The sequence below is a fragment of the Hippoglossus hippoglossus genome, chromosome 16 (genome assembly GCF_009819705.1).
Source record: "Hippoglossus hippoglossus isolate fHipHip1 chromosome 16, fHipHip1.pri, whole genome shotgun sequence".
NCBI classification, from domain to species: domain Eukaryota; kingdom Metazoa; phylum Chordata; class Actinopteri; order Pleuronectiformes; family Pleuronectidae; genus Hippoglossus; species Hippoglossus hippoglossus.
This window is the reverse complement of record NC_047166.1, coordinates 19116797-19188885: the sequence shown is the minus strand read 5'-3', so window position 1 is coordinate 19188885 and position 72089 is coordinate 19116797. Positions and strand designations below refer to the sequence as shown.

Here is a 72089-nt window from a genome sequence, read left to right as displayed (position 1 = left end):
TCATCGGTCTTGTGCTTCCCTCCCATGAGGACTCAGTGTCCGGGGACTCCAAGCAGCAGAGGTGAAGGGCCAAACCTCTAAAAGCAAAGCTGAGCCATGACATCTGACGTCTGAGGTACACCACATATCACAAATTCACTCAGCCTGCAGCCGGGGGAGGAGGAGGAGATAACAGGGAGTCAGACGGCACACAGCTGTCAAACTGAAGCAGGGAGTCCTGGAGGAGTCCAGGCTCACAGTTAGGATGAGTGTTGCACAAGCACAAACTTGCACAAGCATTACTGTAATCTTACTGTACTCGCACAATACAGCAGTGTCAGTATTCATCAATACTGTATTGATTATATCCCATAAATCAAACTCACATCTGGTCAGAGACACATTCTATCAAGCTGAATAATCCTGGATTTACACAATGAAAGCAACAGTAATAACCGCAATCATAGAGAAACTGTGGTCATCATACGATTTTCACACGTGGAGTCATCAGCGTCTTCAAGCCTGAAACACCACCTGTTTGCTTTAGTAACATTTAACCAAAGTCTTAATCTTTCCCTCACCTATCACTGAAATGATATACTAAACATGTCAAATGGATCCCAGTGTTGTAATACATGAATTTGTACAGACAATAAGTACTGTGTTATAACTCTCCCCTTATTTTAGTGAGTTTACTGCTATTGTCACAGTTGTTATTGTCGCAGTAATTGCCTCTCTCTCACACTCATGTCTAGTTATGCCTTCTTCAGTGAATGTGGTGCATGTAGTGTAGTTCATTTGTTGTGACGGCTCAGTGACATCAGAAAGGCATCTCCACACCATGAAGACCCAAACTGCTGTATATTATGATATCAATGTGGACAACTACAGCCTCAGCACTGTGTTTATCTCATAGTTATTCTCAACTGTTCAACCTTGATCTAGTTAAGAGCATAGAAATTGAGACTAACACAGAACTCTCTTTTTTTCGGAAAGAAATACTGCACTAGATATCTGTCCTATAGTAATGTAGATACATTAAGGTAATTTATCACCCTACATCAGTATTTAATTCAGCCTCATATCTCAATATTTTTGACATTTACATTTCATTTTGCTGACGCTTTTATCCAAATAAGTGCATTCAACCATGAGGGTACAAACCCAGAACAACAAGAATCGAGAAAGTACAATTTCTTCAAAAAAAAAAGCAAAACTACAAAGTGCTATAGGTAAGTGCCATTTAAGTGCTACTAAATTGTTAGTTTAAAATTTTTTTTTTTGGACTCCTATGCTGACTTTAGTGCTTCCAAAATTCATCTTGATAATGCTGCAGGCTCCTATGGGAAGCCTCTCTACAGGCCAAACATGTGAGATCTGATCCCACAGACCCCATTCAGAGCTGGGACTCTTTAGGCTGTGTGACTGTAAATGTGTGCTGGGACACATTGAAGGATCAAGTTCTCAGCTGATGACAAAATTATTTTGTATTTTTATTATTTATAAACTTAGTGAACCTGGGAGCAGAAAACAGAAATTGGAGGAAAAAATCTATCAGGTAAATTGTATGGTTGGTTATATTATAGTTTTATTAAAATGGCAGTGAGGCAGGTTGAGAGGCTGTTGACACTGAGCCAAATCACAGGGCTTACCTAAAACCAAAATTCCCTGGAGGCCGGAGAAGTGCCCTCCAGGGAATAGGGTTCCAGAACAGTGATGACAGAAGGAGTGTGGCTGTGACTGTGGAGGCATGACAATGGCCAACAAATGTGTTTCAAAAAAGTTACCAGGTATTTGAAGCAGAACAGGATGATAAAGATGGTAGCTGGCAGCTGGTGGTCTCCTGCACCTGACTTCTCTCCTAAAGATAGAGGCTACCAGTGAGGCAGAGGTGAAGGGCCTCACAGGACCCCCCCCCCCCCTCTGACAGACAGCTCCTGGTGCATATCTGAGCTGAGTCCGGATGCTGCCAATTGAAGTCCCAGATAAGGGACGGGTCCAAAATCTCACAATGAAGAACCCAACAGTTCTCCTCAGGACAATAACACTCCCAGTCCTCAAGGTCCTTCAGACTTCACCTCAACTGACAATGACTGTGTTTACATGTGTTACAAGTGTCCTGGTTCTTATCAGGTTTTAGAAATATTCCACTTGTAAAGTCATATCCCGATTTCAGTGTCCTCTATCAGCCCCGTTTTGAGAAGCCTGTTTTTGATAACTGGATACTGGTGCATGTGTACATCTCATCCAGGTTGACTGACTACTGCTGACGAGCTGAGCAAGTGTAGTCTTCCTCTTCCACCTCTTTCTTGCAATGAGGGGAAACTGTTTTGACAATTGTGCAGCTGCTCTGTTTAGCAATTCTAATCCAGTAAACTAATATATAGTTAACACATTTATAATTTAATAGCCCTTTACTTTGCATCCAAACTCTAGCACCTCTCACCGCCTAGTTTTTATGAGTGATGTCGTGTTTGGCGCTAAATCCTCTAATCTGTCTCTATCCAAAAGGCCCTGCCCCCCCAGCAGTCTGCTCTTTCCTGTGTTCGTGCCAGGAAAACACAGATAAGTGATGAAGTAGAAAAGGAAATACAGGAAAAGCTAAAAAGAGATTATGTTGAGATGCTGTTCTCATCACTTTTTACTTCAGATGTTTCTTTCTTACTGTCAAACATGATTCACTTGTTTTATCATTTCCTTTGTCCAGTTCCTCTGTTGAGTATGTGACAGACACAATGCAAAGTGTATGTTATTGCTTGTTTCTTGTTATTGTTTTTCATTGATGACACCACTTGTAACCTTTGTATTGACATGTTGACAGTTTTTAATGCATTTTATAGCAAGGCGTGTGTGTGTGTGTGCTTATGTAGTGCAGTACATTGAAGAACATTCCATTCTTGTAGAGGCCATGTGACTCCTGCAAGAAAAAATTTCCCCCTTCTACAGTGATATACACACACACACAAATACATGTATAACACCACACACACACACACAAACACACACACACATACACATGGTCCACATGGTTCTCTGCCCACTCTTATCAGCTGTTTGTTCCCATACTCAGATACATCCTGGCCTCCCAACTTTGTTAGACAGATAAACACTGCCTGATCCAAGCTGTTGTTAATCATTATCTTATGTTATTGTGTTAATAATTTTTAAGTTTTGTTGAAAATAATCCTGATCTCTCAGCGTCCCAGGATTAAATCTAGAGTCCACTGCTGCATATATCATTTCATTCTCTTCCCTGTCCTATGAGTCCTGGAAATTGTTCATGACGCACTTAGAGTTACTCTGTTACAGGAATAGGGAGGTTGGTAGTAATGGGAGAGACACAGGATTTGAAGTATAGTATTTCAGGAATCTGGATCACGGAGGTCAGAGGACGGGTCTGATGACATTAGATCTGTGCTAAACACTGTTAAATAAAACTTGGGCATCAGTTTTTCTGTTGATTATAAACTGTGCTCGCCACACAACATACTGAGAACTTGGAATGTGGTGACAGGCAAAAAATGGGAGGTGGTGGTTCAGATATTTAAATCTTTACTACTGCAACAGTAGCTGTGAAGAAAATCTATCATCTCTCTTCATATCCCTGCTACAGAGTGGTTCTTGCATCAGGCCGTAGGTTCATGACATGAGCAGTAGACAGAGTAAACAAGCCTATCGTTAGCCTGATTATCTGAACCCCTTGATTCTGAAGTTCAACTGAATGTGAACACACCAAAAATACTGCTAAACGCTGCGTGCATAGCGACAGCAAATACAGGAGATCAAATTGGAATCAGGAAGTTAATCTGCTCAGATGAAATTAGTCTTCTGCTTGTCAAGCATTTCATTTTCCAAATAAGGTTGTTCAAGTCCCATTTGAATTATTTTACTCTGTGTTTCTACATCGTAACTTATGAGTAGTTTTGCTCCATTGCTGCATGATATAGCTATTTGCAGCACGCTCACTTGCAAGCTCATGCGAGTGACGTTTGTGCATGTGCATCGCCACTAACACCATAGATTGAATTGAGAAAGTGAAACTATGATTCCTGGATCGGTCCATTTATTTGGATCAGCACCTAAATGTTCTTAACTGTGCCGCATCCTACCACCAAGTTTTGTGGTAACCCGTCCCCTAGTTTTTGTGAAATCCTGTTAACTAACAAACAGACGACAGAGAAAATGAAAATATAACCTCCTTGGTGGAGGTAATTAACCACAGTTATCTTTTAAGAGCAGGATTTCTACTGAGGAGGACTTTGGTTTACTCTCAAAACCCCCCAAAGATCCCATTAAAAACTCCAAAGGATGACACTATGATCCCTGGATTACTTTTTAGGGTTTCTATTCAGAAAGCAGCTGTGTTCCAGTAAGCAGACTGTTGGCACAGTAGAAGGTCTTTCAAACGGAATATCACTTAGCATGTACAAAGTCTGCAGGTTCCACATTTTACTCCTTCAGTAAATATCAACAAATTTCACCAAAAGCGTTTCTCAATCACTGCTTTTTTTGATAAAACTGTCCATGTCGTTAATTTCTTATTCACCTTTCTTCTTCAGAGTTCCTCATGTTTCTTGATTCTAGGGCTTGCCCTTCTTTTCTGTAACATTCCACAAGCTCTACGCATCCTATCCTCCTGTATATGATGGTCAGTGTTAAGAAAAACACCCTCTTCCCTAGACAAACACGGCCAGCATGCAGGGTCAGAGTATAAAGTGGAATCAAACATTGTTTGTCTCTTGGTGAAAAGAAAATGTGAAAGTCAGGGACTGTGTGAATCTGGAATTGTACCAGCCACTGATTTTCATGTGGTAGAATTTGCATAGGTTACTTCGTGGCTAAGACGCTGTGAGAAAGAGTGATATCCTTTGATCTGTGCAGTGTTTCTCATGGTAAAACGGCTACAATCTGTGTTTGTTTGCCCTCCTGGCCTTCAACCACCACTATCTACAAGCAGGACAATGTAGCAGAGACAGTTTGGTCTCTGTGATAGAACTTACCCTGATACATGCCACATTTCCACTTCCTGCTTCCAGACGATGCATCAGTTTTACCGTGTGACAGTAACACTGTATGCTCCAGTAGGCTAGAGTTTTCTGATAGGAGCTCCTTTTTGATTTTTCCTGCCTACATTTGGATGTTTGACTGACTGACCCTCTGTCAGAAGGTTTAACTATACAAATACAGCCACTGCAGCACGAGAACTCATGTGTGTCTGAGATCATTCTAACTTTGTCTCTCTGTCAGATTAATATTATGGTGGAACTTGCCCAAGATTTTATTTCTATAGCTCATATTCACAAATGGAGAAATGACAGTTTCTAACATAGATGGAGAGGTGTATCAATGTTTAAAGTATTTATACAAAAGAACAGAGATGATGGAAGCAGCAATGACAATTGTAGCAGTATTGCCAATAATATCAAACGCACCTTCATATCAGCCAAACACACACACATGCACAGCTTTCCACTGTTGGAGCACCCAGCTAGAAAACGGGCACAACCAGATGTTTATCTCCAGTAACCAACTCCTAATATCTGCAAAGTGGTTGTTGATAAAAAAACACATTATTTAGTTCCGTCTTTTTGCCAATTTCCTAAATATATATTGGATGGAAGGCCAGTTTTGTGAGCATGATAACATGCTGACTTTAGCATTAAGCTTAAGGTAACACTATGCATATGTTCGGATTCTTTTCTGACTGATCGGTCCCCATCTCACACTCAAAGCAAAGTCTTTGCTCGAATCACACTTTGCTCGAGTTTTTTTTCTTGTCCAACACTATGTTGTTTAAAAGTTCAGTGTGTAAGATTTAGGTGAAAGCATAAATTGAATATAAAATAAACCTAGTGAAGTGTGTTTTATCTAAATTGTACGAATTGTTGTTTTCTTAACCTAGAATGGGCCCTTTATATTTAAATACTTTATATTTACATCAGCAGCGGGTGCTATCTACGGAGGCCGCCATGTTTTTTACAGTAGCTCAGACTGGACAAACTAAACACCTTTTGAGTTTTTATGACAACTGGAGGCAACTGAAGGTTCTCTTTCATGGAAGGGGAGGGTGAGGTGAGGGGGATTTAGCAACTTTTCCATTAGATGTCACTAAATTCTACACTGTGAACCTTAAAATACCAAATGCACTTATGCCCATCTGAGTGCCTGTGTGTGTGTGTTGGTCTTAAACTGGGGTGTGGTCCAATGCATTACTGTGAATTGCTATCGTAAGGCACTGCATGTGAACCATGTGGTAAATAGTGAATATGGCCAAAACAGCACGAAGCAGATTTTAGCCACTTTTCACACCTTTGGCCAACATGTATTACTATGGCTAACTTGTGGCCCACATCTAGCAAACAGGAGTTTCATCAGCTCCATTATTCCACACAGTATGTGGGCGGGATCTGGGCCAAAACAATTTTTTTTTATGTGGAGTTGAAAGTAATTGTGTTTTTGACCAATGAAAACCTGAGACCTACTTGCCAAATCCTCCCATAGTAGACATTAAATATATTTCTCTAAGCTGTGCTACAAAGCATATATTCATTCATACATTCATGCTCCCTGAAGAATGAACCGTTCTCATTTTGGACTTTCCTCTAGCACCATGGTGGCGAGAAAATGGCAACCATGCACACAAGGTATTTGATTATTTAACAGGCATACGCACATGAACTTTGCTGAGCACAGTAATGCTGCCAAGAGCATAAACCCTTTACCATTTGGTTTAATTAGAAATGGAATTTAGCAGAATATAGTATTTCACTGTCGACAACAGATAAGAGTGAAATGAGAAGAGGCATTTGAGTGAACAATGCTGCTTCCTCAGCACTGCTGGGTGGAGGATGTCACTGGGTGGGAGAGAAGGGTACTTCCCGAAGCATTTAGGAACTGCTGTGTGGGGATATAATGAAAAGGTCTTAGGTTTCCACTGGGCCAGTGTGGAATGAATGACCTCAATATTTTTATGGAGACTCAAAACATCAGTGTGAACAATGGACAGAGAAGAAAAGCATTGGAAGAAAAGACAGAAAACAGACCAGCACCATCAAATGTCATCTAAAAGTATGAAGTGTCCATAGTGAAATGGTTCCATACGTGCTTCCATACCACTGATGCTTTTATGTAGATGAGCTGCTGTCAACAACATATTGTCCATTCACGTCTCCCTCTCTGCCATGTATTCTGATTATTCAATAAACATTTCCGCCCAAATAATGTACGCTGCAACATTAGCTGACCCTCAATCCACAAGACAACAGGTGGGCAGGCTCTCACCGGAGGCTTTTCAACACTCTGCAAACTGCTGCTTTCAATTAGCGGTGTGAATGTGTATGTGTGCAAGTGTGAGAGGCTCGGGTTAATGTTTACGCCCTTTTCTGAAATCCCATGTGTCGTACTAATCACCTCAGGATGTGTAAATTAAAGAGTGACACAACTGTGTGTGCGTGTGTGTGTGTGTGTGTGTATGTGTGTTTGTGTGTGTTAGAGACCTGTGAGGATAAATGGGAGCAGCTGTAGGAAATACTGCTGAAGCTGTAGACCAGACCCAAACTAAGGGAAACCCAAAGTGGGCCTCATTTTGTGTTACATAGTAAATAAAAAACAATGCAATGATATAGGGATTTCCTTTTTGCTTTGGCTGGTCTGCTCAGCTCAGACGCTTCACCTGAAAACCTGTTCTCGATCTCTGACGTAACGCTGAGTGTGATTACTCTTGATCGCGTCCTTGATGTCAGAATATAAATACAGTTTATTCTTATTGGAGGAACAAAGTATCTCAAAACAGAGCACTCTCTGCTTCCGGGCAAGTATAAAAATTCCTGCATAAAGTAGAGACATTAAATAGAAAATATTTGACGAGAAAAAGTTAGTCAAATGTTTGTTCGTGCAGCATTTAGATTTTTTTTGCTTTTATTGTTTGTTGCGTGTGAGTCCTGGGAGACACTGGAGATCTGTTTTGGGTCACAAGCTGAAAAAGTATTGTTACACAATCCCCTCTTTGAGTTGAAATAACAACATAATGCATCAACGTATCTATGAACATAGTAAATAACTTAAAATAACCATTAGTCACAAGGATTTGTTTACTCACACATTATTATGTAGTATTACAGCATAATGGGGGGAAGGAGGTCATGGCCTCTTGTCAAATGCCTTCAAAATGTCCAAAAGTTAATTTTCTCACCTCAAAGTCCATTTACTGCGACTCAGATGAAGGAAAGTGACGTGAAAATAGATGAATCAATGAATATGTTTGCTCAAGCTCAAGCCTTCAGTCTGTGTGTGTGTGTGTGTGTGACCGTCATGAGGTTAAGTTTCTGTTTAAATTCTTTCAGTAATGTCCACAGCTGTTGTCAACATTCCATACTGGAGTCTGCTGGACTTCCAGGAGCTAGCGCACACACACACACACACAGAAAAAGAGAGAGAGAGAGAGAGAGAGAGAGAGAGAGAGAGAGAGAGAGAGAGAGAGAGAGGACATGATGACTTAGCAACACAAAATGTTAACTACTCGCCTGAGAATATTTCACAGCTGTTCATACAATACAACATACTATTAATATAATAGATTTGCAGCAGTCATTCATCATGATGATCATATTATTCTCAACCTCTCTTTTTTCTGGGGCTGTCCCATGAAAGTCGAAGTGTTGAATCACCAGTTGGACCAAAGTAAGTACAGCCTACTCTTTGGTCCTTCTTAGGACTTTTGCTCTAAAGTGAACGTTCCTCACTTCACGCTACTTTGGGGGGTAAAAATCGTTCCACTGCGTTGTTCCGCTTGTCTTGCTCAATTAGTGCAGATGCCTGTGATGGGTACAGGCAGCTGTGGACCTGGAACCAGGGTGAATCTGAGGCAGAAGCAGCCACCCAGTCATGCTCAGGATAACGTCATCTTCTTCCTCCTGCTTGGTGGTGAAGTGATGAAGTTAAAGCTCACAGCTACTTTATACAGTACAGCCCCCGGCTTTTGTTTGATATTTAGTTTTGAAAAAAGATTTTGTTAAATATATCTGATCTGTTATTAGCATGACCAGCACACATGAGCCTGGAGAGATAACTTGGCTTGTTTGCCATGTACAGTGAATGTCATTGTCACAACGAAACACCACTGAAACCTGTTCAAAAGTCTGGCAATTCAATAGCGTCTTGCTTATTGATATTTTGTATGAAAAAAGGAATGAATCATGGATTATTTATAAATAACAGCCAAATATGGTAAAAAACCTTTGGTCAGTAACTCTTAACATTTCCTAAGGGCTGATGCACACTAGAGGATTTCAAACTCTTGACCGATTTAAAAACTGTGGGAGACCACAGACAATGATTTAATCAGTTTTCAATCTTATAATCGTCAGAACACACACTTGCCGTTTGTAGGAAACAATTTCACAGTGGCGAGTCCAGAGACTTCAAATATTCAGAAGTGTCAAAATTGAGTCTAAAATCTGACAGATTGTCCTCAAGTGTTCAGCGACCTTAATGTACCGAGTAGAGAAAGAGATGAAGAGTTCCACCGCTTCATACAGGAGCCTACGCTCTGCCACAGCCCTGGTTCTGGACATACTTGAGTTTGTAATCCTGCTGAATGGGGACGCTGGTCATGTCACTTTTTTGCTGCGTAATAATTGTCATGACACAAACATACATAGGTATATATATATGTATACATACATGTATATACACTGTATATATATACATATATAATGAAGGTGTGTTACCTTGTCAGTCGTCAGTAAGCACACACTGTCCATCAACATTAAGGGACTACTACTGCTTCAACAGTGTCTCTGCTGCATACATATGTGGTTTTAAAACAAGGGGCAGAAAGCCACAAACTGTTGAGCATGTTGTCATGGTGACAAGTGATTACAACCCATAGGAATGCAAGTGTGATGATAATGAGAAAGAGACGGAAAGTGGGCAGATCTGACTCACTTGTTTCAATAAGGCGTGACAAGCGTGTGTGTGTGCGTGTGTGTGTGTGTGTGTTTTCTGCTGGCAGTTGATGTCATTAGATTTTTTCCAGTTTAAAATAATCTGGACATACAGGATGACAGTTTGTAATCCTGCTGTAATGTTGTGTTATTACTGTTATTCCTCTCAGTTGGCTAGAGGGGCGTAGCGGGCTCTGTGTTTGATTGACAGCAGCTGGAGGGGCGGGTGTTGTTGGTGGTGTGGAAGAATAAAAACCACACCGACCCTCGAGATAAGCTGCAGATGAGACGTATACTTTTCCCCAGGGAATGTTTGTTCAGTCGCTTGTTCAACAAGTTAAGGTGCAGGACATGCGTTAATGTTTGTACAGTATATGTAGAAGGACACTTGAGTAAGCATGATCATGTTCCTCACAGTCTGTGGCGCTTGTCTTGTGTAGCTGCTGCCGTCTGGCTCAGTGTGACAGTCTGCTCTGCCTATGATGCAATGCTGACCTTGCTGCTCTGTCAAAGTCAGTTCTCCATGTGCATAAATGGCCACAAGAAGAGTATTAGGTCGAATGATTTCAAAACCAGCGGGTGCCATCATGGACCCAAATAATATTGAGTATAGAAACAAAAGCCACATTCTCACAAAGCACCATCATCATATGTGGTGAGATGTAATATGTATCCGCTGGGGTGTACGACTGCATATGGCCTGACAACAAAGAACATGAAAGAACCAGATACTGATGATAAAATGTGCTTTAAATTTAGTCTTTAATGTGTTAACAGTAGTCCAGGTTTACACTGCTCTGATCTGCCTCTGGTGGGAAATCCTTCGACCATCAACTTCACCTCAGCCTGCGGTTAAATAAACAGCATCCTTACATGATGTCACCCTCAACCCCGAACACATGAACATGAGAGCAGGCAACAGCTGGAGTGAGGTACTGTACAAGGATTCAAAATCTGACCGGCAGGGTTTCAGTCCAGACAAGTGTTGACATTTGGTGTAAATGTAGAAGTTTCCTGATAACTGTTCTTAAAGCTCTTCCTGCGACCTCGTCCAGAGCTTGAATAATAACATGAAGAGGAGAGTTCTTGATTTGGCAGTTGAATAAAATCACCAAACATCTGCACACAGATAATAGTGTTAATAAGCTCACGTCGAGGAATAATATATAATATGTAACGATTGATATACATCATATACAGATAATGTGTAAGAAGACACTAATGTGTAAAATGACATTTCATTGAAAACAGTGCAAGTAATGGAAAACATTTATTTTACATTTGAAAATGTGTGTCCTTCAATTTCTGAACAACAAAGGATCTAATGGATGGATTTTTATTTTACGTTGTTCTTTAAAATGTTAAGAAAAAACACCTATGTTGTTGTGACTTAAAGGTTGGTCCTCATCCTGACTTATCTTGATTAAAAAATAACCAGCTTGTGGCAGTTGAGCTATTGAACAACAGCGGACAACATGAATGATTTTTGATTGCAGAGGTCCCAAAACATGGCGTTCATGTTTATACATCTCTTTGATCCAAAGAAGAAAAACATGTACTATATGAAACAAAACGTTTTTTATAATATTCTTTCAATAGCGCGCTGAATCAAAATGACAGTTAAATGACTTAACTGGTTCCAAGTTTCCATTATTGCAAAACTCTCCTGGCACAGTCAGCGTCACACGATGCTCCAGAGAACTTGACACATGCTAAACATCAATAGCTTGTTATGACGAAGAATACTGTTGAGATTTGATGAGGCCGCTTTGCAGGTGTTAACCAACATGCTAACTTTGTAACTCACACAGCCTGTTAAATGTACAACTGCTAGTGTTATAGCTGGAGTTAATAGTGAACACACAAACACACACACACACACACACACACACACACACACACGCACGCACGCACGCTGGGCATCAATTAAATACTAACAACCACTTAATCTGGATCGTGAATGCAACACATGTGCACTCAGTGAGAAATGTATTATTATTATTATTATTATGGTTTAGAGGCCATGTATCTACATGTATAAGATATTTAGTGGCTTTTGTATGCAGCAAATGGAATAAAGGCTGGTCCAAACACAAACAGAAGGTTTGAGGGTCACATGGAGACTGCCTGTTATAAAAAGAACTATGTGTAAAGTGCTATTTTTATTTAGGAGAGCAGGGAGTATTTTAATACGACTTGGATGCAATAATGAGGAAGTAAACAACCCTGGATTTTGTTGTGTGTATCCACAGCTTTTTCCTCTTCCTCTCAGCCATAGAGCTCAACTGTTACGCTAAACCCACCTGTGAACCACACTGTTGCACTGGGTGACATGTTTTTTTTGACTCACATACACTGTCCTGCAGCCACAAATTCCCAGAGCCAAATGTGGTTTCAGCTGCAACTCAAAATACTCCACCCAAACTTTCCTCCTTTTTCTGATTTCCTGATCGAGGAACATGTTCTAACTAAAACTGTAAACATCCGTGGAATTTCTTAGGTGCTTTTATTTGAGTAAATGTAGGTACATACAGTGTTTGTGAGCAGATTTAAAATATAAAAAATATTCAATAGGATCAAAAACATAGTCAAAGCTCTATTGTCTTGTGCTGTATAAGTTAGTTTGTGTCGGCTACAGGCTTTATTAACAACAAGAAAAAACTCACATGTTAAAATGAGAAACTATTATGAAAACGGTCCATTGTAAATGTCCATTAGGATTTTGAGCAGCACTCAATGGATTTGATTTTAATGTGCCACACATGTGGTTCAGTCACACAACTCACGCTTGAGATGTTTATTGCAGGAACAGAACTTAGAGTTTGTAATCCAGGCTGCGACTTCATCACTTACCCAGATGAGACATTAATATAATGCGAAGTCATGAGCAAATATCTTTAACCCCCCGTCTCAGCCTGCAGGTGGATGCTGTGGTGGATGGGCTCAATCGACTGGGAGCTATACTGACGAGGGCAGCAGAGGCATTGACAAGCAAAGGGAGAGATGGGAAATCTTTGCAGTTTAAAGGTTCAGTGTGTAGAATTTAGTGACATCTACTGGTGAAGTTGCATGTTGCAGCTGAATAACCCTCACCTCACCCTCCCCTTCCAAAACATGACAGAGAACCTGTGGTAACCTTCAGTTGTCATAAAACCTCAAAAAGGTTTTTAGCTCGACTAGTTTGAACGACTGGAAAAAAAACATTGCGGATTCCGTGGAGAGGACCAGCTACCGATTTAAATATAAAGTATTTAAATATAAAGGCCAAATTGTAGGGTAAAGAAAACAACATTTCGTACAATTTAGATGAAACACTTAATTTTGTATTCAATTTCAATCTTACACATTGGACCTTTAAATATACCACATAATTGGAAGGGTGTGTATTATAGAGGATTGTGGAGAGTGAGGCAAGGCACATGCAGCGGCGCAGCTTGAGTTGGCTCGCGTCGCTCCATCTATCCACACTCATAGGACTAAAATGATGGACGTTACAGCTGTGTTTTACTTCCAATTTGACTTTATTCATTTCTTTGGAAAACTCCAAAATGTGCTGAAGGGTCAGTAATTAAACTATTCACTCATTCTGTGGAGAAAATAATGTTCAAACCTACGAAACCTTATTTAAAATTTTTCATCATAGAGACATCAAACACAAGCGACTACATTTCAGGTGCATATGTATGAAAGGATGCACAAGTCATCCAACAGCGCAGTGATCTAGCTTCAGTGAGGAGATTAGTAAATTAGCTGCTGCTGCCAGTGTCTGATTATTGAAGCTAATTCAGGTTAAATAAAAGGGGATAACTGAATGTTAAGGGTTAAATCTGTTGATGTATGGGTTCTGTTGTAAACTTGAAATTCCTGAAAGATCAGATCTTGGCAAGTGTTTTGAGTATTAATGATGCCGTGTAACAAAGCAGTGAAAACTATTTCGTCATGAAAGAATGACGACAGAAAATGAATGAATGATTAATACTAATCAGTAACTGATTATTCTGTAGTTGATAACAGTAGTTAGTGATAAGGTCACAGAAGCACTTCAAGTCCCTACTTGTAAACAAATCATTACTATTTACGACATGAAGCCAAAAATTGTTCATACTCAGATCCAAAATAAAACACTAGATCTGCCAGGTGGAACCCAAATCAAACTTTGACCCTCCGGGCCCCGAGCTGAAGGAGCTGGACTGCTGTTGAGGGGAGGGCTTGACGGGGGCTGTAAGACTCCAGAGAGTCTGAGTTTGTGGCTCAGTTCCAGTGTCAGTAGAGAGCAGCAAGTCCAGACACGCTGCGTCATATGACCAGACAGACAGGCTCAGTTTTATCATCCCTCTGTCACTGGACTCCGTTTCTGTGCTGCCATTGAAAAACAAGAACACTGCCAGCGATGCCACTCAGCAGTCTCAGAGCTCATCAGTCACACACATGTAATTGGAGATAAATAAAATAAAATGATCTGTGCCTCATTTCAAAGCTTCCATAATGTGATACATATTTAATGAGAATATAACAATGGAACAGCCACATGGTGAATGTTACTTTTATCAACCATAAATCAAATGGCTGCTTGGGCTGTGGATAGCTGTAACAGTTAATTATAAATGTTGGGGTTCACGTTTCAGTGTGTATGTTGTCAGCTCCTGGCCCACACAGGCTGCACTCTGGGTCTATATGGTGGTGTGAGTTGTAACAACAGAACTCTCTGTATTTGATGTTAACTCACACAATCTGTGAATGTGCATTAGACGTCCAAGTGAGTTTTATTTGTTGTAAACAAGTATTGGTAACGTGTATCAGAGTTACTGATGCACCCATCCCTGGTCTCCCTGCAGTCTGGAACTCTTAGGTATAAGCCTTCACTTCAGTGGAGCTGCTGGCAACATTTTGCAGCCCTGAGTTTATGTAAATGTATACAGAGGTGTTTACTGTTCGGATTTCCACTATTTGGAAAGGTAACACACACACACACACACACACACACACACACACACACACACACACACACACACACACACACACACACACACACACACACACACACACACACACACACACACACACACAGGGAGAGAGAGGGCGCGAGAGAGGGAGAGAGAGAGACCTCCCTCCCCCGGTTTCCTGACATAGCAGAGCGTGTGTGCGTAAAGTATGTGTATGTGTGGGTTCAGCAGTGAGCCTCCAGCTGCTGAGCGGAGTGGAGCGCACGGCGCAGCGCACACACCACACCCGTTCCTCCCCCGGGCTCTCAGAACCGTTACATTGAATCTGAATGACAGTGTCTGGACGCAGGACGCAGGAAGATGGAGGGACAGCGCAGTTTTCTATCTTTACGCGGAGCTTTATCTGTCTTCTTCCTTGCTGCGCTGCTGGAGACCGGGGCTGCTGGTGAGTTACGCATATCCTGAACTCTAACAACACTCCGCCGTGACCTCACCACGGCTAATGTCAGCCTAAGTGTATTTAACAACAAACCCAGTCTCTGTAGTTTTACGCAGCACGTGAAACATTCCTTCTGGCGCGTTACGCATGGATCTCCTGAGAACCGAGGCGCAACAGGTGACTCAGAGCAGACTGACACATGCTCTGTTATGCTCACTCCTGGCCGCTCCTATACAGCAAAGTATGGAGCCTTGTTTCAAACAGCACATGTGTGGTTTAAACATTACATGACTTACATGATAAATAATTTGTTCGTAACAGAAAGACCTGTCAGTGTTCCCTGGAATCTGATCATGGTTTATAGAAGTTTTTTAACAGTGAGGCTGAATAACATTTCTGGTGTTTATCTCAAAGCGGACATCCGATTTTGGTATTCAGTGCAAGATAAATGCCTTGTGACATATTGTTGTATGAGCCTTACACTTCAGTCAGTCAATCAATCAATCAATTTTTATATAGCCCATATTCACAAATCACAATTTGTCTCATCGATCCTAACAAGGTGCAACATCCTCTGCCCTTAACCCTCAACAGGGGTGAGGAGAAACTACCAAAATCTCTTTAAACAGGTTATTAAACTGAACCTCAGAGAGAGCCACATGTGAGGGATCCCTGCTGAATGGACAGAAGTGTAAAAGATGCTGCTGGAGCAGAGCTCTTCAATAAAACAACAGTATCTACAGCATTCATAAGAAAAGACAGTGTCTAACATAAATGGAGAGGTGTATCAATGTTTAAAGTCTTTATACAAAAGAAAAAGTCTGACAGAGATGAAGGGAGCAGTAATGACAACTGTAATGATAGAGGTATAGTGAGTAGGCGCATTATGGTCAACATTATCAAACATTATCCAATTGGAATATTAAACTGTGGGAATACCCCTTTAATGCCTGAAAAAAATATTAAAAATAAAATTCTAAAATATATAAATTTATTTGACACTATCTTTCTGTATTCTTCAGCAGATTTGTGGTCCTGGCTTTTTTTTCAAGTTAATTTACTAAAGCTACATGATGTTTCATGTTCATGTTTTATGAAATATTCAAACCCAGTCATGAATCGTTCAATCTAAAGGAGACATTCTACATCTACTGTGCATCATTTTATACACATTTTCCAGACATTTAGACAAACACATTTGTTATCTTTGATTGAATTGATCACCACTTCGGTTTAGAGTTAAACTCTGGGGTTTTAAACAATGCACTGCTGCGCAGCACGAGTTGTTACTGAATTATTTATTCCTCAGTTCCTGTATGATGCTACTGTTGGGGATAACGCTTTTAAGCTTTATCATAAGTTATTTGCATGGTTGTAGTTCTACATTGAACCCTGCTGTAACCTAAACCGTGGGTTAAAGGGGACATTGTATGCCCATTTTACCACAAGTTGATATGGTTCCTTGGGGTCTTAATGAAATGTCTGTAACATACTTTGGTCAAAATACCACAAGGATCATTTAAAACAGCACCCTTTTTACCCTGTATAAAACAGCCCTCCACAGAGTGACCTGTTTTGAGTGCCTGTTCCTTTAAATGCTAATGAGCCAGCTCCCCCCTCCCCCCTCTCCCCCCATGATTTTAAACAATATAAATTACATATTTTATATGATATAAATTATCAAATATGTATTCCCCTTCTGTTGTCCTGGAGTTTTAATTTTCCCAATCACATAATTAAATGTCCCCCTCTGCCCATCCACTACAAGCACACAAGCAGACAGACAGAGAGAGAAAGAGAGGGGTGTGGGGGGGGGGGGCTATGAAGACCATCATTTACCCCCGAACCCCGACATTCAACGGGTACAACAACAAGCGGAGAAAGCAGAATCGCGGGCTGACCTTATATATACAGTCTATGGGGCTGACCAGCGCGGAGAAATGCACGTCCCGTGTGAACAGCCAGGCGGCTGCGCGCTTGAGAACGGCGCTGCGCTTCCTCGCAGCGGCGCTTCCGCGTCCGGTGTACCCCGGCGTAACGAGTGGGGGGGCTCTGTGTGTTTGTGCCAGTGTTACAGTAGCGCTGAACACTGCAGAAGTCTTCCACACTGCTGGCTGTGTGGCGTTGACTCAAATTCCAGCTCACGCATGGGAGAGCGAGCGGTCGCGCCGAGCAACTGCTGCAGCCTCCCAGTCCCAACGATCCAGACAAATGCCACATGTGAGTGAATTGCGGGCTGACCAGCGCGGAGAATGCAGAGTGCCTTGTTACGACACAAAACCCAGGAAGCTCAATCGAGTCACTCAAGCATGACGTTTCTGACTTAGAGGAACTATAACAAAACGCGCGAGTGTTTTTTTCCCAGAGTTTTTGGGTTGGTAGACATGCCAGATACCCACATTAACCTGTAGAAGCACTAACAAAGTGGAATTTGCATGCTATGTCCCCTTTAAGACTTGACTCCATCTGTCATACTGTTACACCTCCCATTTGACAGGTGGGTAGATCGGATACCACCTTCAGATTCAAACTTGCTTTAGATGTGGAAACTCATGTTGTGTGTTGGCACTCGTCTCCTTCCCTTCTCCCTCCTCCTTCCTCTTCTTATTCTACCCTTCTCTCCGCTGTTTGTTCCTGCCCCCCCCCCCCCCCCCCCCCCCACAGAGGGGCCTATTTTGAACCTGGAAATCCCACATACCAGAAGGACTGTGTGGTCATGCTGCATTGTATGTGTCACAAATAGACACACATGCAACACACAGACACACCACACACACACTTAAAGACATAGAGACTTTCACCCACATGCCCCATTCTCCTCCATCAATACACATTGTAGAGAGCACCTCAGGCTGGAGGAGGCTGCTCACTCTACCAGGACCAGAGCAGCTTGACGTTTTGGACAGCAGGGCCTGAATTTGTTGTTTCTATCTTTTCTTTCTTTTTTTACTTTCCTCATGTTTCCTTTCCAGGGAATCTTCATCTTGTCAGGGCAGAGGCCACCGTGTGCTTGTGCAGGTCCTAATCCTTGTGCTTAGCCAAGACGGTGCCAGGACAAAAGTTGTTCTGAGGATGAAAACTTTAAATGATGGCTGAAAGGGAAAAAACAGTGAGAGGACTTTGACTTTGAATAGCTACATGCCTTTGTTTTGCTACAGGGGAATTGTGATTCACTGACTTAGGGCTGCTGCACACAAGAGGATTTTCAACTCTTGACTGATTTTAAAAATGTGGGAGACCACAGACATAATGACAGATTAAATCAGTTTTTAATCCTATAATTGTCATGAACACATACACTGGAGGATTTGGCCACAACGTCAGACCACGCACTTGCCGCTTGTAGGAAAAAAATTCACAGTGGCCATTCCAGAGACTTGAAATCTCACAGAATCTTGCCATATCTTCTTCTTCCTCTTCAGTTCTTTATGGCAGTTGGCAAACAACTTTTAGGCACATTACCACCACCTTCTGAACTGGTGTGTAGCATTCGTGGGATTAAACGTGTCTAAAGAAGAAAAACAAACATGGATGAGGACCGAGGTCGTGTGCTCTGTTTCGCAATAAAAAAAACAAAAAAACATGGGTGAAGTCATGGCTGAGAAGGCGTAGCTATAGATTTTGCAGCGCGAGCTGGAGTTGAGTTGGTTTTTAGTCACAGCTGTACAAGTACGCAACATCCGGTTGGGGACGCTTCCCGGTCAGCTCGTGTGTTTCTTTCCGAGCCGATTTGAGATCGGTGAGGCTCAGACTCAATCGGTAGCATTAAGATTATTTTGTAAAAAAAAAAAACACACTTCAGGATTATTTGGTTAGATATTCGGCACAGAGTAGCCTCCAGTTTGGAACGCCCCTGCGATTGTTAGAGGGGGTAAAACAGGTCTAAAATCATCCTGATTATCCTCTTGTGTGAAGCAGCCTTAAATCAAATTTCATTATGTATTTATTTTACTGTAAATTAGATTAGATGTCAGTTTGTTGATGAGCCCTTATAACTTTGTGATGTGTGTGTGGGCCCCGTGCAGTCCTGCAAATCCCGGATTCCTACTTTGTTAACATGGTCTTTACTGGGATCAGTGAAGTGAAGTGAAGAGAAGAGAAGAGGTTGTTCACCTTAACCACTCTGAGGTGCCTCCCTTGGATTTTTCACCATATTAGTCAACTTCCCCTTTTGCGACTCACTTCGCTGCATCTCCGGGTCAAAGAGAGGAAGGAGGGATGGAGGATGGAACCTGAGAAAGTCAAAGGAGGAGGATAGAGACGGGAGGAATGAGAGGATTAGGGCCAAGACTGAGCGAGGTGGATTAAGACGGAGTTAGAAAATCAGGAGGATAACTTTCAGGAGCAGAGGCAGAGAGATCAACCTCCTGCTGTGGCAGTTATGTGGCCCTGTGCTGCCTCTCTCCAGTTGTCTCCCCTTGTTTCAGTGATCAAAAAGGATTCTTACTTTCAATGTAGTGTCTATGTTGCATTGCTTCAGAAAAGTGTCATCTATTGCAGGGTTTTTACAGCCTAATTTGGAGGAATCTTAGCTTCACATCGGAAATTATGCTTATTAAACTTTAAATATACTATACTTTTAAAAATGCAGACACATGGATTTAAAAACTCAACCTCCTGTGTTTAATGACACTATGTGTTATATGTATCTGGTGTGTAGATTTTTCATTTTTTCCATTCACATTTGAGCAGTGTGGAGCAGTCTTTCCTGCATGTTGGTGATAAATTAGAGTCAAGTTTCCTGTCTGTCCTTCTGCCCACTGTGAGCTCACATCCTCCATGGTTTGGAAAGAGGAAAGGGGGGAAGAGAGGAGGAGGGGGCAGGACATAGAGAGGGATATTTGCGCTGATGGGAAGGGTGTCTTCAGTTTCAGTGCTGATAATGCAAAGTTTTGCTTCCCAGAAGTTGCGAAAATATTGGTTAGGTTTGGAATTTGCATTGCCTGTACGCATTTGTGTTGGACCAAGGAGATTTACTGTTATTTGGGTTCTGTTACGGAGGATGGGATCAAATAATGATATTTTGAATGTTTTTTTGGGGATATGCGAGGAATAGTTTTGCATTTTGAGGAAAGACTATTCATGTTCTTGCAATGACAGATAGTTAACAACATTGATGTTACGTATGAATCAACGTCCTATCAATAGTTTGCGCTATTTGCTGGATGTAGGCTAGTCTGAGCTTTGTATCTGAGCTTCTAATTTTCTTTGTCATATCAGAAAATCAGATATTTGGGCTATTTGGAGGATTTTATTGGAGTTTTATCCACCATTAATCATCTCAGTCTAGACACTGCACCTTTTCTTGTGCAACCATTCAAACATTGGTATTTATCGAGGTTATCCATTGGTTGTTGTGCCAGTTGGCAACAGGTCACGGTAGCGTGATTTCACCTCTGCAGCAACAGCAGCAGAAAGAAATATCAAATTTCAATTATAGCCCCTTCAGGAGCCATCATGAGTAGAGTTAATGACAGTCCACACTTTCCTGTGACGCACACAGGTCACTGCTGTTTTCATACAGTAATTTCTCCTCATGGACCATCAGCAGGAAAAAGTGCAGCAGTAATAAAAGAGAAAGTCAAAGTGCTTTAGCATCTGGAACAATGACCCACATACCACCGCAGACCTGAGTGCACAGTTACCTCTGACTTTGTGAACCGGCACAATATGCCCAAACTTCAAAGTGAAGTAGGTTGTAAAGCTGCGGCCTCTAAGATCAACAGCACTGTTATTTTATCATAAATCCAGAAAATTCAACTGGCATTTTTGGAGTGATGTTTTCTTTTGGCGAGGCAGTCAAACTTAACTGCACTGCAGCGATTTATAAATTGTCCTACGACACCTACAAACCAGTGACATGCTACTTAATGGCATTTCTGGGAGCCTGAAATCTGAAATGAAATATATGAATTGACTTTTAGGGAACATAGGATTTTGCTTTTTTACCATGAATATAATCAGACTCAAGTCTATTTAATTTTTTTCATTTTGTACTCATGCTGCTCATTCAGATTCCTTCGGTCTCTTTGGCACTTTGCTGCACTAAATCAAAAGGTCTGATTTGTCATTTGTGGGTTTCAGCTTTCTGCTTATTCGCACTCACTCCTGCCCCTTAGACTCAGTGTGACAGAATGGGTTTTGAAAGCACACTCCAGTAACCGGGCTTCCTGTTAAATGAATAACCTGGCCTATGCAGACTATGCACACACACCCATATAAACACACACTGTAGCAGGGAGGATGAGTTTGATGACATGTAGGGAGGGTAATGAAGATTCATGCATGTTAAACATGATGTCCTCCCCCAGTTGGGTTTCACAGGTCAGGTCTGCAGACGTGCTTCTCTGTCAGTTGATTTAAGGATAACACAGACTGCACTGCTAGTAGTTGTTTTGTCTAGGTCTTGGATTTATCTTGTGTTGCCTGCTGTTTGTAAGAGAGAGGCCACTTTCATCATGGTGAAGTGGTGTCTGTTAGGCTGCTTTCTAACATGATCCTGTGGACATTCTCCGGCGGGGGGGGGCGGCTGCATGTGTGAAACACAAATGTCCAAGTGAGAGCCTCCGGACTTTCTGCGGACTTTCTCCGGCCAGCTGATTAAGATAAAGTCTGCAGAATGTCAGCAGGAGCAGACGTGACAACAGCAGGAGATCCTCCACAGGATTCACCCCGAGCGAGTGGGGGTATTGATGACGGTTCTAACACGCGACAGACGCAAACATGAAACATACGAAAATAATCATTTATCATGATTTGGTGCTTTACTTATTTCATTTTTCTTCAGGCTCTTATCCTGTTTCATTCAACTACAAAAACACATGTCATTCACTCGTGCAGGGGAGGGATCTGGATGGGCGGGCGAGTGTTTGTGATGTAAATGTGTGAGTTTCTCTCTTTTGGTGAGAGAGAGAGAGAGCCACTGGAAAGAACAAGTGAAGCAAAACACCAAAGGGAGCCTCATGCCATCAGCTAAAAATATTATGCGACAAAATGTACTTAATATTCAAAATAAAGTCATTTACCATGACATGGTCACAGTACGAGTATATTCCACATATCAACCAACTCTATTACAGACTGTAAGTGAGAGTTAAAATGACAGTAGCTTGTTCTGTAGTATTCAGTGAATTATTGCATTAAGCTAAAGTCCAGGTTTGGTCAACACATGATCCAGAACCTGTCCATGATATCCAACCCAACAAGTTGCAGTAACTTAGTGAGATCTAGGCTTAAACTTTGTTGCTGTGGCTCAGGAGGTGGATTCCACTAATCAGAAGGTCGGAGGTTTCATCCCCGGCTCCACTAAATGCCACATTTTATCTGACAGCTGTGTGTATAGGGGATGTATGATAGACACGGTATGAATTTGTGTGGTCATTAATTCTAGTGAATACTAGTGAAGGAGGCTTTGTTTGTCTGCGCCACCCTTAACAAAAACATACATCACTAAGGCATTTTTAACCTCTGTAAACTTTACAATTAAACAAGCTTATGTGTTTTTTTAACCCAGCCCTCTCCTCAGCTTGGAGCAGTGGGTTGGAGGCGTAGGCGGCTCAAGTCAATCTAATAAGAATGAGGAGATAAGATTTTACTGATTATGAGTCAGCACAGGTAGCACGCAATCCATTTAACCACATGTAATACTTTCCAACTTGCCAGAGTGATGAGATCAAACCGCGCGACTCTACCCCAAGACCGATTGTGCTTTCATTATGAAGTGTAAATGAAGACATGGTTGCAAGTAGCTGTTGATCGCAGCTAGAACCTGTTGGACATAACAACAACTTCCACTCAATGAGGTCATGTTAAGTCACTGCCATTTCTAAGTCTGAGCCTTTAGCTGTGTCTCAATTCAGGGGCCACATACTTCGGAGTATGATTGCAATTGACATTGGCTGCATCTTTGATCGGCCGAGTGGACCGCGTCGGCAGAACTGAAATGAGACGGTCTACTCTTCTTATTGCATGAACAGCTTGGCCCCCGCCCATACAGCCGTCGCCCAGCAACAGAGCTACGGACGAAAACGTTCTTCATTCGGTCAAAAACATTGAAAATATTATTTTTGAACATGTGTACCATTAGCTGTTTAGATGAGTACTTCCATTTATACTGACGTCGTCGCCTCGCTTTTTGCCGCCATTACCTCTTTGGGGAAAAAAAGTAGATTTTTTTTATTTCACAGATTTCTCCGTTCCTCTCTTACCCTTCAGAAATTCTGCAGCATTAACAGATCAGTGATGCATAAATGAATTTATAAAAAATTCCATTGTCTTTATGACTCATTTCAAACTGACATGAATCTGCAGTGGTTTAATCTTTTGATGTGACTTTCGATGAAGGCTGCGTATTGATTCTTTTCTGGTTGTCTGTCTGGCTGGTGCAGCGTGGTCTTGGCCTGTTTTCATTTGGCTCCATGGTTTTCCTCAGGCCCCATCCAGCACATTGAGGTGGTTGATTCAGACTCATGCAGTGCAGCCTGATGGAGGTGTCAGCCTGGTTGTGGTTGTCTGTGTTGACAGTTCTTTTAGCTCCTGACCTGGTTGAATTCAGGCAGCTGATGCTTTCATGCAGTCCCAACCAATCTATGTAGTTTAACGTATACATCTGGCTCTGACATGTAAAGCTGAGAAAACAAATATTTTTACACCAACAACAAATCACTGAATATAAACACTACAGATGTGTAACCTACTCAGCTCGCTTGAACTGCTGTAAAGGAAAATTAAATGAAATAAAAATATAATGAAATACAATAATGAATGACCTTATAAAATATCTTGGTAAAATATATGGGGAATAAAAAGAATTTCAACCTGGTTTTAACAATTTGCAATGCATGGAGCATTCCTAAGATCATCAGGCACTTGGTTCCAGTGCTGTGCTTCATTGTGACTCAAAGCTTCTTCTCCATGTTTAGATTTGACCCTGAGCACCACCAGCAGATCTGAGGGGTCTCACAGGTTTCTGATGATAATGATGCTTTAAGTCTCAATTCAGTCAATAAATGTATTTAATTTGTTGCATCATTTACTGATTAGTTAACCAACACTTTTCTGCATCAGGTCAGATTCGATATTTGAGAAAAGTGGTATTAGGGATTGTTTGGTTTTCAGTGTGATAACTGTCCTGACATGAAACCAACCTGACGGATACTTCTGTGTGTGTCCTGCAGGTATGCCGCCTTTTTACCCCTTGAGTCAGCTCTGTAAGTTCTGTGATGTGGAGCTGTCTGTGTGTAGTGGAACAGGGACCTGCATGTCCAACTGCTCCATCACGGCCATCTGCACAGAAACCAACGAGGTCTGTGTCGCTATCTGGTAGGTACCTGCAAATACAGCTGCAAATGACCGTCTCTTAAATGTAATAGATTAGATAAATGATCAGCTCTTGATGGAGACACTGTTAAATGAGGACATTTCTGCTCTGTCTTTGTCGCTAAAAGGAAGAAGAACGACACAGGCTTCACTATCGAAACTCTCTGCCACAATCCTTCCAAGCCGCTGTATGGCGTTATGCTGGATGACTACAACAGCTCCACCTGTGTGATGAAGGAGAAGAACACAACGAGTGGGATGGCTCACTTTTGCTCCTGTACTGACGAAGAGTGTAACGACAAGCTGTTATTTTCCCCTAGTGAGTAGTTACATCCTGTAATGAGATTAAAGCTGGAATCATCAATACACAGGGGGTGTGGAAAATATTCAGATGGATGGAAATGCCATTTAACATAAAGCTCCGCCTAATCAATTATAAAATCACTAGATCTTATCATGGAATTTGATAATACGAATCACACACACACACACACACACACACACACACACACACACACACACACACACACACACACACACACACACACACACACACACACACACACACACACACACACACACACACACACACACACAATGTTTGCCTCTTCATTCAGCTACTCTGAATGTATTCAATACACATGTTTAAGCGTTTCATTATGGTTGCTACAGTCTTGTGGAATGACCGTAGAGTGCACCGTCATCTCAAGAGGAAGTGCAGTGGAAACTGTGTATTTGGATCACACGTAAACAACGTTCGGGGAATCCTCAGTGTGGTCGCACACGCTCAGCTGGTTCTGCCGTGTGTGTGTGTGTGTGTGTGTGTTTGGCTGCTGTCCTCCATGGTGCTGAGAAAAAAAAACTGTGTGTCTGTCTCGGCCTGCAAATGCGTGTGTGTGGGTGTATGTGTGTGTAGGCCAGCCACACTGGAGAGCTCAGACATATGGTTTCCTGTCTGTGTTTAACTTGAATCAGAAACATCTCCAGCACATGGTGAACAGGCCCTCAAGACACAGAATGCCACAGTGGTGACTGACAGTGAATTCAGTGGACTGTTAGTCACTTCCTCTGTTACAGCATTAGTAAAGCAGATAGGATACCTCCTGTTCAAACTAAACCCTAACACTCTATCTGCTGTGTATATCTACTGCAAATAATATGGGAGGTTGATGGGAGGCCCAGTGTTGAAACAGACAATCCTTAAATTGAATGAGCTTTTTTTGCTCTCGGGTGAAAAACCTCAGGTGGGGCCTCCTCGTGTCTGTTGCATGAAGTACAGTTTCTACAGCACACTATCCACAGCAGTGTATTATTTTATTGGGGAAGAAATTGAATATGTCTTGCGGAATATAACAGCGAAACAATAAAAAGTGACAGTGTATTGTAGAACTGTTTGAGGAGAACTCGCTAATGACTAAGGAACATTTGTGAAGTAGCTCCGGAGCCTTGAGACAGGACAAGAGAACAGCCAATTCCAAACAGTCAGGTTCAGAATGAATGGGTACTGCACAAGTTCATTCAAAGCACAGATCCATTTTCACTGACATCAACTATCTGTAAGAGCACAGTGCATGAATAAGCTCTAAAATTGAAGCATCAACACTCACTCTTTTTCCTTTGCTACCCGTTACAGTTGGTTGTCATTTTTAGATCTGCTCTTGTTTGCCTGACGTTCTCATGGGGATGTAACTGTCCAATAGGATGCAAACACCTACATGTAACATAGAGACTGACAACTATTCTAGCCATTCATGGATGTGCTGTTAGAATGGGTGACGCAAGTAGAGGGAGATATACTGGGATGCTGTGGGAGACATCTTCAGACTTGGGGGTGACAATTGCTCATGTTACTCTGTTAGTGTTTGTATATTGTCTCACCTTCTGGTCTCCTTGATGCATACAGTCTACATTAAAATCTTCTGCATAAGACATCGGCTGCTGCCTGAGTTCTCCTTTCACCAGCTTCCAGTAAACTTCCATAACAATGACCAGCTCTGTTAGGCAGGTTCTTCTATCCACTGCACACAGTTTGGAAACAAGCTGGAATTTTGAGTGGTGGTCTGTAGCTGATGCCGTCTGTCGCCGTCTGTTAATCTTGTTGCCGTTCCTTACAGTTATTAATTAGCCTGGGACAACCAGGAAAAGCACTCCATACTAAATTCAGGAGGTTCGTTCAAGGATGTGGACAGTAGTTTGTATAAATCATAACCTGTGTCATCCTGTACTCCCCCCTCCACACACACACACACACACACACACACACACACACACACACACACACACACACACACACACACACACACACACACACACACACACACACACACACACACACACACACACACACACACACACACACACACACACACACACACACACCTGAGGAAAAGGGTTGTGATTCCTTCCTCCCATTGAGGTCACATGTAGAAGGAAGTCCTCGTCTGTTTTTTGGAGCACTGCCAGAGCTTAGCCTCACATTGTCTTCCTCCTGCATTACATTCTCATGACGTGCTTGTAATACGGTTTGTGCATGGGGAGTTATGAATCCTGGTGTGTGTGTCTGTGCAGCCAAAAGTATGGAAAATGTCACTATGAGGCAGTTAACACTTACCAGCTTATGTTGGACCAATCAGGGAGAAGTTTATAATTTAATGAAATGTGTGCTGTGATCAGATGATTAAATAGTAAATTGGAGTTGCTTTTTATCAAAGCTGCTCATTGGTCAAACAGCTGTTTCCAGTTGAGAGATAAGATTAGAGAGAACAAATTATTTAATCTCTCTCAACCAGTGTTGCCTTGCTAATCAATCATGCACATGCCATAGGTGGTAGATATAACTATATAAGGTTTTGAAGTTGATGCATGATGCCAAATGAAGGCTAATGTTGCTCTATATGTGCTGGGTGTGTAAATACAAGAAAAAGTAGTTTACATGTTGCGCTGCCCCCAAGTGGCCAACAAATTAATGAATGCAAGTTAAAGATGATACCCAACAGAGAATGTGATCTATCTCTCCGAGCCCCAGGCAGTGGTGGTAGTTTTGTTCGCAGGCAGCATGATGGTGCATTGGTTAGTTAGAACCTGACAATTATCCGAGGCCTCTCTGTGTGGAGTTTGCATGTCCTGTGTCTGTGTGGGTCTTCTCCTGGTGCTGTGGCTTCCTCCCACTGTCCAAAGTCATGCAGTTTAGGTTAATTGTAGACTTTAAATTGCCCGTTGGTGAATGTGAGTGTGAATGGTTGTTGTCTCTGTATGTCAGTCCTGTGATGGGCTGGCTACCTGTCCAGGGTTTACCCTGCCTCATCCAATTTCAGCGGGGAATTGTCTCAGCCCTCCTGGTTGGTTAGTCAGATGGATGGATAGATGCGTGGATTGTGGTTTTGTTTGCTAGTGAAAGGTATGTGAAGTAGTAGGCCGACATTGTCATCATTTTTCAAGACAGTGTGTTAACTCAGTGACAGCGAGTCCCAATTGTATTCTTCATTGATATAAATCATTTCGAACAAATCATATTTACTCAATGTTGGTTTTATTTTTCTCATTTTATTCACCATTAAAGGTTCAGTGTGTAGAATTTAGTGACATCTAGTGGTGAAGTTGCATGTTGCAGCTGAATACCCCTCACCTCACCCTCCCTTTCCAAACATGAAAAAGAACCTGTGGTAGAGAGGACCCGCTCCTGATGTAAAGGCTCATTATAGGGTAAAGAAAACAACAATTAGTACAGTTTAGATAATTACACACGAGTGAAAACATCACTATAGGATTAGTTCTTATTCAATTTCTGCCATTAGATCCCCTTCACGTAAATCTGACACACTGGACAGGTGGCACATTATCCACTGTGGTGTAGAATTGATGGATTCAATCCCAATCAATTTAAGATGACATAAATGGCTCCTGATGCACATAGTGCTACTGCAACAATATTGGTTGAAATGATCATAACTGAACATCATAACTAACTCTAGCTCGGGTTTCTTGTTCATTCAGCATGGACAGTAGTTTTAAAGTGTAAATACAATACTGGAAAACTCCCATTTTAACATGTTTTTTTCTAAACTAGTAAAGTTTTACTAATGTTGACTTTTTGACTTCAGCCAGCGTATCAAGGTCAAATCTCATCGACGATTATCCCTCTCACTGAGAGACACAGCAGACGTTTCTACTCAAGATCCCGTAAAGATGATTTGCAGCAGACTAACGTCGCCTCTGACAGTGTCACTGCAACATGTGTTTTGTAGCTTATGAACTAGTTTCAATGAGAAGGGAGGCATTGGTAGTAAATACTGCCTTGTTGTAGTCACATGCTGATGTTATAAGTGTTGTATTTAGGGCTGTGCGGTGGTGAAAGTCAGTTTTACGTGCTTGGAGGCACACTATGTGAGGAATGAAACAACAGTAGAACTTATTCATTTCTGACACGAATTCCTTGACTCACACAGTCTGTGTTTTTGCACAGATGTCACCTGATCTCGTGGGTTATTTTGACATCCCTCTTGATGAATAAAATGTTCCTCATGAAAGGAAGTGGGGATTTTTAATGCCAAGGGATGTTTCTATTTTGATGGTAAAGACAAAAAGAAAAGATATAAAAATATGAAGAGTGGAAAATTAATTAGAATGACTTCTCGACGCAGCCTGCAAAGGGGAAGAGGAGATGAAGATGGATATGGAATAATAAAGGAAAAAAATGGCTCTGTGCGTCTTCCAAGATCAGTTTTTTATTCTTATATTTTACAGTTCCCCCTTAACTGTGAAATCTTGGCTTGTCATCAGGGAGTATATCATTCATTCTGTCACACAGCAGACTGCTTCATAGAGATATGACTCAAGCCGGACAATTTAAAGCTGCAGAAATATAGCAGGAAAAGAAGAAGGGCAGCTTTAAAAAAAAGAAGCAGATGGAGTGATAGGAACAGAGCAACAGAGAGATGATGGAGGGAGAGAACGCAGACCTGCAGAATTATGAGCCATATTCATGAAGCCGTCGGGTTGCAGAGGCCGCACTGTTACCATAACAGTAAATAGTGAGCATGCCGGATTTTTCTTCACTTCACCATAATACGATACCAGCCTGGGTGGCTGGTTATTTTATATACATTTTGGACATAACTGGATTTTTCTTAAATATGTGGATTTAGTAAGGTAACAAAATTCATGTAATGCAAAAATAACCTTTAAAAAAAGTTTGTTCTCTTTTGGGCACCGAGTAGAGGTTTGAGTTATATTTCTTGTAGATAGCTCAATAAACTACAATCACAAAATCTATGACGCACATCGTAGGTCTGCTGGAAGTGTGCTTCTACCTCCTCTGTGTTTATAATGCCACCCATCACCTGTTTCAAACATGAACTCATGTCTGGCTCTGTCATTTTCCAAGGAAAATGCTGTAGTTCCTCTAATGTCACAACAAAACACTGAGAAATGAGCAACTAATTAGAGCATTAAAGACGTGAGTCAGAGACGGCAGCATTTGAAACCTTACCATTCACATCCTGAAACACACACACACGCTCCCTCTACTATTCCAAATGATGTGTCAAACTTCATTGAACACTGCATGAGAGCACTCTGGCATCATGTTTGGAAAAGGCAACAATAGTCTCATTACCAGTTTGTTTTGGCACTGTGGCTTTGCCAGCGTGTTACCTCAACTACACACTCCAGTCGTAGCAAGAGGACAGCAAGGAAACAAACCTAAAACCTCCAAAACCTCCGAGCAATTTTCAAATCCTTAAAGCATACACACTTGTACAGGCGCATGGAATGTGAGAAGTACCGTCTGACTGTCTGGAGGTCTTATTTCACAACCCACTTTACTACCAGACTCTTGAAGTTGTGTCAAGTCTAAAAATATGCACGTGTGTTTGTGTCCAGAGCGTTCTGATTCATTGTATCCGCAGCTCTGCCCTGAGCAATTTTAGAAAGATTTACTACTTTACAATGACAAAATTACAACCACAAAATGGAGATATTATTCATCTTGCTGAGAGTGTCTTTTATCTTGCTTCACAGTACATCCAGCTACATGATGGATTCAAAGGCAATCACTTCTATAAAGAGAAGTTTAATATTGATATATATTATAATAATCTGGCAGTTGAGGTGTCAGACGCATAAAGTCAAAATACTTGTAGTTACAAATATCAGCCACAGCACGTAGCAGAATTATTGGCATAACTTATATATGGTCTTTACTGTTTAACACAGCCGTTTTGTTTTTGCTGTCTAGGTTCCACGGTGTGTTAGGAGGAAATTCACTTTTTTCTTTAGAAGTTGAAGTCATGTGCAAATCTTCTCTCGCTCTTTACCAGACGTTTTAATTTGATTTTGCATTCCAACACTGTTACTTAATAATGTATTCAAGCACACGGTTTGACTTTTATATTCATTTCAGTGCTCAGTCATTAGCTCTATGTGTGTATATGACTCTGAAATGCTAAATAGATGTAGGCTGGTGCAACTTCTTCAGTGGTCAGTCCTTGGTTTGATTCCAGCGTGCCAAAGTGGCAGCTTCACTCAGGAGGGTATTGTTCCCCTGAGAGACTGAGTGAGACTCTTTTAAACGGCGCCCTGACCAGAGCAGACCAGGACGGGCTGGACCAAGCCAAGGCAGACAGGCTCTCGACTGTTTTCTGTGCCCTGAGGGTTGGCTTGCGTTCTGTCAGGGTTGGCAGTCACAGTCAGAGGAGGTAGTTAATGCTGGAGTTCAGGGTTCTCTTGGGGGGGGGGTGCATTGAGCTACTCCAGGGAGGGCATTGATGTCCAGAGGAGAGTATGGAGTGAAAATAATTTATGGATTGAGTTATGTACAGATTCTTCCCCAATTAATGACTGATAAAAAATATTGGGGTTCGGGCCTTTTGAGCTTTTTCGGTTTCTGAAGTGGAGCATGCTAGAAAATATTTTAAAAACCAGTACTATCTCATTAAGCTTTGAGGGCAGCTCTAGCTACTGGTAGTGACCACTGTGGTGATGGAAAAGACAATATTTACAGTAGTCTGTGGAGCAGGGGAGAGCATGAGAGGAAATGACTGAGGAGGTTGCTGCTGCTGCATGCAGCACCCAAGACACACACTCACACACACACACTCACACACACACACACACATTAGACTGTCTGCTAAAGACCTGCCTTTACTCCACTGCCATCCCTTTTATTTAGTTGTCTGTGGGATGATAGGATGTTGCTCGGTTATGCTGGTTGTGGGTGCTGAGTAAAACAGGTAAAAGTGGAATTCAGACACTTTTGATTACAGTCTACCAGCGTATTATATAACAAAGGTTTTTATTGTCAGTGGCTTGGTTTGCCACTTCCGTGCTAGATTCAAATTGCCCTCATATGTAGGTAGAGGGATTCACAGCAAACAGGGAAGCATGTAATCAATTGTCAGTGTCTACATCTCTGTATATGCATCTATATCTCTTAAACACAATCAGAGCAATATCAAGTTACAGCTCACATAAACCAAACACGTCCATCTGCTGCCAGGTCATAAAACTGTGCTTTTATTCTGCAGTTCTGTATTTGTCAATAAGGTGAGCACTAAAACGTGAGCACTCGTTAAAGACATGGTCATTCTGTGCATTTTTGACAGCTGATTGGTTTTGAATGTTGCACAGAGTATTGGAAGAGTCAGGGGCCACAATGAGCTGTTGGCTACAACAAGGTGAACACCTCCAACATTTCAGTTACCCACACTATGTGCAGAAGGAAATCCAATCCCATGGCATAATAGAAAAAAATCCACTTACTTTTTTAGTAAAATATCATAGTATTATATACATTTATTTGGCTAAACTGTAAACAGATACATCAGCTGCTCCTCTTTTGTATTTCTGACCATGGAGCTGCTCAGTTTGTGTTGCTGAAGCATTCAATTCATTGTTACTACTAACTTGTTTTCGTGCTGTCAGTTTATCTGTGGTGCCGCCTCAGGTGAGCCCACACATTTGTAACCAGGCAGCTTCATGGTACAAAGACGACAAACAGCATCACCTTTGATCAGTACGTCTATGGTGTAGAACCCAAAATACTTGCTGCTCCTCAGATGATCTGGTGTCGTGATGTTCTGCTCAGGACGGCTTTATTTCTGAGCGTCCACCATTTTTATAGCAAAACTACGAAAAGCATTACTTGCTTACTTTACTGACAGGTCAGGAGGGGATGCAATAGGTCTAGCCGACAGTGATCGCCCTCTGCTGGGAGACAAAGATATCTCAGACCGTCTGATTATTTTTAATTTGAACGGTTTATTACAGGTTGAATACCAATTTACCCCCAACAACCCACCTTAGTTTCAGAGGCAGAGAAATCCCTCCCACATTCAGGCACCTTGTCCCCAACCCTAAAAAAATGTAACAGCAAACAATCCTGACTCCTCTTTTCAATGTTTACTGCAGTCTACACGTACTGCATTGTGAATCTCTTCATAGCAGACCCTTATGATTCTTATTCCTCAAGCAGCACCTGGTCAAATATATGTTCTCTTCGCATTTTTACTCATCTCCATCTTCTATTCTCTTTTCCAGTTGTGGATCCAACTCCAGAGGATACGTTAGTGTCTGTGATCCTTGTGAGCCTGCTGCCCCTGCTGGTGATGGGGATCATTTTTGCAGGAATGATCTACTGGTACCGAACCTACCGTAAACGCATGCTCAACCAAGAATGGGAGAGTAACAATAAGAAGCGCAAGCGAAGGCTGGACTGCAGCGACGCCTGTGCCATTATGATGGATGATGACAGGTCAGACAGCAGCTCGACCCATGCCAACAACCTGAACCACAACACTGAGCCGCTGCCCATAGAGCTGGATGCGCTGGTATACAAACTTATTTCACTTGTTTAGTGAACCTATTCTGCACTTTGCCATTCTGACTAAAATGATAACTTCTCCCTGGCTAGGTTGGCAAAGGTCGCTTTGCTCAGGTATTCAAGGCGAAGCTGAAGCAGACAACCTCAGATCAGTTTGAAACTGTGGCGGTGAAGATTTTCCCCTATGAGGAGTACGCTTCCTGGAAGAACGAGAAGGACATTTTCTCCAACACAGACCTCAGGCACGAGAACATCCTCCACTTCCTGACAGCGGAGGAGAAGAAGGTGGAGAAGCAGTACTGGATCATCACTGCGTTCCACCCCAGAGGAAATCTACAGGTGAGACCACCACTGTCAGGTTACCCAGCATTAAAGACTCCTTGTTGAAATATAGTCATTTTGTCATTGATATCTTTCAGATGTTTCAGACTTAATGTGTTGGAGATTGTCTGTTCATTCTCTCCTTTCATTCTCTGCCCCCCCCCCAGGAGTATCTAACACATCATGTGATCAGCTGGGAGGAGCTGCAGGTTTTGGGCAGCTCTATTGCTCGGGGTGTTGCCCATCTCCACAGTGACCGCCTCGCCTGTGGACGCCCTAAGGTAGCATACTGTGAATTAATATAAATCTCATGATAGTTGAAGGAATTTCTAAATTGTGTGCACACATGTCCAAAATGTAAGGTTAATAGAAATATGATTGTTAGATTTGGATGGTTTTCACTGCAAACAAAATTTTTGTCCGACGGTGGTGCTAGAGAACAGGTCAGGGGGTCTCACAATAAATATTTATAACTAATTTCATTGAAAGGAGACCTTGTCATAGAAGATATTGTTCATTATAAAATGTGTAATGAGTTAAAATACCTATCTATTTGTTCACAAGTGTAAACTCTATTTACTCTTTAGATTTTTCCCATTTATCCTTTAATTGTCTACTTAAAAGCTTTGATTTTGAGATTGACACCCATATTTTGATTGTGCCTGAAGGTGCCCATCATCCACCGTGATCTGAAGAGCTCCAACATCCTGGTGAAGAATGACCTGACGTGCTGCTTGTGTGACTTTGGCCTGGGACTCTGCCTGGACAGCAGCCTGACTGTGGATGACCTCGCCAACAGTGGACAGGTCAGATTTCATCTTTGTATTGTGACGAAACATTGTTCTTTTTTTAAAGACTTTAACACCAGAGGCTGATTTGAAAGAGGACACTGTATGTCAGTAATGTGACATAGTGATCTAGTGGTTAGCACTGTCGCCTCACGGCATGATTGGTCGGTTAAAATCCCAGTTCATCCAGGGCCGTTTGTGTCACGTATGCATGTCCTCCCCTTGTCTGTGTGGGTTTCTTCTGGGTTCTTCCTCTCACAGTTCAAAGACGTGCAAATTGTTATAAATTGGAGACTCTAAATTGATCATAAGCGTGAATTTTAGCATGAATGGTTGTTTGTCTCTGTATGTCGACCCTTCAGCACACTGGTGTCCTATTCAGGGTGTACACTGCCTTTTGCCCAATGTCAGATGGAATTGGCTCCACCTCCACCATGACCCTCAAAGGGTAAGCAATATGGATAATGGATGGATGGATTGATTATCAGGAAGAAACCTCCAAAAGAGCCAGAAATCACATCTGCCTGAAACTGTTAAAGTGACCTGCAGTAACTGAGCCGTAACAAGTAAAGACCGGCTGCTGCCGCACCACCACTGCTGCAAAAAGAGCTTTTCACTTTGTGGCAAACTTCAATGCCACAGGACTGTCCCACACACAGCCAGAGACAAACATGGTGCTTTTCAGCATACTTTATTAAATCAACACAAAACCCTAAACTTAAAGTACCAGCACTTCCTGCTGGTTTCTTGGCTCTGCTCAGTGTCTGTGTCCGTGACTCTTGTGTCTCAGCTCTGAGTGTCTCCTGAGGCAGCGCCGCTGCTGCCTTTTAAAGCTGAGGATCAATCAGCTAACAGCGCTCACCTGCGCTGATGGATCCTCTGGTGCAGGTGAAGGAGCTCTCCCAGCTCCTTGGTGAAGCTCGACTCAACACGCAGAATCCCAAACTGGAGAACCAGTTGTCTTTGTCATGAACATGCTGCATTAAATACATTCTGAAATACATTTGTTTTAAAAAAAAAAGTATTTAATGAATGCATTGCATGTCCAAATTGCAACAAATTAAACACTGCCCCTCAATGGGCCCTAAGCAATACACATTACAAGTATCAGGCCTATCAAATGAAAGATATGAGAGCCACAGACAGACAGAAAGACAGAGATTTCTGGAAGTATTAGATAGTCAGATATAACTTTATTATATCTGACTATGGTATTGTTAATACCAATGCAATAATGGTAAGAGCCATTTTACTGTTAGAGACAGCTTATTCAGCTTAGTCAGGGAATGGGGCCTCACCAAAGGTTACAAGAAAAATCTGAAGGGCCACAAACTAATTGAGAGAGGAAAAAGGGAACCATAGGGTTTAATCTGTAACGGTGTATTTGTTTGTTTTGAACAGTGCACATTAATCAGTGTTGACATTAGCAAAATCACAGCGCTTTAATGTTAAATGTTTAATGTCAAATATTGATCTTAAATTTAAAAGGAAACATTAAAAGCAACTGTATTTAAATCACTATAGATTCAAGTTGTGGGCTCAATCTAAAGCTGTAAAAAAACATATGTTATGGAGCAGAAGATAGTTGTCTGCTGTAATGGTACCTCTGTTTACCCCCAACAGCTTTGGTTTAAGGTGAGATCTGATTTGTGCTTATTTGTTTTGCCTCCTTCTATACATCTCCCTCTGTGTGTTCATGTGTTTTGTGATGGACTATAGCTCTTTGCTGACAGAACACATGTGACCTAGACAGACAATCAATCATGACATAAAGAGAGACGTGAGGTTTTGTTGTGCACATGCAACCTCCTGGCGGCAGCTCCCAGCTCATTCTTGGTCTGTCAGTGGGAATTTGTCCGTGTTGTTTATGATTCACTAGCTAGAAATGCGGCAGCTGTAGGTAAGAATTCGCTAACACGCATCATGCAGAGCGGAACACTCGGCTCCTGTTCTAAGCGATTCATTCAAATGTTCACATCATGATCCCTGATTGTCATTATGTGTTCCATTTACAAATGGAGGCTGGAAATTCCCAGCTGGTTGGGTGTAATTATGACTTTTGTATGTGCATGTGTTTGTTCATGTGATTCAGCTCCGAAAATCTGCGAAGAGACATAAAAAATTTGTTCCACAGGCAACAGTAGATATTATGTCAGTAATATTTTGACAAGTTAGCCAGCAGCGATTGTTGGGCTTTGTGTTTCACCACTATGGTATTTTGGTAGATTAGATGTTATGCAACGCTGAAAACCAATGTTTTAGTTTCTGACTTTCCAAATTCTCAGATGAGGGATCATTTTGTCACTTAGTAAAATGTTCCTTTTTGGAAAATGCTGATGGAACGCAGCATTCATCACCATTATCCAAATGAATACAGATTTGTTCATCATTAAAAGCTACAGACCTCCTCTCTGCAGCAATGTGCCAAACCAGCAGCTGTTTCCTTCTTTTACAACAGGGTTACATAATGCTTACAGATAGTAATGGGCCTGGGCGGCACCAGCCTGCCCACATTACTCACTGGATCACCCAGCCAACTTTGCTAAAAATACATTTTGTTAGATGTACGAAAATAATTAAACATAAACTTGATTTGTTGACTTATTCTGTGTGTTGAATTTGTCTTCTGATTAAAATGGGACCGTTTAAACATGAGTGTGAGTGCACAACACAAAGCAACTTTTTAGGAGTGAATAAAACTAATCAGGGTGTCTGAAAACACAACACAAACAACTTCCTAATTTCTATTGTAGCTGATAAACGAACGAAAGAAAACAGAAGTGTCCAGTTAACCTGGCCTACATGAGCTGTGGGAGGAAGCTGTGTGTGTGTGTGTGTGTGTGTGTGTGTGTGTGTGTGTGTGTGTGTGTGTGTGTGTGTGTGTGTGTGTGTGTGTGTGTGTGTGTGTATTAACCCTCGCCCTTGTGTCTCTGCATTGCAGGTGGGTACAGCACGTTACATGGCTCCAGAGGTTCTGGAGGCCCGACTCAATCTGGAGAACACTGAGTCCTTCAAACAGACTGACATTTACTCCATGGCGCTGGTGCTGTGGGAGATAACATCGAGGTGTGAAGCTATCGGAGGTCAGTCCACCCACAGACATGGAACACATGAACACACACTCACATCGGTAACAAAGCAACTCCTGCTGAGGTGAATAAGTGGCATCCAGATGCAAAGCAAGCAATGCTTGACCTGTTGAAGCTAAAAGCAGATATCAATTCAACGAAAGTGGAAGCTATATCTCTCCTTACATCTGTCACATAAGGATCAGATGTAGCCAGCTTGCATTCATTTTGTAACTTACTGCCCAAAGAAATTATGAAGTTTAGAGTTGCTTTAACCAATGTCATATCTTTCAGAGCAGTTTAGAAACCTGTTCTAAATAATTGTTGTCTTCCTGGAGAAACACTGGACACAACTGGAAACTCTGCATTTCCAAATGATCACTTTTAAAAGTTTTCATTGGCAAGGTTGTAAAAGGGAAGTCCTCACTTGTTCTTCATTATTTTCTTCACATGGTGATACCTTTGGATCAGGGATCAATTAATACATTTTGCCTCTGTATTCATTTTAGTTGATGGCCATTAGTTTTTGATAAACATGATGATTACATTTCATTTAGCTAACGCTTTGCTCCTGTAGATATATGCTGCACATCAGTTTCTACAGGGGCGGGTTGCTGCAGTATTGTTGGCAGTGAGGGAGAGTTGACTGTCGAGTGTCACACCCAGGTTCCTAGCAGTCTGGGTCGGGGCTACCACGGAGTTGTCAAAGGTGATAGTCAGGTCGTGGGTGGGAGAGCCTTTCCCTGGAAGGAAAAGTAGTTCGGTCTTGTCAAGGTTGATTTTCAGGTGGTGTGCAGACATCCACTGAGAGATTTCAGTCAGACAGGCCGAGATTTGTGCTGCTACATGTGTTTCAGATTGGGGAAAAGAGAGGATTGAGGGAATGATGAAGGCCTGTGAGAAATAATTTAGTATTTTATTCTAAATTATTTATCTTTTTGGAAAAAAGATGTCAAGAGAGTTTGTGGTGATAAGAGCCGACACCAATGTCTGTGTGTTGTCAAGAAAATCACGTGATCTCCGCAGCTGAGTTAATACGTCACTTCCTGCCTCTGCCTGTAGCAGCCTCCACCTCTCATCCGAATAATGCGGAGGTGTTTTTTGCTGCTGTGACGGCGTCTGTGCAAATAATCTCCTGCTGCGTTGTGCATGTGTGAAAGGCAAACTGCGGCTAAAGGATGTAAATGTCGGGTTACTTCATCAGGATGATTTCTGTATGACACAGCAACGTTTACAATTTAATTTTGAATTATTTACTCTTCCACAAATTTCAAGTAGCATTTTCATCCAGTACCTCTGCCTGTAATGTTCCAATGCATGTATCACGTATTAGATAGAATACACTTTAACCTGAGTGTATATACATCTATGCTAATAGTGTGTACTGTGTGTCTGTGTGTGGTTGTGACCTACATAGTGCAGACAATATGTTCAGGTTTCTTGCAGTGAGTGAGGGCTTGTGGGTCGACAGGGAAGCTGATAGTCTTGTCCGTCAGAATTCACTTCGACCTCAGCTCCAGGGCTGCAGCAGGAATCTGAGGAATGACGGAAATGTGAGGGAGGCAATCTGGACTCTGCTGCTGCCCTTCTTTGGGCAGGAAATCAATACGTGAGAACTGGATTGGACTCTTTACCTGATTTAGCTGGCTCTGCATGTGTGAGTGAGAATGAGTGTGTCCATGGTCATCATTTGAATGCAGCCAGTACAGGGGGCATTCCTGGTACATTACTTTGAGACTTTACATGTGATTTCTTCAAATTATTTAAAATGAGATACAAAGAAGAAAGAAAGACTGTTGGCTGCTCTGATTATGTATTTTCCGTGTGTAATGTTAGAAGAGTACAATAATTTATGATGATGGTTTGGACAAATATTTTCAAGAGCAGGACTTTCCTCCAAGCTAGTCATGCAATTAGTTTTTATTTAAACGTAAGAAGTCCTACATAGAACTTGAATATTTACATGTGGATTTACATTTATAGTCATCATTTAACATTGACACATATATTACAATTACATTTAGCTTTTACCCAATACAAGATATTATTTAATAATTTTGCATGAATGCAGAATATTACAGAATTATTTTAAATACTTTCTTTAAAGTTTAAAAACATGAAAGTTGACAATTGTACTACATTTAATTTTAACCTTCTAGTTTTGCATTGTTAATTTGATGTAATTTGAGACCTTATTTTGACACAGTAAATCAAATATTGCATAAAACAGCACTCAAATGCTCCTTTGCACTGAACAAAACATCTTCACTTTCCAAAAACATCCTCAGCCTTATATAAGTTAAATTGCAGTCAATCATAGAAGTGGTTGCAAATTTTGCTGTTTCCTCCAATCTCCTCACTCCAGTTGTTCTCCCGTGGACTTTTTTTAGACAGTCTGAGACATTTCGGAACTAGACAGTCACATTCCAACATCGGTTTGTCTTTGTGTGTTTATTTTGGAATGAGCTACTGGACAGTTTCCTCTGTCTGCCCTCCAACAACAGGGGACAGAATGGTGGGTAAAGAAATACTACCCAGCGCTGGTATTGTTGTGGTGGTCAGTTATAGCAAATTCTCTGTGTGTCTCTGAGCATTTTATTTACGTATCCTGATTTAGCCTGCCGGGCGCGGCAGGGAGCTGAGGGTTATACTGGGTAATGGAGCGAGGCAAAGGGTGAGGACTGTGCCAAAGACCTTGTGGTCCATGGAGGGAGACGGCCATGAGCAACAGCTGGTGAGGGGGGTGATGTTTACACCACACTGGGGCAAAGGCTTAGAGGGCATTTAGTCAAAAAGAATAGTTTGCTGGGAAAAAATAAGAATTCTCCTTGCCAGGAGTTAAATAATCAAATGAATGTGTTACATATTGAGCTGTTGACAGAAGATGATTGACTTAATTTGCAAACTCTAAGCAGGGGTAACAGCCAGGCTTGCTATGTGAAATGCTCAAGAAATATGCCAAATAGCATAAAACATAAATTAACACATCATATTTGTTTACACAAACAGGAAAAGGAAATACAACATTTATGGTCTTAATACAAGTTATATATTTAGCCTTCTTATCAGCAAAGAGCTCAATGGCCTTCTTAAGTCATGTTGTCAGCTAGCGTAGAAACTACACAGATGTGCAGTCAGATGGATAAACTGTCACTCAGCCCCCTGTAAAACTACATACTTTTGCATTTCTATTTCCAAATGCACTTCATTTTTTTAAACATATTACCATTGCATGTTCACTCTTCACTCACAACAGCAGTTTTCAGACATGACCTCTGGAGGAAGTCTGCAGAATTGGGTCCAAACTTTCATACATTAAAAAAAAGCAGCGGGAGATTCTCTGGTCAAGACGCTTTTACTCACAGAAATCTTCGGAGTGTTCAGGTGCCGCAGGCAGAGGCAGGATTTAACCTATAAATTCTGCTGAGGAGGTCATGTGTTTTTGTAAACAACACGTTTACACCGGCAACATGCACTGAATCCCGGAGATCGTCTGGACTTTCTCCAGAGTTTCTATGGTAAAAAGTCCACAAAATGTCCGAATGTGAGGACACGATAGGTGGCATACATGTAGAAGACACTGACGACGATGTCAAGAGAGCTTTTGGTGACAAAGGCCGGTGCTGGTGTCGATGTAGCTGCTGCTCCACCCCTCACCTGAACGCTCCAATGATTTCTGTGTTGTTGTGAACGTGTCTGAGCAAAGAATCCAGTATTACAGCATATAATCGATTGCAGATCATAACCGGCATCAACAGAAGTAAAAAAAAAAACACGAGGTTCACACTGATGAATACAAACAAGAGACCAGGCAAATAAGAACTGACAATACAAGCCTAAAGATACTAAGTTGAGTAACTGCTAATAATTGCTCATCAGTTCACTTTGACCATCATGCACAAATAGAAGTGGTGAAGTAACTTTCAAGTTTTTCAACCAGCAACTGTGTTGAGTCGTTTTCAGGCCCATATGTGCATGAAACTAGATTCACCTGCTGGTTGTAAAAGGCGTTTCCTTCTCTTAGTTTAGCCTCTTAAAGCCCCATCAAAACACCACAGTGGTACTGACGTTTCACTTTCAGCACCCTAATGTGCTGCCCACAAACCTGCCGCAGGAATTCAGCCCACAACTTTCTCTGGTGTGATGGGTGGTGGGTGGATGCTTTAGATGGAGAGTGGTTTAGTTTGGATGAGAGAGTGGTTTATCAGAGGCTGTGCAGGTTCATTTGTTCTGATGTAGTATTTGGCAGAGATGTGGGATCAGTGTCGTGTTATATGCCAATTGAAAGTCTCAAAGATGGAGCTGTGTTAGTGCGTCCCAGACAGTACAGCCAGCCACAGAGATTTTTTTGCTAACCTCCAGGCCACAAAGGTTTCAGACAGATAATCTAAAAAGGAAACTGTCGTAAACCACTTTCCGCCCCTTAGATTGGATATACCAGGGTTTTAACCATGGGCCCCAGACAGCGAGGGAAAATTGAGGCTGAAGCTCTGGTTGCAGTCTCTTGTGAAATCTGTTCTCAAACCATGGATGAAATTCTTCTCATAGCGTTCAAATGTCAGGAGAGGGAAAAACAGGCAACACCTCTCTCATACACTGCAGTGATAGTATTTGTCTGTCTGCTTCTCTAACGTTCAAGATAGGAAAAGAAAATAGGCGCCAAATCAACATCAGGGCAGGAAATTATATCTTTTCCACTCAGTCATGTTTTAATGTTTAAAAAGCACTTCACATCTTTTTATTCCAGTTTTAACTTTCAGTTTTCTCTCTGTGTGGTGCTTATACCAGCTCCTCTGCAGGAGAGCTAAACAGCAGAGAGCTGTGGACAATACCAGCCTGGGCATAAATAAGTTCCAGGGGAATGGGCTGGGTCCGGCTGGGTTCGACTGGGTCCGGCTGGGTCCAGCTGGGTCCTGTTTTAAAACACTAAAAAGAGGGGAAGTTCCACATGTCAAAAACAGGAAGTGTGGGCCTGTAGAGTCAGCTTCTCTGCACACAGTCTAAATCCCAGCCCTCCAACTTCCTGTCTGGGGGGTTCCACTCCAACCTTCCCACTTCCTGTGTTTGAGGAGTCAGCAGCACCACAGTGACCTCATTTATATGAAACTAGCAGCTTCTCCTAAATTTCATAGAACGACCCTGACACCAACGATACAGAGCAGTCAAACTGACATTTGTAGACACCAGGATTCTTGATCCAAAGATTTGTTTAGTAGACCTAGCTTCTTAGGACCTTCTGGTCACTTCATCTTCATCTGCAGGTGGAGTTTACCCAGTTGTATTAGATATGAAGATTTTGGATAGCCAGAGACATCCCTGAAGTGCTTAGATGTTATTTACAAAAACAATGCACTTGATCGCTACCATAGAGTATTGATCGGGGTGTGAGCAATGATGGTTACACGCATCTGACCAATCACGTGTCTGTCTTAACTGTCAATCATGACATTTTGCAATATTTTAACTGAAACCAAACTTACTAGAAAAATGAACACTTGAACATCAGCGTTTTAAGAACTGTCAGAAACCATAGTTGACAAATATTGAACGAACAAGTAACTTAACTTTTTAGTTAGTTATGTCCCATACATTAACATGGGGGAAGCATGGTTTATGACCTATACTGCAGCCAGCCACCGGGGAGCAATTAAAAGGATTTGGCCGTGGGAGATGTCATGTCGTTTATCTTTATATACAGTCTTTGATTGCTACCAAAGTTGTTGTAGGCAAGTCTCACTAGTCTGCAGATATATTGTTTATAATGCCCCAGGCATTTATTTCAGGCTAACAAGACCAAGACCCTATTTAAATAAATGGGGCAAGAGCTATAACTTTACTTTCAATGGTCATGGGAAATAAAAACTGCATATATAGAATCATGAGTCAAATGTGATTTTTAAAAAAGCTTATTTTACGCCTAAAAAGGTCTAAAATGCTTTTTCACAAGGATCTCTGGCGTCAGTGCAACAACACGGTTAGGGTGACGGATTCTACAAAACAAATGATATGGGTTTTTAGTTTTGTTATTTTTTACGCAGTTTGTTAGGTAATGTAGTCACACAGATCTGTAGCTACATACAAGATAAAAGAACATTTTTCTTTATTTTCAGACTGTTCTCAGCTCCTATTTCCACAATCAAGAATATTTTTTTTCATTTTATCTTTTTTTAATTGTAAAATTGCTCATAGTGTCACATGTGGGGATGAGAACACAGACTGAACACTGTTTATTAATTACCGTCAAGATAGTGCTGCAGGGATCATTTATTAGAGAAAACATCTCAGGGAAAATGCCCATAGATGCATCCAAATACAACATTCTAATAAGTACACATAGTGAATGACACTTAGTGTTGGAACGGGTGTAAAATAGGATGTAGAAATTTGCTGCACATGATAAGGTCCAACAAACATCATGCATCTTATTTTTGTTATACTGTATATATTTATCATTTTCTGGCTCAGATGAGTAAATGACAACTTTGCAGCTAGTAGTGTCTCCTTTCACAGCAACTGTGAGATCCTGAGATTCTTGTCTTTGGGGCTGGAGACTGACTGCAGCTGTTGTGAGTTCAGCTTCATGATATTTGGACCCATTCCCAGAACTTTGTTTTTCATTTTTTATGGTTTCAACGTTATTCACTCTTTTTTGTCGGCTCTGCTAGTTCTTCCAAAACCAAATGTAAAAAATAAAAAAGCAGAATGTGAGTTGTTCTCTATAGTCTGATGTTGTGAGTACCTGCCTTTTAGCAAAAGCTGATGGGTTGTTTTTAGAAATAATCAACATACAAGTGCCAAATTGAGCATTTTCCTTCCTCATAAAAAAAACTTTTATTTCCCTGTCAGCATTATTGGTGCCAGTTTACGAAGCTGGCAGCTTGAGTGAAAACCAGCTCCGTGGTTTGTGGTGGAATGACCTCATTCAAGGATGCGTTTACACGATCTAATCACATTAACTCCACGGGCCACCTGTTTCACTCTCTTCCTGTCATAAACTCTGCATATGTCCACTTGATTAGCGAACATGTTGAAAATGTTGCAAATGACAAGAAGAGAAGGTGGTGTTCTTCACTTGAGACTGAGCTAATGATTTGCATTTGCTTGTGTTTGTGTTTGCAGAGGTGAAAGACTATGAGCCTGCGTATGGCTCTAAAGTACGAGAGCACCCCTGTGTGGAGAGCATGAAGGACAATGTGCTGAGAGACAGAGGACGACCTGAGATCCCCGACACCTGGCTCAAGCATCAGGTCAGATATACTGCTCTATATGTGTATATATTGGAGCGATAACTGCACATAGCCACGTATTTATTAATATTATTCATGTTACTAATCACATTGAAGAAGGTATTTTTCTATTTAGGGGCTCAGCCTTATTTCACGGGACTAGTACCATCTGTGTATTTCTTGTAAAAAGGGCTGCTGTGAAAAAAGTACACGCGCAAAAAAAGTTAATGTGTGATTAAAATAAGACTGTTTTTGACAAAAAATCTTTGTATTACTTGTGCAGTGCTCATTCTTAACCTGCCTGTGTTGAATGGGCTGTTCGCTTGTCCTGTGGTGATCATACCCGTAATTCGTGATCGAAGACATCATCACTCACGTTCATGAGTCCCAGTCACCGCTGCTACAGAGCACTGGTCACCCGTTTATTCAAAAGTTTTTAATATTGAAAGTATTGCGTGTCCCAATCAGACCAAATTCAACATTGCATTTCCTTTGGCCCTTAACAATACAAATGCCACGTGTGAGGCCAATAAGATAAACGGTCACAGACAGACAGGCTGAGATTTGTTGAATTAGTAGAGAAAGATATTGCGTGTATTCAGAGGTTGAGTGATTAGACCACATGTTTGGAAGAATGTTCGAGACTTTTTTTCCTAATTGAAGCTGCATGAACTGAGTGTTTGGCCACGAGGGTGGCAACACACAATATTGGCTTTTTCAGACCTAATCAACTCCGCATGACAAAAATGTGTGAGCAAAAAGTTGCCTCTGTATTCACCACGAGTCTGAGGACAACATTGTTTCTGTCAAACTGACAATTTTATTATCACTATTCCCTCTCTAGCTCACCAGCTAGTTGCTCAATGTGTCTGGTTTATCAGACTCTTTAGTTTAAAACAGCTGCCTGCTTTTGCTGGAAACGAGATTAGGTCATCATCACAAAATTAAACTAGACTATCAAAGACATATTAAGAGAGAAAGAAGTAAATACTGTGAACAAAATCCATTCAAGTGCAGCACAGTCCTTTCAAACATGATGATTTGGGTGCAAGCTATTTGAAATGCGTTTTCAGGTGGTCTGCTTACCGACCCTCTCAATAGCAGGTCAGCACCATATGAACAAGTTATTTCATCTATCTTCCTGTCATTGCAGGGTGTGGCTGTGATTTGCGCCACAATAAAGGAATGCTGGGACCACGACCCCGAGGCCCGACTCACAGCGCATTGCGTCGCTGAACGCATCTCCATAATGGAGGACGAGATTGACAAACTTTCCAGCCGCAGCTCCTCAGCAGAGAAGATCCCGGAGGAGCTGAAGATCCCTGTAGAGCTGGAGATCCCGGAGAAAGAGGTGAAAATCACAGAAATACAGGACATCATCGCTATGGACTGCTCCGTAACCGACGAGAAGTGAGCAGAGGTTTGTGGAGATTTTTTAACAAAGGCACGACTGCGATGAGAACTCTCATAAGTGATATTCAGGAGCTGAGCTCTTGTAGGACTTGGAGCCAGGTTGAGTCGAGTCCCAGTGTCATATCTGATTCTAACCCAGCAAAGATAAACCCTGGGTGATGCTTTCGGACTTCACCGTTTCTAAACTGTAACAACTCACCTTAATCAGCTGAAAAAGCTGAAGAGCCAAAAAGCGAGAGTTAACTGGAAGCTTCCAAAGATGTGCAGAGCATGGATACAGTGTTTTTACAAAGTGAGACAGGTGCCTCTCTGAGTTGAAAGGTCACTTTCTGTTTGAGAAATGAACAGGGCAATAAGTAGTAAACCAAAGACATTTAATGTGCACTTTACCATTTGATACTCATGCATTATGGATGTGTTTCATTTTGATATCTCTGTTACTCGGACATGTTGGATTTATGAACGCTTTTGCCTAAAAGTGCCTTTGTGTGTGTGTGTGTGTGTGTGTGTGTGTGTGTGTGTGTGTGTGTGTGTGTGTGTGTGTGTGTGTGTGTGTGTGTGTGTGTGTGTGTGTGTGTGTGTCTGACTTTGAGCCAAAAACTTGGCAGAGATGTCGCCTTAACACTAACAATGCTGTGGACTCCATCCCCCCAGCAGGGAATGTGTGTGTGTGTTTGTGTGTGTAAAACCAAGTTGTCTTTACACAGCTATACTTAAACCTTGTTTGACAAATAAACAAGCACAATGTACATAGTAACAATAACTGTAAATAAGAGATGATTCCGCCAAAAAGGGAAAGTAATCCTTCTACTTGTCTTTGAATGCAGAGATTTAAAAAACAAATTAATAGAGATGTATTTTCTAAAACATTTTGTATGTTTTCTGTCTATAGCAACATGAAACTTAGGAGTGTGCCAAAGATCTTTTACACTTCTTTACATACAGTATGTCACATGTAAAATATTGTAAAACTCTATTGAATAAAGATATTTCTGCATACTGAGATTTTGTTTGTTTCTTTTGTTTATTACACAAGATACAAGTACAGTGTTGGCTGCATCCAATTCTTACTCTTTTAAACGCTTAACATTTTATTCATGTCTTTTTGGTCAAATAAAAGGAGCAATCTCCAAATGATATTGTCTCTTCCACCTTCAGCTGTTTTCAGACATGCAGTGAACTCAGGAGATCCTCCAGACTTTCTCCTAAGGGGCCGTATCTGTGAGTGCAAATGTCCGACTGAGAGCCACCAGACTTTCTGCCTCCGAGCATTGAGTCTGCACCAAGTACAGAGGAGCTGATGTGAGAACACAGCAGGAGATCCTCCGCACGATTCACCACGAGCGAGTGGGTGTGTTGATGATGTTTCTAACATGCGACAGATGCAAACATAAATATGGATGATATATGGATCAGGATGAAAAAGAGGAGCCACACACGTAGGAAACCCTGAGGAAGATGTCGAGAGAGCTTTTAAATCTACACCGGTGTCGATGTGATGTAAACAAAAACACGTGATTCCCGCAGCAGAATTCATATGTTGCATCCTGACTCTGTCTGCTGCTCCAGTGCTCCAACTCCGGAGTTTTCTGTGTTGTTGTGAACGAGTCTGATCAGAGAATCTCCTGTTGTGTTGTATGAAAGATAGGATAAGATAAGAAGTCCTTCATTAGTCCCACAATGGGCAAATTTGCAGTGTTACAGCAGCAAGAGTCAAAAAGACATCAGCAAGTAATAAGTAACATGCAATACTTAGGTGTAAGGAATATAAAAAATATATAGAAATATAGAAACATATGAATGTAATTAAACTATTATAGACAGGAAGAAATATAGATATGCAGTGTGAGGATATTTACAGTGAATAATTTGCACATGAACAATTTATATTGCACAGACAGATGAATATTGCACAGTTGAGACTTAAAAATGGTAAAGATACAGTCCAATGGTGGTGAATGGGGTATTTACTGGGAGCGAGCTGGGTGTATAGTCTCACTGCTGCGGGAATGAACAACCTGCGATACCTCTCCTTCAGACAGGTGCTGTATCAGTCTGTCGCTGAAGGAGCTGCCCAGTGCTGTGATGGTGTCCTGCAGGGTCGGGACTGGTTGTCCATCAGAGAATGCAAACTGCGGAGAAATTAACTTCGACCCAATTCTCTGGACATCCTCCCAAGGTCATGTCTGAAACCGGCTTATGTTTGAGCTGATACCGAGCAGTGACACCTTGGTGTTTGTTTTGACAGGCTCAGTTTCACCTACTGTAGCCTGGGAAGCAACAACAGTTTCCTAAGCAACCTGTGTTATCTTCCTGATCTGCTGCATTGAATGTTTACCTTGCTGTGTCATCAGTACAACATGTGTGCGGATACATGAATGTTTGGATACTTGGATTCTGTGCATCACACCTGTCATTAAGTAGTGAGTCTATTTCTTAGCTACACTCACTGAAGTTAAACTTGCTGATGAATTCAGGATAGCCAGGGATCAGGCTCTGTGCTAGGGAAGGAATTAACTGTTCTACACAGGGGTACTCCATTGTTGGGTCTGTAATAGGAGGGTTAGATTTACGACTTTTATAAATCAACAAAGCAGGGTGTTTGGCTTTGGTGTTGCACTGGCAGACACCTTGTAGTGTCGGTTTGGTTGTACACTAGCCTAACCAAAAGAGCCTCTCCTATCCAACTTAGGCTGAAATGCTTCGCAGTATTCGACCCAATTCTCTGGACATCCTCCCAAGGTCATGTCTGAAACCGGCTTATGTTTGAGCTGATACAGAGCAGTGACAGCTGTGGCTGGATGTGTGATATTTTCAGTTGCATCTCTTGTTAATGTGATATCTCAGGAAAGCTGTGAGGGGATTTATTCAAAGGTGCAAGAAATTTGGACTCAATGATTAAAGGTTGGTGGTCAAAGGTCAAGGTCACCGGTCATCGTCCTGGACTACAACCGCAACAAAGGTGGCGTGGACAACCTAGACAAGGTGATCGGAACGTACAGCTGCAGGAGGATGACCGCGCGCTGGCCCCTGGTTGTCTTTCACAACATTCTCGACGTCTCTTCCTACAACGCCTTCGTGATATGGAGAGAGATCAACCCAGACTGGATGCCGGGCAAGCGGAACAAGCGGAGGGTGTTCCTAGAGCAGCTGGGAAAGGCTCTCGTGACTCCGTTCATCGCATGAAGGGAGCGCATCCCCCGCACGGAAGCGTCCGCTCTTGACTGCGACGCTCGACCCGAGCGTCCGGCCTCCTCCATAGCCCTAGCAGCAGCCCTGCTCGGGGCGAGTAAGAGGAAGAGGTGTCAGATATGCCCCAGGAAAAAGGACTGTAAAACTCACACCGTGTGCCGCGGGTGTAACAAATACATCTGCAAGGGCTGCTCACTTGTCTATTGCCCTACGTGTGTGTCCTAATATGGGGTGGGCTATGTGAGGGGGCCAACAGCCGGGGGAAGCAGGGACAACACAAGGGTTATAACAAAGAAATATTGAAAAATATATATAAATGGAATAAAGACTGATATATACGGTGTAAAAACAGAATATATACACAGTGCAAGAATGTATATATACTCTATAGTGGAATGGATTGCACATAAGCCATTGTATTGCACAGACAGAATGAATATTGCGTAAAGAGCTGCACTGTAAGAATGTGTGTGAATGGGTGAATGCTACCTGTACCTTAAAGCTCTGGTCGATACAACTGCAAAGCGCTATATTAATACTTTAATTTAAAAAGTGTCACTGACTCAGTCAATCTGATGTTGAGCTGGAACCTAAAACAGTCAAGGGATTTGAAGATCCAAAATGAAAAGCCAGACAATGGAGGGATTTTAAAGTCGTCAATAAAAAGTTTAAATGAGGAAGTGCAATTCAGCCTTAACTGGATGGAAATGTTGTGTTTGTGAGAACACATTAGCCTGGCTGATGAAAGCAAACCGCTGCCCGAGGTAAACACTGAAATACAGTTGGGAAGTAAATATTAAAACTGAGTATACAGAGTGCACCACTCCTTTATTTACACACTGACTATCTAGGCACGAAAGTTATATCGCATATGACTCGCTCATCATTACATCAGAACGCACACACACACACAGTCACGATTAAAAAGTGAGTTTGGTCATTTGATCTTAACTTATCTCATACGTTTTTTTTTGTAGTAATTATGTGGTTACAGTTGAAATCTTCCCACATTATACAGAGCAAATTCATATCATCAGATCAGTAAGAGGTGGGTTGCTTGCAATATCTGTGACCCCTAATATTGAAACCAGCTGTGAACCAAATGCTCAACTCCTGGTTTTAAAAATGATCAAAAAAGAGTAAGAGCTGATTGATTTTCCAGGTTGTGAGAAAAAACGTTTCCCTGTAGGAAACATATCTGCTCTTGTTTAAAGTTAAAGCGCACAATAATAACAGTGAAATAGGAAACCACTGATTTCAAGCCAGATTTCTTTTGGTCAAAAGCACAGTCACTATCCACTGCCTCATTTAATAATAATAATAACTTTATTTGTATAACACTTCTAAACCTTCTTTAGATAACACATCTAAACAAGGTTACAAAGTGCTTCACACAAAAAATCCATGGCAAAATGAAGAATGAATTATAACAAAAGGTATTCAGTTCAGTTCAATCAAAGAGATCAGGAACATCCCATTTGAACTCTGTAAGACTGGTTGTTGTAATGAAAACAAATTATAGCCTTTAATTGTACTTTGGCGTCATCAGGTGTTTCAGCCTTTTAATCGCTAAAACGTTAAAATCCGAACCTGAGGGTACGCTGAGGCTGAACGTAAATCTGACTGGCTACTGGCTTGTATGGCAGTGCTATGAAAGCCATGTGGCCCACTCAGTAGATCAGACGTCATTACCACTATGCCTTTTTTAAACTAAAATAAAAACCTACTCTCATAGGCAGCAAAGTCAGAAGCTGTCATATTGGAGAAACTACATGAATTGTGTTTGCAATAAAAGAAAAAAAGGAATAAAGGAGTTAAAGCAATACAGTAGTACCAGAATTACAAATCGCATGTTAAAAATGCTGTCCTATAAAAATATGTTTTGAGCAGTGATTTAAAGATAGGTAGTGAAATTGCTAGCTGGTCGGGGCCAAAAATGATTAGTTTTTGTTTTATTTGAATTTAACTGAAGGAAGTTAAGTGACATCTATTCCTTAATTGCGGATAGACACTCTATTAGGACACTTACGTGGCCGACGTTGTCTGGCTTGAAAGAAAAGTAGATTTAGGTGTCATCCGCATAGGAATGATATGATATCCCATTAAAATGGCTGATGACGTTTCCTAGTGGGAGCATGTACAGCGAAAAATAGGATAGGACCAAGAATGTAACCTTGTGGCACTCTGTACACTAGTGGAGCCAAGGATGAGCTGTTATTTCCAGTGGAAACAGAAATTTGTCTATGTGAGAGATAAGACTTGAACCATCTAAGGGCAGTTCCAGATATGCTGACGCACTACGTTAGTCTATTGACAAGGTCAATGGTGATGATCAATGGTGTCAAATGCGGAACTGAAGTCAAGGAGCAGTAATACAGACATCGAGATATCAAGTCATCAATAAATCATTTGTAATTTTAATGAGAGCGGTTTTAGTACTGTTTCGTTTGCGAAATCCAGACTGGAATTTGTCAAAAATGTTATTATGGTCACACAAAGCTAAAAGTTGGGCTAGAACCACCTTTTCAAGAATTTTGGATTTGAAGTGGGCCTATAATTCTGTGGGAGTGATTGGTCAAGATTTGGCTTTTTCATTAAAGGCTGAATAGTGGCTTTCTTAAAATAATCAGGGACTTGGCCAAAACAAAGGGAGCAATTAATATACTGAGAAGGCTAGGGGCCAACAGTACTTCTTTTAGGAATGAGGTGGGTAGGATGTCGAGAGGGCTGGAAGACGAACACATGTGCAACACAGTGTCAATGAGATCAGGAAGAGAAACTTGCTGAAAATTACTAAGTAGAATGGGACGGGCAGGATACTCTGCAATGTTTAGGATGACAGTGGTAGCTGGTACAATCTTAGTTCTATTGTCAGGGATTTTTTGCTTAAAGGTCGAGTGTGGAAGATTTAGGTGGAAGGGATCTATTGGCAGAAATTCAATATATAATATTCCATGTGATGTTTTCACTTGTGTGTTTTATCTAAATCTGTCTAAAATATTGTTTACTCTACCTTTAAATGGGCCTTTTATATTTACATCGGGAGCAGGTCCTCTCTATGGAGGATGCCATGGTTTTTTACAGTAGCCCAAACTGGACAAACTAAACACCTTTTGAGTTTTTATGACAACTGAAGGCTACCACAGGTTCTCTTTCATGTTTGGAAGGGGAGGGTGATGTAAGGGAAATTCAGCTGCAACATGCAACTTCACCACTAGATGTCACTAAATTCTACACACTGAACCTTTAAAAAAAGATTAAAACTTCTCACAGTCAGTGTTTGAGATGGTTAGCAGGGCAGAAGCAGCAAGGTTTATGAGTCTATTGATGGTGATTGCTGGTGATTAGTTTTGAGAAATAGTTTCCTCTTGCTATTTTCTTTTATTACTATAGGAAATCAAGAGGCCTTTCATGTATAACTAGTGGACATGCAATTTGGTCTTTTTCCACTTCCCTTCTGATTTTCTGAACTGCCTTTTGAGATCTCGGAGCCTGTCATCAACCCATTGAGGGATGTTAACAGGTGATTTCAGTCTTTCTGTTTTAATAGGGGCTATGATATCCAGTGTGGTTTGACAAACGTTATTGAAGCCATTGAGTAAAACATTAGGATTGGATGATTCATAAGGGTTATGGTCAAGAAGACCTGCGGAAAAGTTAGATGAGAATTTGAGGGACTATGTTCATTTAAGATGCGTGAGGTTTTAATAGTTTTGATGTTTTTTTGGGCTACGTGGTACAGGGAGTCAAACTTAACACAGAGATGGTCAGAGACAAATACGTCTTTAAAGATCAAGGAATTGATGCTCAGACTGAGGGTAAAAACTAGATCTAATGTGTGGCCGCAGTTATGAGTTGGACCAGTCACATGTTGGACTAAATTAAAAGACTCTGTAATGTTTAAGAATTGAGTTGCAATATCATTGGTTAAGTCAACAACGTGGATATTGATATCACCAGCAATGATGGCTCTGTCAAAATTTAAACCAATGAAAGATAAAAGTTCAGAGAGTTCAGGGGCAAAATCAACAGTTGGTTCGGGAGTGCGATCAACCCTAGTAATTTTTTACTAGGCTAAGGACCGGAGCGGTGCTACAAATTCTGAACATAGCAGCCTCAAAACAAGAAAAATTCTCTGTGGTAATGGGGCAGCAAGAGAAGCATTTTTTAAAAACAACAGCTAGGCCAACCCCATTATACCTGGAAGTGCTTAAATATTCAAAGTTGGGTGGGCAAAGCTCTAGCAGCTGGGTGTGATCTCCAGGAGACAACCAGGTCTCAGTTAGGAATTAAAAAGTCTAAATTGGACAGTGGTGTATAAAGTACTTGAAAGCCATACTTGAGTAAAAGTACAGATATCTTACCTGAAAGTGACTCCGATAAAAGTTAAAGTCAGCCGTAAGAAAATGACTTGAGTCAAATTCTTAAAGTAGCTCATAGTAAATGTACTTAAGTATCAAAAGTATGTGTTGTTGAAATGTACTTAAGTATCAAAAGTAAAAGTACAAGTACCACAATTAACAATGCAAAGTGCTTTTCATAGTAGGCCTACACACAAACAAAACAACCAAAAATTGTTCTCTCCAGACTTTATTTCAGGTGACTGAAAAACTATAACAAAAAATATACATATACTGTATAATTTTACAAATTTTGAACCCCAGATGCTGAGTGTTAGTGAGGGTTGGATGTAAGGACTGTATACGAGGAACTTATTCTTTTTAGCCGGTTCTGATTCCAGCTCCGCTCCAGGTGTGTCTGCTAAAACACGGCTCTGTCGACTTCTCTCTCTTGATGTCCTTTAATTTGGCAACAGCACAGTACAACATATGGGCAGAAACGCACATGCATTCAGACTACACACATATCCGCCTGAACAATATATATCCTTATCTACCCGTATAAACATATTAGCGAGGAACCCACCGCTATAAAGACAAAACAGTAGAAAAGGCACCCAGATATACAATGACTGACCGTGCAGCCCCAGCAGTGCATGTTATCTAATAACGAACTCTAACCTACTTAACTGAAGCAACTCATAACACACAGTGCACACTCACGGTTCTCACGGACGCACACGCACTAACAGACAGCAGTCTCTGACCGACGGACAGCTGTCTTCTTCCTCGCTCTCAATTGCTGCTGCGCCACACACCGCTCGGACCCGCTCGGACCACACTCAGCGCGCTCCTCAGCTGATTGCGCGCTCCCGCCTCAGATGTGCAGCGCCTGCTCCCGCGTTCCTGTGCTCTGCGTGCACCTCTGTATGGAAGCCCATTTCCGCCACTGTGATGAAGAAAATAAAAATTTGTATCTCATAATTATGAGATACTTTCTCATAATTATGACTTAGCATCTCATTATTATGAGATAGTATCTCATTATTATGACTTAGCATCTCATTATTATGACTTAGTTTCTCATAATTATGACTTAGTATCTCATTATTATGACTTAGCATCTCATTATTATGACTTAGTTTCTCATAATTATGACTTAGTATCTCATAATTATGACTTAGCATCTCATTATTATGAGAAAGTATCTCATTATTATGACTTAGCATCTCATTATTATGAGAAAGTATCTCATTATTATGACTTAGTATCTCATTATTATGAGAAAGTATCTCATAATTATGACTTAGCATCACATTATTATGAGATAGTATCTCATTATTATGACTTAGTTTCTCATAATTATGACTTAGTATCTCATAATTATGACTTAGTATCTCATAATTATGACTTAGCATCTCATTATTATGAGAAAGTATCTCATTATTATGACTTAGCATCTCATTATTATGAGAAAGTATCTCATAATTATGACTTAGCATCTCATTATTATGAGAAAGTATCTCATAATTATGACTTAGCATAATGAGATGCTAAGTCATAATTATGAGATACTAAGTCATAATAATGAGATACTAAGTCATAATTATGAGATGCTAAGTCATAATTATGAGATACAAATTTTTATTTTCTTCATCACAGTGGCGGAAATGGGCTTCCATACCTCCGCGATGTGCTGCGGATAGGCAGCCTTTATACACTGAGGTTCAAATAGTATTGGACTTATATTCAGATTTTAATTTGTAACTAGTAACGAGGTGTCCAATGTCGATGTAACGGAGTAAAAGTACATATTTTTTCTTTCAAATGTAGTGGAGTAAAAGTGGAAGTCCTGATGAATATAAATACTCAAGGAAAGTATAGATCCTCCCAAAAACTACTTTAGTACTGTTACGGAGTACTTTTACTCCATAACTTTACACCTCTGAAATTGGATGAAGAAATTAGATCATTGAGTATAAAACACTTATAAGAAGGGGAGCTTACATTGAGGGTCCGGCGGGCGGACCCAATTCAAAGTAAGACCAAACAGTACAAACTATCAATCTAGTTAACCTAAGACAGCAGATACAATAGTAATCTAGCAGAGAAGCTTATTAAAGAATATACTTTGCCTAAATCCAAGTAGTCCAGTAGTATGAAACCCCAGGAGTCCAATGCACACTTTTGTATAAAGGATAAAAAACAAAGGAGAGAGCACACACCCTTGTGGTGAGCTAGTGGAAGGGCAAACTTCATCTGATAAAAATCCATTCACTCTCACTCTTTGTGACCTGATCGTTCTAAACAGGTCACAATCTAAAATCCAGCCCACAAGATTAAAATTTAGTTTAAAATCTTCTAAATCTTATACGGGTTCAAATGTGAGGTTGAATTGTATTAAAAGCAGATGAGAAATCGATAAATTAAAGCCGAGCATGACAGGCAGAGTGAGTGAGGCATCCTCGACTCCGGAGGCCTGTAGGCAAACTGCAGCGGGTCAAGGGCGTGCTCTGTGTGTCTGAAAATTTCATTTTCATTAAAATAGAAGTTAAGGCCACAGGTCTGAAATCATTAAGGGTTCTTGGAGTGTTTATTTTAGGTACAGGGCCACAACGGCATCTTTCCAGACCATGGGGACATGCTATGTTTCTAATGATTTATTAAAAATATAATTAAAAACTGGGCTCAGCTCTTTTGCACAATATTTCAAAATGCGACTGCAGATATTGTCTGGCCCATGGCTGTTGTTCACCTTTGTAGAATGGAAAGCCTGTTCAACATTGTTTTGGTTTATAATGAAATGTTGTTTAAGACTCAGTTCTTGAATTTCATTTCTAAAATCAAACATGGCAAAACGATTATAAAAGCAATTAAGAGCATTGGCAAAGGTAGTGTCTGAATTAAAACCATATAAAATGACTTGTGTGCTTTTTGTTTTATTCTGGAAGCCTGCAGTGGTTTTCATGCAGGATAATGCTGAGCCAAGGTTGTTTGCAGCCATTTCCCTCTCCATATCTGATTCAAAATTTAGTTTTGCTCTTAAAATTCCTATTTTAGGCTCTTTGGTAGCGATGTGCAGGTCAGACCTGTCCCCCATTTTAAAAGCAAGTTTCTATCTCTGTAATGCAGATTTTACCGTTTTGTTGACCAATGGTTTATCATTAGGGTAATTTGTTTTTGTGTGTGTGTACGTGTGCCTATGTGTGCAGAGAAATTCCTCTGCAGACCAACATTTGTACCAGTGAAATGTAATGACAGGCCGGCTGGGCCCACAGAAGGAGGGCACACACACACACACACACACACACACACACACACACACACACACACACACACACACACACACACACACACACACACACACACACACACACACACACACTCCTGTGCCCTGGCTTTCTCTTGTTCTTTCCATTTTAAAATCTCAGTCTTTGCTGGTGTGTTCCTGGCATCAGTGACCAACATCCTGTGTCCAGAATTAACTCCTGACCTCTCTTTCACTCTTTAAGGCCTCAGTGGTGAAGTGCATATGTATTTTCTCTGTCTGGTCTGTGTTGGAATCACCAGACTTGATCAGTTGTCCTCCCACAGTCGGTGCATTTATGGATTACCTCCAGGACAGGTGTGTCAAATATGAGGATTCTACCCCATGTTTAACAAATGTAACAATAATAATGTGGAAACATTCCAGTTAGATTTTATGTTGGTGATCACTGAGACTATTATTACCATTGGTTGTTATTTTAATGCAGTTACATGGAACAAATGTTCTCCTTTCTTAAATAACTATAATATCAGCTTTCCAGTGGCTCAGAGCTGTCATGTTGAGACAAAGATATCATCTGCCCCCTGGTGGAGCAAAATGCTGAGTTTTGACTCTTTACACCACACATTGATTTTAACTGAGAAGTGCTGGCTCAGTGTTTTAAGGTAAATGAAGATCTATTGATGTTTGGAGCTCAATTCATTCAATAAGACATCTTATATTATACAATATAATTCATCCTGCAGTATTTGACTAATGACAGTTCCTGTAAATGAAACTCACCATGACAACACATCCTTTTCAAGGGCCTGGACTGTCACCGTTGACTATTTTTGTTATGTCACAATGACATACATAGTTGTCTTTAGGCTTACGAAAAGTATCTTGTGGGGATAGTAAGTATCTTCTTGTGTACACTATGCACTGGGCTTACCCAACTCCACCTTTATTACATGTTAGTTTAACAGGCAGTCACATTTCTTTGTGATGCTATGGATTAACAGGGTCATTGGTGGAGAGAACAAAGGCATGACTTGATTTATAAAAAACTAGAGACGATATATTTACAGAGCAAACAGTTACTGTTAATAAGTAAAACAAATATCTAATTACTTAGCTACAGTAATGAAGTTTGTGATTGACGTAAAAGTTAGGACACTGACCATGAATCTTCAAATGTTAAAGTGAAAGCAGGTCTACAGCAGCGTCAATGGTCAACACTGGTCTACATGTTTGGTTTTTGGTTTAACATGGATATTTTTTTATTTTAAATGTGTATTGTACCTACAAAACACAATGTATCTTATTGTGTGTTTAACTGATCCAGTATGGTGTCACGTGTGGAAAATCAATTTGTTACATTGGCATTTTATTGCCAGTGTGTCTGTTCTGAATGGTTATGACTGAATTTAATATACTTATACACAGAGAAAAGCAAGGTCATCTGTCATGTCATGGTTTTAAAGGGTCCAAGTTTGTATTCAATAAAGAACAATACAGACAATAATAAATATGTAGTTAAATAAAGAAAAAGAAAATTGAATAGATGAATAGATGAATAGATAAAGAAAGACAAAAGAACAAAATGAGACAAAACAAGCAAAAAATTACAGTAAGAGTAAGACCGTCCAGAAAAAACTGCTTCAACATTGTTCACCACATATATGTACATATACACATATATACAGAATTTCTTTTACTTTTAACATGCCCTTGTGTGCCAACGTCACAATTTGAAAACGATATTCATGAAGAGCCTATATTTGACCTATATTTAGGGGGGGGTGGATAACAATAGCACATTTCTGTCACATTTCTTGTTTGCTCTGCTCAGCTAATAGAGCAAAAACACCACTTTAATTATTAGTATGGAGTAAGTAGCAAAGAAGAAATGAAAAGATAAAAAGATAGGAATGAGCTAAGACTTCGGTCCTATTCTTTAGAAAACCATTTAGGATGTTTGATTTAGTGATTATGTTGGCACACTCCTGTCAGACGTTTCACCTGTGTCTTCCCGCAATAATTGCGCAACAAACAAACACGCCTATAATTAAAAGGCTTTGCAGTCAATGTCTCTCCCAAACACTCTCCCCAGTATAAGTATCTCTCCATCTTGCCAGTTACCAAGCCTCGTGTCATGGTCAACTGCAGGTACCGTATGCATGCCTCTGGGGATTTATTGTGGTGGCTGGAAAACTATTTGTATAATAGGGCTAAAAATGCAACATGTTGTTTACTTTTGAGTGCTAATTTAGTTTCCAAAGCATGGAAAAGATAAAAAAATATATATATACTATATATGCTATTTAATTAGAAGTTACTCTTTTTCTCCATTATTATGAAAATACAGAACAGGTTTTATTTGTTATAAACATATAGCACTTCGTCTGAAAATCGGAGTCTAAGCATTATTTAAAATTGTATTGTTTTCTTTTTATGATATGTTTTAGCATGTATATGTTTGTGCAGAGTTCTACATCTTTTCTTTTTTCAATGCATTGTAAGCATAGTTATATATTATAACTATGATTTTTTTCTGTACTAATACATAACATTAGCACATTAATATATAATATTACTCTTGCAATAACAATATACAGTGCATACGTTGCTAATAACATGAATTATGTAAATCATCAAAATCACAGCTTTTACTCATGGTTGTGTCAATGTCAGTAATACAATTGTTACAGTTTATGTCTTCTTGGTGCGGCTATTGCTAAAACCAGCTCATTTCAGTTTTTTATCATTATTTACTCTAATCCTAAATGATCTTTGACAAACTGCTACAAAATTGTAATTAGTATCCATCCAATTCACGATTGAGAAGGGTATTCCTAGACAAGCTGTAATTACATGCAACACATCAAATGGGCAACATTGTAATCAAAATGTCACAAGGATTCAAAGGTCAATGTATCTCCAAGTAATCTGATAATCAAGCTTGATTGTATAACATATTTTACCTTTACCTTTTATTCTGAAACACTTTGCCTTAAAATTAGTTTTTAATACTGTGTATGACTCTCTCGCCATCAGCTATGGAAATAACGAGTATCCTGATGGGTTTGGCTGCTGCACTCTTGGCAGGTATTACTTAAGGAGGTCAGACATATATAGACGTAAATAGTATAGTAAGCATTAAGTCTAAATCCTGTAATTGTAAAATCTCTTCTCTTCTCCAGTATGTCATGGTTGTTCAACAGGAAAGGAATTTATAACAACATTTCTTCCTAACTTCCGGCAATCGTATATTCAAAACCGCGAGCTCTATGTGGTTGTGACGGCTCAGGGCTCTGAAGCCAAAGTTAGCATCCAGGTGAGAATACCTACTAATTGATTATCTGTCTCTCTGTCTGTCTGTGGAACGCATATCTGGAGAACTGTTCATCTAAACTCAAATCAATCAAATTCAGTTTTGTTTAATTAAAAAAAATGAAATACCAATAATGTAATGGGGGGATTTGACATTTTTGTGAACTTCTCAAGAAATTATTTATGTGATCTTTTGAAAAACATGTGTAGTGTGCTAATGTTCATGAACATTTGAAGTATGGTGGATCCTTATAATGATCTTGATGCATCTGGTCTTAATACATCTATGTGCATTATGGCAATAAAGTGGCCATGGCGGAGGTATGCGTTCTCTGAGTTCACTTCGAGTGTTAGTATTTGTCTCATTTGGCATTTCCAAGAAGGTCCAGTTTGTTTTAATGTAGCTAATAAACATTTAAAAGATTTGTCTGTATTGCTCTGCAGGTGGCCTCATTGGGTTTCTCCAGGCAGCTGACACTTTCTGCAAGCAAAAGCCTGAAGGTTCCTCTACCAACTGGATCTGAGCTGCGGAAGCCGTTTCATAATGAAAACTCTGCTGTTCGAATCTCATCTAGTGCTGAAATCTCTGTGGTCTCTTTCAATCGTCGCCTATATACAGGAGACAGCACAGTGGTTTATCCAAAAGAAGAACTGGGCACTAATTATTTTGTCTTCACACCCACAGGATATTTGCAATTGGACAATCTATTAGCTATTGTGAATGGCGATAGCAACAACCAGATCACTATCATACCTGGTGCTGATGTGTTTCTCACTGGTGGGACTAGGTGGTGGAATAAGAAGGCAGTGACTATTACCCTGAAACCATATGCATCCTACCTTGTGCGCAGTGTTACAACTTTGACCGGCACACAGATTCGATCTCAGAAGCCTGTGGCTGTCTTAGCAGGCCACCAATGTTTGTCGATGAATCTTGGGTGTGATCATGTGTATGAACAGCTCCCTCCAGTGGCAAGCCTGGGGAAAGAATATGTTGTACCCATGAGCAACTCTAAGGCCACAAACACGGCAGAAATAGTAGCTACTGAAGACAACACTGAGGTGACAGTACAAAAGGGACGTTTCATCAAACAGTTAAGTAAAATATTATAATTTATAAAAGTTATAAAAGTTTTCTAGAAGAAAATGAAAGAATGAAACCTCTGCTCTCATCTTTATTCCTGTTTGTTCTCTGCAGAGCAGCGTGTCTTTTAAATTCTGTGTTGTCTAAATGATGATCGAGTTTTACATGTTTTTTCTTCAGCTGAGTTGTATTGAGCTCTGTCAGTCATTGAGGTATTTTCTTCCAGATTATATTAGAAAAATGTTATGACATAACTTATTTGCTCTTATTCAGACACATACAGTATTTTCATTGTGTGGTAACTATATATAGAGTGACCCTTAAGGCTAGGAGTCGGTCGATACTGCAGGAACTCTAGCAAAAAACTATAGTGCACATTGTTGACTTCTGCTCACCACTCATCGCAGAGTCCAGGATTCATACTAGTCTATTTTTAGGTTGAGGCAAAAAAATATTCGGTTAGTGTTAAAGAGAAACGTCAATGTCAATAAGCACACATTATCTGAAATCATGACATCTATACACTTTTCCTAACCTTAACCAAGTGCTAAAAGTGCCTTAACATTACCAAACTTAATAATAATGCAGACACATCACACAGATTTTGTGTTAGAAGATTAAATAGTGGACTAAAAAATGTAATATATTGTCAGTAAACATTTTACTGATGCATTCCGTTTAGTGGCTTTTCAAATATGCTGCTAGAAAATCTAAACTAGTCAAGATCTTTCCTTAAGAACGTATTAGTTCTGGCAAATTTGTTATGTATACACATAATTTTGAGAAGACAGGATCACTATTACCAGATCTTATCCACTTTCCCTTTTGATCCGCACAAAATTGCACACACTCATATCAGTCCCCAAGGTTTTAGTTTGGGCTGGGTAACAAGATTTTCCAAGATTATAAGGCAGCGAGGTCAGCCAAGGCGTTTCTAATGCAAAGGTGAACTATGATCTGAGAGAGTCTTGGTCGGTTGAACGAGTCTGTTTATACTGGAGGGGCTTACTTGTGAGTTGCAGCTCAGATGTATGAGCAAGAGAGTTGGCGTGGTATGAGTTAACCAAAAGCGCAGTCCAGTCTGCAGTAAACGCACTGAGGTGCAGGCTTGAATGTGGACAAGTAAGAAAGGAATCCATATTCCAAACAACAGTTGGGTTAACTCCATGACAACTGAGCATAATTTATCCATTGATGAATTCCACAGGACAATTTGTCTTTAAGTAGCCCTTACATTTTTTAATCAAATGCTCCAGATTGATCAACTCGATTCAGTTAAATTTGTATTTGTATAATGTCAAATCACAGTATCCATAATCTCAAAGCAGTTAACATAGTAAGGTCGAGACCATACAATATTATAGAGAAACCCAACAGTTCCCACAATGGGCACTTGATGAATGGAGAGAAAACATTCCATGTAAAGGAAGAAACCTCTTCTTCTTTTTTGTTTGGTTTAATGGCAGGTGGCAACCAACTTCAAGATGCAAGAAAACCTCCAACAGAATCATAGAATGGGAGAGGCTAAATGTTTTCGCCCAGATTTGTCCCACATTCCACATCCCACACAACCCTCATCTGGCCATAGCCACAAGTTAGCCATAGCAATACCCCATTTGTTTTGGGATATTTGGGCCATTACACATCCATTTTGTTTGGGCAAAAGTTGGCCAGAATTTACATATCATTGTATCATTGAAGTGGCCCACATCTGTATACTATCTCCTTGACTGGCAAAGCTCTAAAATCCATGTAAATTTGTTAATGACTATTACTATAAATGTAACTATGAAAATATTTTTTTCTGATCTACCTGTACTGTATCTAACCAAGTAAATATATTCTGCTAATGCCAACAGGATCCATCTAAGGAAGGCTGGGGACTTCACCTCACAGGGATTTACCTGTTATCATCCACTGTCTGTGAAGAGCAACAAGAAAGTTATGGTGCTGCTTCTCAGCAACAATAAACCAAATGACCCTTTCCTAATAGCACTGATCCCAACGCACAGGCTTGGCACTGATTGGGCAGTGGAGACTGTGGCTCAGTTTAAAAATACCATCGCTATTATGTCAGAGAGGGAGGGGTCGGGCAGTGTGAAGGTGTGTGTAGAGGGAAAGTGTTTCTCACCCCTGTGGCGTTTTTTCCTGAGCCATAAGCGCTGGGTGTGGTCTAATGTAAATGTGGGGGAAAAGCAGAGTCATGTGACAGTGAAAGGTGACGCCCAGATGTCAGTTTACGTCTACGGTGGGAGACACGGGGGATCATATGGAACTGCTGGAATTTGTTCTGAAGGTACACACACAAACTTACATATCTAGATTCCTTTACACACACACACACATTCAGCAACAGTATATCCAGATGTCTATGCAACAATTTATGTTGATATTGTTATATATGGACACAAGTACTGGGACACCTACACATTACACCTACAGGGGCTTTTATGACATCCTATTCTAAAGCATTAATATGGAGTTGGTCCACCTTTGCAGCTATAACAGCTTCCACTCTTCTAAGAAGGCTTTCTACAAGATTTTGAATGTCTGTGGGAATTTTTGCCCATTCACCCAGAAGAGCATTTGTGAGGTCAGACACTGATGTTTGATGAGAGGGCCAGGCTCGCAATCTCTGTTCTAGTTCATCCTAAAGATGTTTGATGGGGTTGAGGTCAGGGCTCTGTACAGGCCAGTTAAGTTCTTCCACACCAAACTCACCCAACGAGGCCTTTATGGACCTTGCTGAGTCCTGCTGGAACAGAAGAGGGCCTTGCCCAAACTGTTCCCACAAAGCTGGAAGCATACAATTGAACAAAATGTCTTGGTAAGCTGAAGCATTAACATTTCCCTTAACTGAAACTAAGGGACTTATAGTCCAACCAATCGCAATGTGATTAAATAAAACACCTGAATTCGATGATAAAGAGGTGTGTCCCAATACTTTTGTCCATGTAGCGTATATTAAGTAAAAACTAAAGTAATACAGTTAATCATGACACGATGCAATGTATCCACCAAGGTGCTACATGTATATACTGTATATGAGTAGCATGTGTCATCTGTATTTCCTATAGATGCCCCTCCGCCTACACAGCCCAAGGATCCCTGTGAAGAGGTGAAATGTCGAGTAAAGGAACGTTGTGTGAATGGTGAATGCGTCCACGTTTCCACAGCAACTTGCCATGCGGTTGGTGACCCCCACTACTTGACATTTGATGGTCAGCGCTATAACTTTCAGGTAAGGTTGGAACTTGACTTATTTGGATGGACTTAAGCTTGACCAGCCATCCCCAGCCATTGAGTATATCTAATTTATACACTCAGGACACACTGAACTGAGACATGCTAATACTTACACTCATGAACTGAGCTTCACAGAGTTAATAAAATGTGCAGTCATGGGGGTTAGCTCAACTGGTAGAGTGTGTACCATAGCTGTGTCTCAATTCAGGGGCTGCATCCTTCGGAGGACGCAGTCTACACGGCCTACAAAGGAGGTGGTCTCCGTGGGCCACAAAGGCCGACCAAAAATGAGATGGTCTACAGAGGATCTCTTTAATCGGCATAGCCAGCCCTTACTGCTGTTGCCTTGCATCAGAGCTGAGGTTGGACATGCTGAGAAAGTTAAAATTTAAGACTCCTTTGGATGCAGGCCCTGAATTAAGGGTCCTTGTTCTTACCATTACCACCCCCCCATTCTCATTCTCAGTCTTTTTCCTATCTCTCTCTACTGAAAAGAAAGAGGATAGGATTGTAAAATGACTGTGGTGTTCCATATGAACATTAATAGACATGGAGAACCTGTCAGGAGATACAGGTTCAACACTGTATTAATTGTTTCTACAGGCCCTTTAAACACTGTGTGAAACACATGGTAAAAACATGGTCATCCATTTAATTTCATCCTTTGTCATTAAAGGCGTAGGACAATATGTCCTTAAAGACACATCCGCCAATTTTTATTCAGGGTATTGATAACTAAAATTCACATTTAACAAAATTGATAGGAGTACAGTTATTACATAAGTGAAAGAAAAGGACCCAGGTTCTGATCTAGTATCATATTTAGAGCTCAGTTTGTCTGATGGCTGTATGAGATGATTTGCCACAAATCCTGAACAATAACATGTCTTCCAGGGTACCTGTACTTACATTATGGCAACAGTTACAAAGATGGCGGCCGACCTTGTGCCTTTCACTGTGATGACCAAGAATGACCACAGAGGCAGTGGGAGAGTTTCATTTGTCAGGACTGTAACTGTCAGTGTTCACAAGCAGACAATTATCATCGGCAAGCACAGAGGACGAGCACAGGTAACAGATTCCCTCACAAGTTCATGTAGCGATTCCCGACCGTGACAAGCAGTGAATGGAACATTTGGAGAGTAATAAACCGAGACGAGCAAACCTTCCTCAAATTTAATTGAAATTGACCTTTAATAATGTTCATGCAGATGTGACTTACATTTAGTCAGATTGTGAAAAATACCTATCAATACAATTTAGAATGAGCTACACACCACAGTTTAAATTCCACAATGTTCCAGAACTGTACTTTTAGGAATTTGCATAACTATAAATAATTTTGAATGAGGTTTTCATTCAACTAGAACAGGAAGGAGCAGTGTTTCTGCTTGATACTATTATAGGTTGCACATGCAGCCAATGGTGAGCCTTGGTGGTGGTTGCGGCCCCTCTAGAGCTTTTCCTATTCTAAAACCATTAAATGATAGTAAATAATAGTAGATGTACTATTACTGTATACTCGTTTCAAATGGTTTCTAATCCAACCCCCTTAGTCTCTATACAAATTCTACTACACTGCAAAAGGAAATCCTAATTTTATACACAGTAACAAATCAATTTTACAGTACATTCCTGTATTTTTAAATTTTATACAAAATACTGTAAAATGATTAACAACACAACATTTTAAGTGTAATGCAAGTAATTGCAAATTACATGTATTTATTTAGTATTATTTGGCTTCCATAAATTACATTCAATTTCATATAAAATGACAGAAATTATCTTTAATCACATATGTAGCTCGTTGGTTGAAGGTTCATGTGCATACAAACAATTTAATGTTTTTCTTTCTAATTTCAAGGTAAATCTTCTTAGATTTATATTTATGTGTACTTAGACATTCAAACTCTGTAGTTCTGGATACAAATATAGAAAACCTTTTCAATTATATCAAACATGATGCTTGTGAATTGTGAATTTGTTGGATACAAATCATGTGGTCACATTAATGCCCCGAAGAACAGAGTGTCAGAGAAAAATACACTAAGGCATATTCTACTCTGAGACATTTAAACTCAGACTTACACTTAAAGTCAGTTCTCCCAGTCATCTTTGCTCCTGGTTTCCTCTTGTGTCTGTTCAGTTTAGCTCTGTTCTGTTGCCTTGGCTATGTTCTGCTCATGTATACTCTCCATACTGTTTCCTGTTACTCCATTGCTTTTTCTGTCTGACGTTTGCTCTTTAGGTCCTAGCTTTTTCAAGTACACCTGTTCTGTCCTGCCAATACTGTGAACTTTTCAAGACTTCTGGTTCTACAGCTCTCTCTCCTTTTCAAATAACTTGACCTCATCTTCATCTTATTCAGCATTAAAGGCATACAATTTTTCTTTATTATTGTTCTGCTTTTACCTGTAGGTTAATGACGAACTTCAGAACTTACCTATCAGCTTGTTGGGAGGCCGGGTCACTGTAAAGAGGAGTGGAATCTATGCAGTACTCAGAACTGACTTTGGCCTGACTGTAGTATATGATTGGAACATGAGGCTGCACATCAGAGTGCCATCCTCCTACTACCAACACCTGGGTGGCCTCTGTGGAAACTACAATGGAGACAAGAGGGATGACCTGCCTGAAGGTGAGATGGGGACATAAAACGATAGTAGGAGGAGATATGGTCAGGTTAGGGTTAGGTGCTGGCAGTTGAGGGGGCCTGTCTTATGATGCTAAGCGAAATGCAAATGTCTATAGCATATATATATATATATATATATATATATATATATATAATATCTGGATAAGTGTGTGGCCTTTTCCACCTATGTTGGAAATCATGACTTCCAATTTCAAGTTAATATCACCAATGGTTGTTGTGATTTGTGATTTGCTTACCACCTAGTGAACTTCTCACACACCCAGATGTGACTAAATAGTAATCGTAGTTTTCTTTGTGTCTCTTTCAGGCCCCCATCTCCCTGCTGTGCTGAAGATGATCAAGCAGTGGAAGGTGAAAGATTCTGATAGGTTCTGTCAAGATAACTGTAAGGGTAGCTGTCCACACTGTTCAAAGAAGCAACATGCCCACTTCAGCAAGCCCAAATTCTGTGGGATTCTGGTTAAGAAAGATGGACCATTTTCAGCCTGCCACAAACAAGTTGACCCAACTTTGTATCTGGACAATTGTGTCTATGATGTCTGTGTCAACAAAGGTAAGCCAATTATTGAAAACTTTAGGGCATTGTTTCACTACATGGACTTTACTTCATAACTTCGCACTGCAACAGGCAACTGTGTTATGTAGTTGTGAGGTGCCACATTGCCACTGATTGAAAGATAAATTCGTATTTTGCCTTCCGTGCATTTAAAGGATTTTAACTTCTGGATGTTAGTCATGAATCAGGTTTCATGTTTTTTTGTCATCTGGTTGTTAGATGTTTGCACTTTGCTTAACTTTGATGATTGACCACTTGACAGCCTTGTTTTCTGCAAAAAAAAAGAATTATCTCAGGGTTTCAGGATCTACAGAGTAAGATTTCTTGTAAATTATGATATGGTAATGTTTTTGTTTTCAGGTGCAAGACATGTATTGTGTGATAACCTGAAGAGTTACACAGACACCTGTCTGACAGAAGGAGTCAAAGTCAGCCCACTGTGGAGAATGGTTGCCAAATGTCGTAAGTAACTAAGCAAAAATACGGTTACATCTGTAAGTACTATCTATAAAAAGCCACAATGCACGCCATGTTGGGTCTGGCAGCAGGCCTGGAGAAGCTAATCAGGACAGGGGAGTATTCCCAGTGGGCTGGACAACTCTGAAGCGTGATTAACGTTTGACGTCACAAACGATTTAGGTTACACCCATAGACCATACACCCACAAAAAGGGAACATTAAAAGGACAAGATGTGGAGTAAAGAGAAGAAGAAGGAAAGCCTTTACCTCTCTCATCCCATGTGCCAAACTCAGCAGCTTCTTTCAAATGAGCTTGTGCCAGAAGATGGTGGTGATGAGACAGGTTCGCTGCTACTGGCGATGAAGAAGTGGCAGAAAGAGAACCGCCAGTCAAGACCCTGTAGATCCAATACATTAGGCAGGGCCTCAACACCATATGTAACTATTGCATGAAGCAAATTCAATGCCTATCATATGAGGATGGTGCTGGAGAGAAAGCTCAAATAAAGTGTTTTCATGAAACTCTGTATAGCCAATAGCCATGCTGCTGTGTGTGGTGAAAATCTATGTTAAAACAAATTCACACTGTAAACAGTTACTGTGCTGGCAGTCCCCCCTTATGTTCCTATGGAAATAGACACTATAGGATGGGAACAATGTGCGTGAAAATAAGTCTGTTGTCTAATTATGGTGTTCAGATCAATATAAATCAACCAAACTGATTCGTATATGTATGATGTATGTTTTTTAATTAGATTTACAGTATTGATTCTCACAGATAATTAGGATGATGATATCCACTCTCCCCTCCCCAGCCCTTTCTTGTCCAAAAGGTAGCCACTATGAGGCATGTGGTTCGGCCTGCCCGGCCTCCTGTGTGTCCCTGAACAGTGAGGAGCAATGTAAAGCCCCCTGTGTGGAGGGGTGCCAGTGTAATAAACAACACGTGCTTAGTGGAAACAGGTAACATATTAATGATGTTATTACTATTGAAAATACAAAGCTGGTTCTTGGAAATGCTTTATAATAGTTTTGCAAAGACAGCCATTAGAAATGAAATACATTTTGCCATATTTATGTTCCATATGTCCCATATCCATACAGCGAAGTCATTGGTTTATATAGTTTCATGTCTGGTTTTGGTGTCACAACTCTGTCATAGAGAGGTAAGTACTTGAAAAGTAGTAAAAAACTAAATGAGCAAAACATTTACTTTTATTATACTTTTAAAAAACAGTCTTTAGTATAGTAAATAACCTGCACATCCCCCTTTGTTTCGCCCATTACAATGGTCCTCATTACCACCAAAACCATAACCAGAGGTATAACCATAGGAACAGTTTTACCAGTATCAACGCCCAATAATCACTGTTACAGCAACAGCCTTTCAAGAGCCACTCACGACTGCAGAGGTCATATCATAAACAAATCATAACAACCACTACACCATCATACTGTGGTCACAGGTAGCAGCTGTACGCACTGTTAGAGCTCATTCATATGTATGTATGTGTGTGTTTCAGATGTGTTCCCAAGTCCAAATGTGGATGTCAGTATCAGGGCAAATATTACCCATCAGCCGCCACTTTTTGGGGTGACAACACTTGTACCTCCAGGTGTAATTGCCATAAAGGGAAAGCCAAGGTTGGTTTGTGTGACTGTGTGTGCCACATCTATCATACTGTGTGAAATGACCTGCGAGGCATCACCTCTGTGGGTGTGCACACAATTAAATAAATGTTGTGGATAAATGTTTTCACTGATATTCTTTCCTGCTGTGTTCTGTCTTTCTGGTGAAGTGTAAATCATCTACTTGTAAGAAGAACGAGCAGTGTCTCGTGAAGGGGGGTGTGAGGGACTGCTACTCAGCATCCTTTGAAACATGCCAGGCCACTGGTGACCCCCACTACCGAACCTTTGACAGTCGCCGGTTCGATTTCCAGGGGACTTGTACCTATATTCTGTCCCAACTCACCAAGGGATCAGACCAGGATCTGGTCCCATTTCAGGTGCTGGTCCAAAATGAGAACAGGGCACGTAACAAGGCTGTGTCCTACACCAAGTCAGTGTCACTTCATGTGTTTGGCAATTTGACCGTCAGCATGAGTCGTGCCAGCCCACGGACAATACTGGTAAGATCCGGCTGCCTAAAGTAAATAATTACTCTATCACTGTGGTTTGTAGATACAATAGACCACTTCAACCAGTGGGGAAAGAACAGAGAAAGACTTCTTCATTTATGTTCCAATAGTGAGTGTGCTGTTGTTTGTGTTGTCACGATCAACCTAAGAACCTGGCAAAAAAATGTATTTTCATTTATATAGAAGTGGGTAATTATTATAGAAGTAAATGTAGCTTACTGTCAATGCTACTGTGGAATGACTTGATGTGTTTCTGCAGCGGCAAAGCGCCAAATTGCAGATAATGTGTTATAGTGTTATTACATTGAAACCCCCTCCCACCCTACCCAGGTAAACAGTCAGTCAGTGAATCTGCCCTACTCCATGGAGGATGGCAAGCTTTCCCTGTTCCGGCGTGGCTACTTTGGCATCGTGACAACATATTTTGGTTTGACGCTCAAGTTCAACTGGAACAGCCACGTCAGCTTGACTTTGCCCAGTTCATACTCTGCTGCAACATCTGGTAAGTTGGGTGTATGTAATGAGCATGTGACTGTGGTTGTATAAGGCAAACACAAGCAAAGCAAAGCCTTTATACTTAATCATATCCCACATAGCAAAATAGTTTTGGCCCAGATTTGGTCCATGTCCCGTACATCACACATTTGGCCCATGTACCAAGTGGAATGATTGCAAGATCTGGGCCACAAGTAAGCCATAGCAATACTGCATTTTAACCAAAGGTGCAAGAGGTGACCTGAATTAGTTTTTTACTCTTTGGGTCATATTCGCCATTCCCAAATATGTGAAACATCTACACACTTCGTCCATCACGCCAGTTCAGGCAAGCATGAGGCAGCTTTGTGTTTATAGGTGGAAATCAATTCTATTCCACGTATTTAACTTACAGACACGATATTTATGTCACGACAAGATAATTCAGAAAGTATTGAGACCCCTTCAGTCTTTGCTTTAAATACAGGGTTTGTGCTAAAAGTGAAGCCACTCAGAAATAATTCAGTGCGCCACCAACTCACCATCTGTCCTGATTCAAATTCTTTTCATGCCTCCAATAAGAATGCAACTGAACTGTTAAATCTCTGTGTAACTGCTGTGCTTGTTGCCTGTTTCTCTTTATCAGGCTTGTGTGGAAATTTTAATGGGAAACGTAATGATGACTTAATGAAACCTGATGGCACCCAGGCTGAACACATTCATGCCTTTGGACACAGCTGGGAGGTGTGTATTAGTTGAGACTGGAGGACTCTGGAGAATCTTGCACAAACCTGAAATCGAGCAGAAAAAAGAAAAACAGGAAAACTCCACTGAGTCACGCTGCAAATTGTAGAAATTCATACTGGATCCAGCGTGAAAAATGCTTACACGTGACCAAAATTCTTCCATTTTACTTTTGGGCATTACATTACATTACATTTTTTATTGATTTGCAAGCTACATATTTTAACAGTTTTACCTATAAATGTCATTGTACAAAGACAGGAGAAGACCCTGGGTGCACTAGTGACTGTCCTGGTGGTAAATGTCCTGAGTGCGAGCCTGCTCTGCTGCAACGTTACAAACAGGGGCGCTACT

The 72089-nt window shown here is 40.8% G+C and overlaps 2 protein-coding genes across 2 annotated transcripts in view; both read left to right on the top strand.

Annotated features, from left to right (window-relative positions):
• Positions 1-15071: 15071 nt before the first annotated feature.
• On the top strand, positions 15072-46755 carry LOC117777178 (TGF-beta receptor type-2-like). The gene is made up of 10 exons (XM_034611777.1): positions 15072-15311; positions 24482-24626; positions 24752-24942; positions 33159-33448; positions 33532-33780; positions 33930-34043; positions 34431-34568; positions 37492-37633; positions 44738-44865; positions 45998-46755. The coding sequence occupies exons 1-10, from the start codon at positions 15227-15229 to the stop codon at positions 46256-46258; spliced, it is 1743 nt and encodes a 580-aa protein (XP_034467668.1). The 5' UTR covers positions 15072-15226; the 3' UTR covers positions 46259-46755.
• Positions 46756-59111: 12356 nt separating this feature from the next.
• The window catches only part of LOC117776921 (IgGFc-binding protein-like), a 26342-nt gene continuing 13364 nt past the window's right edge, over positions 59112-72089 (top strand). The window contains exons 1-16 of the mRNA XM_034611330.1: positions 59112-59208; positions 60097-60147; positions 60243-60376; positions 60817-61466; positions 63316-63752; positions 64534-64697; positions 65597-65773; positions 67124-67343; positions 67669-67914; positions 68278-68379; positions 69192-69339; positions 69900-70020; positions 70176-70508; positions 70848-71019; positions 71638-71735; positions 71993-72089. The exon at positions 71993-72089 is cut by the window's right edge and continues 34 nt beyond it. Coding sequence (XP_034467221.1) covers positions 59127-59208; positions 60097-60147; positions 60243-60376; positions 60817-61466; positions 63316-63752; positions 64534-64697; positions 65597-65773; positions 67124-67343; positions 67669-67914; positions 68278-68379; positions 69192-69339; positions 69900-70020; positions 70176-70508; positions 70848-71019; positions 71638-71735; positions 71993-72089 — 3232 coding nt within the window. The 5' untranslated portion in view covers positions 59112-59126. The remainder of the gene's footprint in view (positions 59209-60096; positions 60148-60242; positions 60377-60816; positions 61467-63315; positions 63753-64533; positions 64698-65596; positions 65774-67123; positions 67344-67668; positions 67915-68277; positions 68380-69191; positions 69340-69899; positions 70021-70175; positions 70509-70847; positions 71020-71637; positions 71736-71992) is intronic.

Excerpts from the sequence above, each read along its gene's own strand:
- LOC117777178 (XM_034611777.1), top strand. The coding sequence starts at position 15,227 with ATGGAGGGACAGCGCAGTTTTCTATCTTTACGCGGAGCTTTATCTGTC. Across the intron at positions 15,312-24,481 it reads GCTGGAGACCGGGGCTGCTG|GTATGCCGCCTTTTTACCCC; the intron begins GTGAGTTACGCA and ends TGTGTCCTGCAG. Across the intron at positions 34,569-37,491 it reads ACCTCGCCAACAGTGGACAG|GTGGGTACAGCACGTTACAT; the intron begins GTCAGATTTCAT and ends TCTGCATTGCAG.